This window comes from Cupressus sempervirens, chromosome 6, assembly GCF_028749045.1.
Source record: "Cupressus sempervirens isolate cs-2001-9-10 chromosome 6, ASM2874904v1, whole genome shotgun sequence".
Taxonomy (NCBI): domain Eukaryota; kingdom Viridiplantae; phylum Streptophyta; class Pinopsida; order Cupressales; family Cupressaceae; genus Cupressus; species Cupressus sempervirens.
This window is the reverse complement of record NC_143123.1, coordinates 214,498,452-214,559,399: the sequence shown is the minus strand read 5'-3', so window position 1 is coordinate 214,559,399 and position 60,948 is coordinate 214,498,452. Positions and strand designations below refer to the sequence as shown.

The window sequence follows — 60,948 nt, the reverse complement described above, 5'->3', positions numbered from 1 at the left end:
TTGAGCCTTGAAGTGCTCATAGATTTGCAATAACAGCCCCTCATGCAGAGCTGGGTTAGTAGAAGGTTTCTTTTTGAAGCTTGACACAGCCTTTATCTATATTTGTTATGTTTAATATATGTATTTGTAATTATACTAATAAAATATTTAATTTTAAAATAATTAGCAAAAAAAATGAAAATTAATATTTTTCTAAAAACATAAAATTAAAGACATTAATGAATATATAAAATCATATCACAGGTAGAGGCCTAAATGCCAGTCATTCAAAAAAATTACAGTTAACACTTTCTTTAAGAGAGTATGAATCCAACAACCTTCACACTAAAATTTATCATATATTCATTGGGCTTTGTTGTAAAGAAGGTAAATTCAAGTGGTCATAGCTCATTTTACTTTACAACCTATTTCATTTTACTTTACACTCATTTTAGATTTAAAAATGGAAAACTCATGTACTTTTCTTAACAACTGGATATAAGACATACCAAGTAGCTCACTCTAGGCTACTCACTCTTCCCATTGACTGGTAATGCATTTCTGATAACAAGTTTCATTCATGCTGATGCTAGTTATGGAATAATCTTAGATAACTTCATTTTTTTAATCCATGATAATAGTGAAGTTTCTGTGTTACGAAACCCAAAGAAACCATACTCCTTACTTTTGTTCATGCTAATGACACCCTCAAATGGAATATTTAGTACAAGGTTTGCAAACCACCAAGTTCCAACTTCCTCAATTTTGGTGGGGCATAACTTATGCTCTTTCATAATTGCCTCCCAAATAGATCCTTTGTCTTTCATTGCTTTAGCCAGACTAAATCCTTCCCCTTTATATGGTAACAATTGTAGCTCAAATTTCTCTGCAATGTGTTTCCACAGTTTTTTTCCATTTGAACACATCTCCATTAGAACAATTAAAGGCTCCACAGCAATCCATATTTCTTATTCTGCAATCAATTCAGCATCAGATGCATCCATAAATTGTTCCCAAGTGATTTTATTGCCTGGGTATTTGAAAGGAAGCCCCTCATATTTTCAAATGGATGCATAGACATAGAGAGTACCAATGATGTTCATTAAGCTCCATGGAGAGAAGCCAAAAAATTTTGTAGGGCGATGAATGGACCAAGTTAGTCCCCTTTTCTTCTTGGCAGCATCAAACAGTATATCTTCAAGTGTGTAGTAGAAATTAGGCCCCGGTTGTAATACCCCAAAATTGGCTCATTGCCATGATACCAATTCTAGTCTATCTAAATCAATTCTAAAGTCCTATTTCACTAGGAAAATTCTTATTCTGAGTTAGATTACTTGACTTAATTATCAAATGCTTAAAACCCTAATCTGCATTAATCAAACTCTTTATTTAATTCCTATAGTATTAACTCATATTAGTCACATTAAACCTATTGATTAAGATTTAATTTAATTATTAAGTATTTACACTTTAATTAAATTAAATCGTCACCTAAGGCTAATGTACTATGGAATTAAATTTATTTAATTTAATAAATATGCCTAATTTAATTAATTAAATGAAATTATTTAATTAAATAGAAAAGCTATTTCTAATTAATTAAGCAAATTTATTTAATTAAATAAGAAGCCATTCCTAATTAATTAAATGAAGTTATTTAATTAAATAAAAAAAGTGTCTCTAATTAATTGAATAAAAATTATTTAATTAAATAGAAAAGGTATTTATGAGAGCATATCTCATTTTATTAAATTGAATATTCTTTCTAATTCTTCTCTTTAGTTCAAAAATGGAAATTCCCAGTTCACTGCTGATCAAATTAGAAGTGACCCAAATCACTTGCTTTTACACTAAAGTCTATCTGAGATGACTAACTCTTACACTTAGATCTGAGTTAGTTAACTCCCTTTAATTTGGGAATCTTCCACCTTAACTGAACCTCATCTTCAATCCTAATCCTTGATTGAAATCAATCTCAACCATTGATGGATTCCAGGAAAATCTATTTAAGAGACCCTCATTTCTTCATTTTGGGTAGGATGAATTGAATTACTATCGAAGTGCTGTTGAAATTTATACTCACATGTGCTCACATTTGCTCATATTTTGCATATATTTGCATGCTTAGTTTAATTTCATTTAGTATAATATGCATATGATTAATCTAGTTTCCTTCACTTGTTCTTAGATTACATTACATATCTCATTTAGAATACTTTGCACATTCATCTAGACTACCTGCATTTCTTTAAATCCTTCATTCTTAGAGGGTTTGGTTGCTTGCACCTTGATTATGAGGATATTAATAGGAAAAATCCCTTTAGATAGAAAGCAATAGGTCACTTTGCAGGGAAAATCTTGGGTGAACAATCTCATATTCATTCTAGGATGAATCTGCATACAATGACCATGTTGAAGTGTGTTTGTTAACAGAAGCCATATATTCACGCATACATTTCTAGCACCCACCATGAGGCCAAGGAAATCAATTTCTCCGGCCTTACTCTAAATTTTTTTATCATTTTTTTGTTCTCTGTCCATATGATTCCATACAGGTTTTGAATTTTCGCATGCGAGACTATTCCTTTTCATGCAAGGATTCTAAATCTTCATGCAATGATTCTTTACGTATCACGCAAGAAAGTTCCTAAGTGCACGAAACTTCACGCATAACCTATTTTCTTTTTGCAGGCCATAAAAGAATTTCACACAAGACTGAAAATCATTTCCCACGACTCTGTCAGAGATCTTGTGCGAGATCTTGTAACAACAACTTTAATTTTTGAGCATTTTTCGATCTTCAAATTATCTAATTTTAGTAACGTTCTTGTCTTAATTTGTTCTCTGGTTTTTGTTGTAGCCTAACTATTGTTTGTAGGATGTTTTCTAAAGATTCCTTCTAAAACCCACTTAAACATGGATTAACAGTTTGCTTGTAGGACAATTGCTGAAGATACACTTGTCAAAGATCAAATTTAAAACCCACAAAAAAATGTTTGTCTTCTTTTATTTCTTTCAAAATTAGATTAAATAGGGCTTGTGAACTTCTTAGGGTGCAAGATGGAAGAATAGGAGATTATGCTCTTTACCACTTGGAGGTCATGATCAAGGGTGAATCAGAAACCTAGACGCTTTCGAAAGATGGCATTCTGACAGAGGCAAGCAACTTAGTGGTTCTCCCAAACAAAGCCTTTAATGAAGGGATGATGATTTCCTTTTAAGGAATCAAAGTCTTGGAATAGGCCAAGGTGGGATTTGTTAAGCTAAGTTGGTAATTAACTTGTTTTGCGTTCTTGGGGAAGAAAGTAAGGTAGAGGAGTATGCTCTTTCCCCTTGAGGGAAATCAAAAAATTTGACCATTGTGATCAAACCACCAGTCTGAGTCAATCCTTTAGAGGGCCTACCAGAGTGATCCAACCTTTGGGAATGACCCAAGTGAGCACACTCCTTTCACCAGATATTCCAACTCACTATAATCAAGATGCTTTGTAGAGCGAAAGAATCCAAAGCCGAATTAATTTCTTCCCCTTAATTCTTGATATCACATATCAAGGGGAAGCTCTGTCTGTGCACTGGTTGGCACTGGCCCCTAGCTTGTTAAGAAAGTAGTGTGCACTTTTAGATGTTGGTGTGGGCTGCTAGCCTCAACTTCGCTTACGAAGCCACTAGGGATTAATTCAATTGGAAGCCAAGTAAAAACTTTTTAGTTAGAAGCCACCCAGTTCACCTCTGAAAGGAGGCATAATCTTTGTGTAAGGAGGGGGAAGAATCTCTCCTATAGAACTCACCATAGGCATGCTACTAGACATTTGAAGGTGGTATACACACTTGTCCCCTACCACAAGGGTACTTGTTCAGTGTATACTATTGAGTCCTTTGAATATACCAAAAACACGGGTACCCTCTAGAGGGTGACATGGCTGTGTGAGGTACATGCATGCGCATAAGATGTGGGACAAATATTTTTCCTTCTCTACCAATTTTTTTTTCAAGGGATAAAGTGTGTTTGTTATCGAGTCCTAAACCTGTCCAAACTTGCTCAAACAAACTAAAAATCAAGACTCCCTTGTCCCTCTAAGTTGCTTTGCCCTCAGTTGGATTGTATTTGACTACTACTTGCTTCCCTTTATCTTGTTGAAAACACTTGCCTTGTTCAAAACCAAATGTTGTTTAAACACTTGGAAATCAACCTTGCTATCTGTCTGAAATTTTCCAAATGAATCAACAATCTGTTCGAACAGTCTAAAAATCTCTTTGAAATCCAACGCTATTGTTAATCTAGTCCTAATTTTAGCATAGACTTGTACTTTTTTGCATGAGCTCGTTCAGTCTTCGCGCAAGATCTTGCGTATACCCACACGAAATTAAACCACTATCATAAGTCTTCATGCAACCTGTAAAACTTTCTCACATGAAACTAAACCACTATCATGAGTCTTCGTGACCCTGTGAACTTCTTCGAGCAGCTTGCAAAAAATCTCCATGCAAAATTCTGCTCTAAAAACTATCAAATCAGTCATTTTGATTAATCTGAGATCTTAGTCCAGTCAATTTCCTGCACTAAGTTGTCCTTTTTTGTCTGAAAATAGTCCTAAAACAACAACACTTTGCTTAACTAAATACTTGTGTCTCATACTTTGACTGGTCTCATCTCTTGAGTTAACTTTTTTCTTCATGTCTTAAATGCTTGTCATATTTCGTGTTATGATAGTCATAACCTTTGGCTTTTTTTTAGCCTTCAAATCAGACTACTCATGCCTTAGTATATGACATTCTTGTCCTACCCTATTGAGACTCAGTCTTAGTGTAGTACTTGTCTAGGTTTTTTGCTCTTTGCCCTCATCTATGACTATAGTGACAAGGAGTGGAAACATGTTTTATCCCCATAACCTTAGACGTGGTCATGCTAGGGGTCGTAATCGTGGTAGAGGTCACTTACCTTTCATTACACAATCTGTATCTAGTTTGGCTAGTGAGGCATCTTCACGATCTCCCTAACCTACCAGGTCACCTCGAAGTCAGCAAAAATTTTTCATAAACTTGCAAAAAATTAGGAATCCTTTATATCAAGAGGACATTGAGACAGGTAGAGGTCCTACATCACCAAACATGATGTCTGATTCCTTTTTTAGAGGACCTTTTTAAACACAACACACTGAAACTCAACATGTTCCTACAAATCATGAATCTGAACATGGTAGTTGTAGTAGACATCAAGAACCACCTAGAAATGACAAAGAGAAAGAGAAAGACTATGACACCGATGAAGAATAGGAAGAGGTGAAAATACTCCCTGAACACATAGCAAAATGTCAAAGAGACAAAAACTTTCAAAAAGTCATGGGAATCCTACTCAACGAAGAAAAAGAAAAATACTTTCTCAAACTTGCCCAAGAGGGAGCTAAGCTACCCTCTCATTTTGATGTGGAAACCATTATCATGCTTGAAGAAGAAACTGAGACTTCTAAACTCCAAAAACAATTGAAAATTATGCGAGATCAACTGGCTCAGATGATGCATGAAAAGGAGAAACCTAGGAAGACATACACATTGGACAATCTTTGTTTATTTTCATTTGACAAAAGCATAAACATGTCACCTTTCCCACGAGGTGTAGAGCTACCCAAGTATGACAAGTACTTTTGTACTACAGATCCCCAAAATCACTTGCGAGAATTTGGTGCTTTGTCTATGGAGTTTATACACAACAAAACATACCTCATGCATTTATTCCCTAGAAGCTTAGGTGGTCAGGCTTTAGAGTGGTTCTCACATGTACCTCCTGGTATCAAGACATTTGATGAAATTGCCAATCTATTTGTTCAGTAGTATTCTCATAACATACAACACCCCGTCAATATTTGAGATTTATGCAACCTTAAATAGAAAGTTGGAGAACCTTTTCTCACATTCCTCCAATTGTGGAGACAACTGTACACTAAATATTCCCGCAAAATTCTAGAAATGGAGAAGCTTGACATTTTCACTGATAACCTCCTACCTGATTTCGGATATAAAGTCCAACTTCAAGGTCCACATACCTTTGATGACATGATCATGCAGGCTATCTGTATCAAAGAATTTATGGTCAAGAAAGGTGAACTTACTCTTCAAAGGGACATAAAACAAGGTTCCACTTCCAACAGGGATAACACCAAACATGTCAACAAGAACTGAGAAATTGTACCTAATGGAGTCATTGACAATGTCACACCCAAACCTGCTAAAGAAGCATTTAATCTCACAAATGGCCTCAAAGAAACCAAAAATGCTGAGAAACCTCCTCCTGAAAACAAAACATCTGGGAACAAACTGAGAAATTCCTTGGCCACACACCTTAACCAAGAGTATACACCCTTGGGAGAACCTTTGGATGTGGTTTACAAAACATTGCTACAACATAAGCTTACTTCACCAATGGATAATCCTCATCCCTATGATCCGCAACCATGTCCACCATGGTGGAATGAAAACTCATTCTGTGAGTATCACCAAAATAAGGGACACAAAACTAGCAACTATATAAACTTGTACCATAAAGTCCAGGACATTATTGATGTTGGTGATCTCGTGGTAGATGGACATAAAAAAAACTCGGATCACAAGGCGTTCAAAGAACCTTTCTTAGCTTATGAAAAAGGAGAGACTTTGAAACCACAACCCTACAAAAAGGTCAACTATACATATTCCAATGATGACAATGTCATTCACATGGTTGAACCTATGGATTCTAAATACTATGACATTATTACCATTAAGGGCAAACAAGATGATGACAAACCCAAGACACCATTTGTCATAAGGGGCCCTACTTTCAATGCAATGTATAATACACCATTGCAACACTACACTAATGTTTTCATGCATTCTTGTGCCAAGTTGGTGCTCAAAGGCCCTGCACCTCCTACTTCAGATCTTGAACAACACAAAGACAAAGCCCTTATTGGTCCATCTGGTAAAGGTGCAAAACCCACAAAAAACTTGACAGCAACTAGTTATAGTATTCTCAATCAATTGAAACGAACTAATGCTCAAATTTCCATCTTTGAGCTACTTAAAATCTCGCCTACTCATAGGCACATTCTAGACAAAGCCCTTGCGGAGGCAAATGTTCCTCAAGATCTTGATCTTGAGTGATTTCAATCCATGGTAGATCACCTGACCTCACCTTATCTCATGAATTTCTCCAAGGAGGATGATAACTTTCTGAGTCACCCACACAATCAACCCTTACATATTGAGGTTATGATCCATCAGACACATGTTCATCAGGTACTCATCGATAACGGCGTTGGCCTAAATATTGTCTATGTTGCTCTCCTTAGACAATTGAATTATTCTGAGAACTCTATTGATCCTCAACGTAAGATCACTATCAAAGCATATGACAAAGTGGAATGAAAGTCTTTAGGTCTTGTGGTTTTGCCCATTCATGTCGGTCCTATAGAAAGGGATGTCACCTGTCAGGTGCTTGACATTCCCTTGGCTTACAACATTCTATTAGGATGGCCATGGATACATGAGATGTACATTGTGCCATCCACATACCACCAATGCATCAAGTTCCCTTTTCATGGCTCTAAAGTTACTATGCCTGCCACTACTAGCTATACCTGCAATATGCTCAAGGCTGCTAAAACTTTCATCCCTACTAATCATGAGTCCACTGATTATCATGATAATAAGTTGAAACAAATTGAGTAGTCATTCAAATTGAAAGAAACTAGCATGGGAGAGTATCACATTGAGCTAGTGCTCTCATTAACATCTCTCCCAGAGTCTCCTCAACATTATGGGAGACCCTCAGAGGCAAAGAAGCCATTCGTGCTGATGCCCTAGACCAAGTACAATAACAATTTTTTTAAGGCTACAATTCCCTTAGAAGATGAAAGTGAAAACATATCCATTTGTACATGGCTTTATAGAGAAGAGGCTCCAGTGGATCTAATAGAACAAGCTCAAGAAATCACTCCTGAGAAATATGGGCCTGGTCTTAGGCTTATGAAACATTTTGGTTACAAGGGAACTGGCCCTATTGGGTGCAATAACAATGGCCTAATTGATCCTATCAAAGCAAGAGCTCGAAGCAACCATGATACAACTGGCCTAGGGTTTAAGAAGGTTCCTTTTCATTTGGGACCAAATAAATTCATACCAACACCTGAGAGTTCATCTGAAAATGAGTCACAAGCTGAGTCAGATACTCAAGAGGAAGAATCTGATGATAACGATTCCTATCCTCATCCTATCCCTTATGATCTCACTAAATTCTTTGCTGAGCCAGATGACTTTGTGTCATGTGTTAGCACTGTGGATGATACTAGTGACTCTTCTGAGGATAATATTGAGCAACTCAAATATCATTCAAAAAAGGGAGAATCTAGTCAGTCATGCCATGTTGAGTATTTGTGTAATAACCTAGAGGATGAAGGTGACTATGTCCCTATCACTATTGGGGAGTTTTATAAGCTCTCGCCATGTAGCATTGACTCTAGGGAATATGAGTTTGACTCTCTTTTAGAAGTGACTACTGATAAAGACATTGACCAAGTGCATGTCTATGAAAACCAAATCAAAGTGGGTGAAACATCTATGGTTAGGTCACATGGGTCGGATCCAACTAGTGTCCTAGAGTCATTAATTACTGACATTCGTACTCTGAGGCATTTGAACACACCTATGGACGAGGTTGTCATAGGTCTCAAATTGCTGGCCCAAGCACTTAATGACTATACTATGAATGCAATTAATCCAACCACTACTCTCTCACTCATACATCTTGAGTTTATAGACTGCAACCCCAATGCATCTAGTGAAGTCCCACGTTCTAGAATGACTATGCTCTCACCTGTTACATAAATGCTATCAAACCTATAACATCTTCCACCAATGAGCAGAGTATCAACATGACTGAAGCTGACATCAAATATCTCAATCATATAATTAAAAAGAAAAAATGCAAAAGATCCGTTGGTGAAAACCACATTATGGCAGTGTTGGAACACAAAAAAGTAAAAACAAAAGACATATCCAAGGCTAAAAACCTCTCTGAGGTGCCCATGGATGAGATATTTGATGCACTTCCAAGTCACTTTCAGGAGAGATCATCAGTGTTGATAGAGCTGACATAGCCAATTAACCTAGGCATAGAAGAACATCCTCATATGATACATCTGGCACAATCACTGTCACTTGAAGAAAAGGATGAATTCATTGCCTTTTTCAAAAAAAAGAAAATAAATTTTTCTTGGACATACTCTGACATGCTAGAATTGGATCTTGATCTTATCATGCATCATTTGTCCATAGCACCAGGCATCAAACCAATTAAATAGAAGCTTCAAAAAATGCATCCTCACATTGCATTTCTCATCAAAGCAGAATTGGAGAAACTTCTAAAAGCTGGTTTCATCCGTGCAATTGATTATGCTGAATGGATATCCAATATTCTTCCAATGTCCAAGCACGATAAATCTATCAGGGTTTGTACAGACTTCTGTGATCTTAACTTGGCATGTCCTAAAGATGACTTTCCGCTCCCTAATATTGATATTATTGTGGACATGACAACTGGCTATGAGATGTACTCACTTATGGATGGTTTTTTGGATACAATCAGATAAAAATTACGTTAGAAGACCAAGAGAAAATGGCTTTCACATGTGCATGGGAACCTTTTGTTGGAATTTGATGCCATTTGGGTTGAAGAATGCTGGTGCTACATATTAGTGAGCTGTTACTAAAATTTTCCATGATATGATGCATAGAACCATGGAGGACTATGTTGATGCTACCTTGGTCAAAAGTGCTAAACACAATACTCATCTATAAGATTTGGGGCCCATCCTCGATTGTATGGAAAAATTTAGTCTTTGACTCATTCCTAAGAAATGCACATTTGGTGTCACATCAGGAAAGTTTTTGGGATACATTTTTTCTAGAAAAGGAATTGAGGTAGATCTAGAGAAAGTATTAGCAATAATGGACATGCCACCACCTTGGAACATCAGTCAGATGAGAGGACTATAGGGAAGGCTTCAATCTATTCACAAGTTTATTTCATAATTGGCGGATAGATCACAACCCTTCACAAAGACCTTACATAAGGGTGTGAAATTCAATTGGAGCTAGGATTGTGAGCAAAGCTTAACACAAATCAAACAATATCTTGTCAATCTGCCAATCCTGATGCCTCCTATTCATGGGAAGCCTTTGCTTTTATACATTTCAGCCACTAAAACATCTTTGGGAATCTTGTTGGCTCAAGAAGATAATGACAAAAAATAAAGGGCTATTTACTACTTGAGCCGAACACTAGCCTCTTATGAGAAGAACTATAGCATTATTGAGAAAGCTTGCTTGACAGTTGTCTTTGCTTCCCAGAAGTTGAGACACCACATGCTTGCCCACACTATGTGGCTCATGGCTAAGATAGACCCACTAAAGTACTTTCTTAGTAAGGCCACTCTCACAGGAAGATTGGCTAAATGGGTTATGATACTTAGCGAGTTTGACATCCAATATGTTGAATGCAAGGCTATCAAGGGACAAGTAATTGTAGATCAACTGGCTGATGCACCCATGCAAAGTCTTCTGCCAATGAACATTGATTTCCCAGATGAGTCGATTCTAACATTCACACACCACACATGGGTTATGTTCTTTGATGGGTCCTTCACACAACAAGGATCAGGTGTTGGATTACTCTTCATTACACCATAGAGATACTCACTGCCCAAAGTGTACAAGATTATGTTTCCTTGTACAAACAACATTGCTGAATACAAGGCTTTGATCAATGACATGAAAATTGCAGCTAAATGGAGAGTGGATCAGTTAGATATCTTTGGTGACTCTTAGCTTGTCATCAACTAGGTTAATGATGTGTACCAAACAAAGGATGAGAAACTAATTCCTTACAAGTGCATGGTTGATGACTTAAAGAATTATTTTGCACACATCACCTTCCAACAAGTTTAACGAGCAGATAATAAAGTGGTTGATGCCATGGCCACTCTGGCCTCCCTACTACAAATGCCTAAAAATGATCTCTAACATGAGTTCTTGGTGGAAGTGTTACACTACCCAGCCTATGACACTCCTGATTCTAAGATGATCTGTTCTGTTATAAGACAAGAATCATCTCGCTACCATCACATTTATTCCTACCTTCGCAATCAAATCATTTCAAAAGGTCTGACCTGGAATGAGAAATGTTACCTAATCTATAATGCTTTCCATTATGTCATTATTATTGACAATCTGTATAGAAGAGGTCTCGACGGAATGCTCCTTAGGTGTTTAGAACTCAAAGAGTCCAAATGCGCACTAATTGACATTCACAAGGGCATTTGTAGAGCTCACTCCAATGGCCTAACACTAGCTTGCAAACTCCTTCGTGCTAGTTACTACTAGCCCAAAATGGAGCAAGAAGCTATCAAGTATGCTAGGTTCTGCAAATAGTGTCAACTACATGGGAATCTCATCCACGCTCCAGCCAGAGAGCTGATTCCCTCTACTATGACATGGCCATTCCAACAATGGGCCTTTGACTTGGTGGGATAGATCCACCCAATCTCCTCTAATGGACATAAGTTCATTATCATGGCTACAAATTATTTAACAAAATGGGTAGAGGCAGTACCTCTCACAATTGCTGATGGAAAAACTGTAGCACTTTTCATCACAAACTAGATCATCTGTAGATATGGTGTGCCATCCTCAATCATTATTGATAATGGAGGATAATTCAAGAACAAATACCTCAAGGAATTATGCAAGAAATTCAAAATCACACAACACTCATCTTCCATTTATTACCCCCAACGTAATGGCCAGGCTGAGGCATCCAATAAGGTGATCCTCAAAATTCTTCATCACAGAGTTAGCAAATCAGGGAGAGACTAGCATCTCCAGATCAATCCAGCCCTATGGGCATATAGGACAAGCATCAAAACTCCAACAGACATGACTCCCTTTGCTTTGGTGTATGGCACGGATGTTGTGCTTCCAATAGAGGTCAAGATTCCTACCTTGAGAATCTCTATGAAGGGCCTTATCACTAATGATGACTACAGGATAGCTCGGCTTCAAGAGCTTGTGTTACTGGATGAACGACGACAAGTGGCATGTGATCATCTATGAGCATATCAACAATGAATGGAAAGAAGCTACAATCAAAGGGTCAAGCCACGTGACTTCTAGCTGGGTGATCTCGTCCTAAGGGAGTACCCTAAGAATCAACAACAATGAGTCCAAAAAGGAAAGTTTGAACCGAACTGGCTTGGTCCTTACATCATTACTATTGTATATGGATCTGGCACCTATCAGCTTTCCACAACCAAAGGAGAAGTGCTTAAAGAACCTGTCAACACTCTCCACCTGAAGTGGTTTTATAGTTGATCTGATATCAGTAAGCTCTTTGTACATATATATATATATATATATATATATGTCTTGAAAAAATCCTAAAAATTAGAAAATGTCCTTAAATAAAATTGTTACCTTGGTGAAAACCAAGCAATAGGCGCCTTGGTAACACCAAAAAAAGTGAAAAATCTCAAAAATACAAAAAAATCAAAAATAAGAAAAATACAAAAAAATTGAAAAACAAAAAAAGTACCATTGGTGAAAACCTAGAAATAGGCATCATGGTAGCAAAAAAAGGAAAATCTTGCCAAGAAGGTGAAAACTTGGAAAACAGGTGCCTCTTGTTCACAATGCTCCATCTTGTAGTGCATCTTCTAGCTCTTTGTACAATCGCTTTCATGTTTTCACTTTCTTGCTTTTCCTCTTTCAGCTCATGTATCCATGGATTGAGTCTTGTTATAGCTCAAGGGCATTCTCCTTTAAGTGTCACTCCTTTCAAGATTCTCCTCATAGAATATCCTTTGACATAGTCACCAGTGGTCCTCACTACGTCTGCCTAATGTCGTTAGTGTCACTATTTTTTGAGATTCTCCTCATAGAATCTCTTTCACGACAGTCACCGATGGTCCTCACTGCATCTGCCTACTATTGCTAGTGTCACTCTTTTCAAGATTCTCCTCATAGAATGTCTTTCACAATAGTCACCAGTTGTTTTAGCTATGTCTGCCTACTATTGTTGATGTCACATCTCTAGATTCCTTTATGGAAGATCACTCTTGCATCAGTCACCAGTTGTCCTAGCTGTGTCTGTTTACTATTGCTTAGTGCTTCTTAGGTTCTTCATTGTGAATATTTCCCTTTGACCTTAGTCACCAGTCATTCTGACTGCATCTGCCCACTGTCGTCACCCTACTGAAGAGATTTATTTCAAATATATTCTGGACATTGACACTTGACATCAATCTCAAAAACATTGAGCTCAAAAAATGATATACTTGTTTGGATATGCTGAGTATTTTCTTTGTTTTCTTTGTTTTTCTTTATCATATCTCCTCGAGCAACTTGATGATGTCATCTTTGACTAGAGAAGTAATGACTAGGGGCATGATCTTTTCTTTGCTTTCTGTCTATGGTTTAGTTCCAATAGGTTGATCTATTCCTATAAAAGGGGTGTCCACTATAAGAGCCTCCATATCGTATTGGATCGTCATGTGTACCTCAACTCCTTTTACATGAATATGTCAATAACGTTGGTTCTTCTCCTTGTTTTTTGGAGTGAACTCTTCATGCTATAGTAAATTATGATACTTGTCCTGCTAAGTGAACGTACGGGTCACTACGAGTATACCTAGCACACTTTTGTCTCAAGTTATGAACACAATGGTTGTTGCGGACAAAATACTTACTTAATACTAAGCATAAGATGGATCTCCCATGTGTTTGGTGTGCCTTTCATGCAAGCAACATTCAGGTCATCCTAGCATTTATGCTTTGATGCTTATGTTAACTTGCTATATTAAAAGGGATAAATGTTCTGTTCATTCTGTCTTCTTGTGCCTCGAATGCTTACATTTAATCCTGAAAAACCTATAACATATGTTCTATTCACATTCTCATGATTGCAATGTCAGTGGGAATTGTATATCGTACAAGCTTTGTTCTATATCCAGTGATGATAAATTGTCGAGGCTTGGTAACCAGACTTAGGGTTGCATTTAATATAGTCTTGCATTACATACTTCACTTGCATACACATGTAATTCGATTGTGATTCTATTTCTCCCCTGTGTCATGAAGGATTGGGGGCATCTTCAAACTTATCAGGTTTCTCCACAACTACACAAGCATTTGATTCGTCAATTCACGCTCCTCAATGGAATACATGTCACTGTCAAGCAAAAATACGCAACACTACATGAGATGTCAGTCCATTTCCATATGCATTGCATCCATATACTCATAATATCTACTCTACATGCTCATAATCACATCACATCACATCACATCATAATACATATGCATTCATATCAAATTGATTTGAATCTTCATCATTTGGGACATCTTGTTCCTATCTTATGTCCTCATCACTTGGGGCATCTCATCACTCAGGTCATCTTGCTCCCTCCTATATGGCATCTTTTCTATCTATCTTATCTCATCAACGGATCAATCTTATAAAAACTCATCTTAGAGTTTGATGGATAGGTATTGGGACAGTCTAAACCCTAACTCCTGAGGATCAAGCCTAGTTCTGGGGATGATTCTACGACTCGTGATTCGATCTTGCTATCTTTTATCAATCTTAGGTATCTAGGTGTTCTATCTGGATCCTTAAAGGTTAAGCTCCATTTTGGAGATGATCTTTTAAATGCTATCACTCTCAGTTATCTAGGTGTTCTATCTGGATCCTTAAAGGTTAAGCTCCGTTCTGGAGCTGATCTTTTAAATGCTATCACTCTCAGGTATCTAGGTGTTCTATCTAGATCCTTAAAGGTTAAGCTCTGTTCTAGAGATGATCTAATAAATGCTATCAATATCGGGTATCTAGGTGTTCTATCTAGATCCTTAAAGGTCAAACTTCATTCTAAAGAAACCTTTTAAATGCTTATCAATTTTAGGTATCTAGGTATTCTACTTGGATTCCTTGGGATTAAGCTCTGTTCTAAAGATAGTCCTTAAAAGCTTATCAATTGGTCTCTGTATCATCAACTTCAGAACCAATCTCATCTTCGTATCAGGCTTTCTAATTTTCTTTGAATCAAATGTGCTGCTGACACATTCATTCAAAGAGGGGCAAAATGTAATACCCCAAAATTGGCTCATTGCCATGATACCAATTCTGGTCTATCTAAATCAATTCTAAAGTCCTATTTCACTAGGCAAATTCTTATTCGAAGTTTAGCTACTTGACTTAATTATCAAATGCTTAAAACCCTAATCTGCATTAATCAGACTCTTTATTTAATTCCTATACTATTGACTCATATTAGCCACATTAAACCTATTGATTAAGATTTAATTTAATTATTAAGTATTTACACTTTAATTAAATTAAATCATCACCTAAGGCTAATGTACTATGGAATTAAATTTATTTAATTTAATAAATATGCCTAATTTAATTAATTAAATGAAATTATTTAATTAAATAGAAAAGCTATTTCTAATTAATTAAGAAAAGTTATTTAATTAAATAGGAAGCCATTCCTAATTAATTAAATGAAGTTATTTAATTAAATAAAAAAAGTGTCTCTAATTAATTGAATAAAAATTATTTAATTAAATATAAAAGGTATTTATGAGAGCATATCTCATTTTATTAAATTGAATATTCTTTCTAATTCTTCTCTTCAGTTCAAAAATAGAAATTCCCAGTTTACTAGTTGATCAAATTAGAAGTGACCCAAATCACTTACTTTTACACTACAGTCTATCTGAGCTGATTGATTTTTACACTCAAATCTGAGTTAGTTAACTCCCTTTAATTTGGGAATCTTCCACCTTAACTAAACCTCATCTTCAATCCTGACCATTGATTGAAATCGATCTCAACTGTTGATGGATTCCAAGAAAATCTATTTAAGAGACCCTCATTTCTTCATTTTGGGGAGGATGAATTGAATTGCTATCGAAGTGTTGTTGAAATTCATACTCGCATGTGCTCACATTTGCTCATATTTTGCATATATTTTCATCCTTAGTTTAATTTCATTTAGTATAATATGCATATGATTAATCTAGTTTCCTTCACTTGTTCTTAGATTACATTGCATATCTCATTTAGAATACTTTGCACATTCATCTAGACTAGCTGTATTTCTTTAAATCCTTCATTCTTAGAGGGTCTAGTTGCTTGCACCTTGATTTTGAGGATATTAACAAGCAAAATCCCTTTAGATAGAAGGCAACAGGTCACTTTGCAAGGCAAATCTTGGGTGAACAATCTCATGTTCATTCTAGGATGAATCTGCATACAATGACCGTGTTGAAGTGTGTGTGTTAACAGAGGCCACATATTCATGCATACACTGGTAACCTAGGAAGCCCTTCATGAAAGGGTGGCTCATGCGACTGAATGTTTCCACTGGTCAAACTATCAAATGAACCCACATAGTGTTTTGCACCAGTCTGTAGATAGATATTTTCAAGATTTTCGGCATTAGGCAGTAGTGCATCTAAGACATTATTGAACATTCTTCCATTGGCTTCACAGTTCTGGTCCTCTGTCTCTCTACTAACCCAACAAACCCAAAAAAAGATGAGTCACATCCTTCAAACTAGAAATCCTTTATTAAAAGAATTTCACTACACTAAATTTTTAATATATATAAGTTACCATATAAAATATGGCACAATGGATTTGGCTTTCTGTTAATTCTATAGTAAGCATTAAATTATACATTTCTACTTTTAAACAGATCTATCAGGCTTCTCTTCTCTACATTATGTATGAATGGTTCTAACTTCAAAAGTTTCTATTGTTTGCTTCAAACTATGGATGGAATGAACAAAGAGTCACAAAAATTGAACAACAATTTTGGTGTTAAATTTTTCATGGAGTCAGATATGAGTCATTTTTCAAGAGCTAGAATAAATCCTTTTGTCTCCACAACCAATTATACGAAACTAAAAGATTACAAACTTATCAAAATCACACAGATCTATTTCCCCTCCCAAAAATGGTATAAACTAATTGATTTATAGAAATAGGTGTTTACAAACCAACCCTACACTTTATGTTGTTTTAATTTATTATCTTCAAGAATGATTTTTCATGTTAAATATTTGAAGTACCTAGAGCCTATTACAACAAGAGTTTTATCTTTCCTATAAATGAAAACCCTAATTAACATTTATTATAGCTCGAGTATCATCTTTTTTGGGAATTTAAAACCCTAATCAACATTATTTGTCTCTTCGGAGACATTCGATAAAATTAAAACCCTAATCAACATTATTTGTCTCTTCAGAGACATTTGATAAAATTAACATTTGTTTCCTACAAAGGACTTCGATTAAGGAGTTGGGTTCCATTGCAGAGAAATATAGCTAGTAGGGTTGATAACTACTTTGTTGTCTTATATTATCTCATAATTTAAACCTTAAATCTCTCTAACTTAATGCAAGATTATAAATGAAACATACAGACAATTAAAATACTTACTACTCTAGAACCAAGAGCCCCTGTCCACCATGAGTACCAACTCATTGTGAGAGATCCAAAAAAATAACCCGAATGCTAACCTGCCATAATAGATAAACCTAAACATGAGATGGAGATGAATGATGGTCAAAATATCTATATTTGCATTGCTATTTCATCCACTAAATAGATAATTGCAAGCAGTAGGAATGGACCAACAAATTTGCAAACAATGAATAAAGATCATCGAAAAATACAAATCAATTCAAACTAATTCTGCAAGAATTTGGTGAGCTCTTAGCTCGAATGAAAATAAAGCTTGAACAATCAAGAATGTCAAGCTCATTAAAATTGGGGTGATTTATGTGAAGTTGGCTTAATGTCAACTTCCTTGAGTAGAATTCAAACATTTCAAACATTTATTTATGAAAGATTTAATATATTAACTTCTACTTCAATGTGACACAAGTTAGTTAATGTTGAAAAAATTCTAGAAGGTTAGAAATTGAGGAAGAAAATGTCAGTTAGAACTTTACAAAAGAAAGGTATGTGAAGCAAACTTTTAGGAGGGTAGGAAGTGCAGGATCAGAAATTACTATATTGTAAAGTTATGTGCAATAAACAATTTAAAGGATAGGGATTGTAGGATGAGAAATTATCATGTTGATGTTGATGGATTTGTGATCTTTTAAAGAGGTTGAATATTTTTTTGTTTCATTCATTCTTAGAAGATTCATTCTTAGAAGAAATGGATTCTTGTGAACTTCTACTTGTAAAATATAAGTCAATAAATTTGATTAAAAAACTACACAAATAAATTTACATTATAAAAAATCAAAACAATATTTGATAATTTGTAAAAGAGGGAACTCTAATTGTTCCAAAGGGATTATGACATTGTAGAGGTTGTAAATTTAATAGAAATTTTCTTGTAGCTTTTTAAACTAAGGGGTATAAAATCATATAGATATGTCTTATAGACATTTGTAGATTATCCATCAAAATTCTAAAAAGTTAAGGATGATCTATGAAAAAGAAAATCCCTTCATCTAAAATTTGCAGTTTTCCATAGTGGCTTACTTTTGTAATTAAAGAAGAGGATCTAATAAGAAGCTACAAATAAAAGAAAATCCAGTTTGAGTGCACTTTCCTGATATGTGTATACTGAAATGTTCATAATTATACTAAAGCAAAATAAATTATTCAGCAAATATTTTATGACAATGCTACTCTTTCAATTCGGGGCTTGTCAGTTTTATGGCAATGCTAATCGTTCAATTTGGGGCTTGTCAGTTTGCTCATGACTAGATAGAATATGCTAGCTCTAGTTTTCTTTGCATTCTTTAGATATTCTTCTACAAACATTTATCTTTCAGCTATTTATGCTCATAAAACATAAAATTAAAAGATATATAAATTGCAGCTCAAACATTATAAAACTTATTTAGAGCTTAAAGAAAAGAAATGATTGCACTTGTATTATCAAATGATGAAACACAAGAATTAGCTTCATTCAACAGATACTTTAACACAATCACTCTTTGACATTTTCTATCTCTAGAAACATTTCAAAATAATGATCAGATTGCACAATGTACAGAGCAAAAAAAATTTCTTAAGATACAAAGTATAGTTCTAAGTTTCTTTTTTGTGCTTGTCACTCCATACCAGTGTCCCAATTGTTTAAGCTGGCTAGTTTCTTCTTGTATTCAGGCATATACAATCCACATCCGCATACAGAGCATGTTTGAGAACCATAAGATTATTCAATGTTTTCATACAGGTGCAATGGTGATATACTTGAAAATTAGAAATCAAGAAGAATATTTTTCATTCTTGTATTCACATAAAACTGTATAGGTACATATATAATTGTGTGCCATATGCATACAACTACAGGAAAGGAAAGAATCAATTTAGGAAAGAATAAGGAAAAGAATGAATCAATTTAGGAAAGAATCAATCCAATATTAGAATCAATCCAATATTAAAAACAATCCAATATTGAAACACTCCCCCTCAAGTTGGTGCATAGATATCCCACATGCCCAACTTGCCCAAAAAATTTGAGATGACTCTACTTGAAATTATTTTGGTAAGAATATCGGCCAAATGATCCTCTGATCAAATCTTAGGCAACTTCACAATCTTCTCATCCAACTTCTCCTTAATAAAGAATATTTCTACCTCTACATGCTTTGTACGATCATGTTGAACAGGATTATGAGCAATATCACATGTTTCTTTATTGTCACAATATAGTTGAATTGGCCGCCTAGACGGACATCCCAAATCTCTCAAGAGAAGTCTTAGCCACAATGTTTCACATACTCCAAGTGTCAAACCTCTAAATTCTACCTCCGCACTTGATTGTACAACAACATTCTATTTTTTGCTTCTCCATGTAATGAGATTACCTCCTACAAAGGTGAAATAACCTAAAGTAGAATGCATCTCATCTACTACTCTACCCCAATCAACATCAATATATGCATCCATACTTTGATAATCCTCATTTTTAGTGAATAAAATTCCTTTTCCAGGAGCAGACTTCAAATACCTCAAAATGCAAATAACTACATTCATATGTTGCTCTCTAGGATTATGCATAAACTAGCTAACAATACTTAATGCATAGGCAAGGTCTGGCCTTGTGTATGCTAAGTACATCAATCTTGCTACGAGTCTCTGGTATCTTCCTTTATCAACTAGTACCTAATTAGACTCAATACATAGCTTCAATCCTTCTTCCACTGGTGTATCAGTGGGTTGACATGTTGACATACCAATTTCCCATAACAAGTCTAAGGCATACTTTCTTTGAGATAGAAAGATCCCTTTATTAGATTGAGACACTTCGATCCCAAGGAAATATTTCAAGGGACCAAGGTCTTTCATTTCAAATTTTCTAAACAAGTAATCCTATAGAGCCCTCCTTTCTTCAGGATCATTTTCTGTAACTATCATGCCATCCACATACACAACAAGTGTAGTGATCTTACCCTACTAATTCTTTATAAATAAAGTGTGGTCTGAATTGCTCTAACAGTAACCAAAGGCTTTCATTGACTTTGTGAATCTTCTGAACCAAGACCTTGAAGATTGTTTCAACCCATATAGTGACTTCTTTAATTTGCACACCTTTAGACTATGTATTTCTAGTATTATGTAGCCAGGTGGGAGTTCCATGTAGACTTCTTCGGACAACTCTCCATGTAGAAAGGCATTCTTCACATCATCGTAGCTAGAGACAAAAAGACTCGTACTTTATTGATTTTACCTCCAGGTCTAAATGTCTCTATATAATCAATCCCATAGCTACCAGTCTCACCTTAAACCGTTCAATTGTACCATCTACTTTGTACTTGACAGTATAAACCCATCGACATCTAGCTTGGTTCTTTCCTAGTGGACAGTCAACAAGATCCCAAGTATTATTTTCCTATAATGATTTCGTCTCCTCATTCATAGCAGCTTTCCATGTTGGATCAGCTAAGGCTTCCTACACATTGTTAGGAATAAATATAGTAGATAGTTGATTTACAAATGACTAATTTGATACTGACAAACAATGGTTAGACACATAATGACTCATAGGATATTTAACTTTACTAAAAAGTTCAGGTTCACATGTGGATTTAGGGATACCTCTGGTGAGATGCTAAGGTAGCTATTTTTTAGATGGTTCAGGAACATCCTTGGTAAGCAATTGGTGTGGTGTGAGGGACTCAGACATAGGTGGACCCACAGCTTTAGTTTCTAGGTGTTCATCACTACTTTGATCAAAAGTTTCACCTACTTCTTGATTAACAAGTTCAAAGAGTTCCCCTTCTTCAGAGATGTCTAAGGTGCCCACATCTTCAGAGATGTGAACATCCACATCTTCAGAGGTGTTATCCACATCTTTTGAAATGTCCAAGCTACCTACATCTTCAGAGATGTGATCATCATAGTCTAGAGTCTGAATTTCCTTTTGGTACTCCCCCTGAAGTTCAGGCTCAGAGGAAAAATAGATAGAGTCTTCATGAAAATCTACATCCAATGTAATAAAAATTTGTTTAGTTGGAGGATGATAGCATCGGTACCCCTTTTGATAAGTAGCATATCCTAGAAAGACACATCGCAACGCTCGAGGATATAATTTGTTGTGCTGATGCTTATGGAGGTGTACGAAAGCTACACAACCAAAGACATGAGGAGGTAAATTTGGGATAGCTAGAGCAACAACTACCTTAGCGAGAGCCAGGGATAGTGTCTAGAAGTCAATAGTACAAGAGGGTACCCAGTTGATCAAATATGCTACAAAGGTAAGTGCTTCGCCCCAATAGGATAATGGTATATGGGCTTCTATTAGAGAAGTGCGGACAACCTCCAACAAGTGACAATTTTTTTCTCTTGGCTACCCCATTCTGCTAAGGTGTATTGGAACAAGTAGTTTGATGAATAGTTTCATGTGCTTCCAGATACTACTGAAGTTCAGAATTAAAATATTCGCCTCCATTGTTACTACAAAGAACTTGAACTTGTGCGTTGTATTGAGTACGAATCATGTTATAAAAATTTTGAAATAACAAGTTCACATCACTTTTAGACTTCATTAAGCATACCCAAGTCATCCTAGTACAATCATCAATAAAAGTAACAAACCCAAGTGATCCACCCAAGGTAGTGACTTTGGACGGACCCCAAACATCAGAATGTATGATCATAAATGGAACTGGACTTTTATTCAAAGTTAATGGAAAAGAAGCATGATGGCTTTTTGCAAGTTCACAAACTTCATAAGGAAGCTAGAAACATCAAATTTTGCAAATAAAGTAGGAAATAATTTTTTTAGGTAACCAAAGGAAGCATGTCCCAGACGTTGATTCCATAACTAGATTTCAGATTTTTCCTTAACTTGTCCAAACTCTTTGACACCAAGTCCAAGTAATATAGGTTCCCTTTCCTAACACTACAACAAATTGTTTGCTTCATTTGGATGTCCTTAAACACATAGAAATTAGGCCAAAAAATTACAACACAAAGTAAAGCAGTGGTGATTTGGGAAACTAACAACAAATTGTAATCCAAAGATGAAACTACTAAACTAGAATCTAGATTCAAAGTATCAATGAGAGGTAAGGATCCTTCTCCAATAGCTAGGGCCAGAGACCCATTGGCAGTGAAAACAAATTTTTCTGAGGATGGTTTAAGGGATGAGACCTGTCTAGAATCAAATGTCATATGATTCGTAGCATTAGAATCAATTATCCATGCACTATTAGAAACAAGTGTAGACATATTTAAAGACTTACCACCATTACCTACTAATGCTGAGATCTATCCAACAATATTGTCCTCTGTCTTTGTTTCAACAAACGCTACACTAGAGGTCTTCTTGGAATTCTTCTTTCATGAATCACGGCTACGATCCCACCATTCTAGATACCCAACAAGTTCAAAGCAGTGACTTTTGGTATGACTAGTTTGATTGTAATGGGTGCATTTGTAGGTGGATTTATTAACACCATTAGTGATCCTAGGTGGGTTTTGAGGAGGCCCATTCTAATTAGACCAGTTTCGAGTCACCATGGCCGAACCTTCAGTCTTTTCTGGTTCTCCAATCATTGTTGTGCATCGAACAAATTCATGGTGGACCAATGCATAACATGCTTCTAATTTGGGGATAGGATCCTTTCTCAAAGTTTCACCATGAACTTATTCGAAGTCACCATCTAATCTAGCAACAAAAATAGGCACCCTTTGTCACTGAACTGATTTTTGGTAAGATTCAGCATCATTCTCACTTTCCATGATCACTTTATCACGATGATCCAACTCACCAAAAATCTTAGTTAATTCTCCATAATACAAAAAGAGTGTTCTGCCATTCTGCTTGGCAGAGCAAGCCCTACGATTCAAGACAAACACCTACAATTTATCTGCTCTATCATAAAAAGCCTTAGAAAGAGCTTTCCAAATATCTTGAGTGGTGGGTAAGCGAATGTATCACTTCATAATTTTTGGGGACATAGATATCAACAGTCATCTTTTGGCCTTTTGATTGTCTCCATACCACTTCTCATATCCATCATCCTTCTTGATAGGTGGCCATGAGTTACCATGAATGAAAGAGAGTTTCTCCTTCCCAACAATATGCATCTCCATGATTTGAGACCACAAATCATAATTTGTTTCATCGAGTGTAATCCTACCTTAAACGATGAACCTTCATATTGAATAATAATGGGAGCAGATTTTCTCTCAAATACTCCTAAATCTAAATCGACCATGGTTCCATGAAGGGATACAAATGATTCAAGCTTCAAAGCTCTGATACCAACTTGAAAATCAGAAATCAAGAAGAATATTTTTCATTCTTGTATTCACATAAAACTGTATAGGTACATATATAGTTGTGCGCCATATGCATATAGCTGTAGAAAATGAAAGAGTCAATTTAGGAAAGAATAAGGAAAGGAAAAAATCAATTTAGGAAAGAATAGTTTAGGAAAGAATCAATCCAATATTGCAACAGATATGCCCCTCCTTCTCAGAAGGCCTGACAACTAAACAAGTGTGTAGATTGATGGATTGTTCATGTTTTGCTTTTGGAAAACTAAAATTACTATTATATTACCAATGTCTATTGACCAAAAATATTATTAATTTTTAAAATATTTTAATAATTGAAAAAAATAATACTCTTTTTTATTATTCTAGGGCACAATCCCAGCCTCATTCCTTTTTAACTTTTTGAAAGTAGTTATATTTTTTTAACTTTATTGTTAATATCTAAAGAAATTTGTCAATAATAAACAAATAGTCATATATAACCGGCTCTGATGCAGTTAAGGTAAATACACAGGTTTAGCTGATGAACTTTTATTTACTCATTTAAGATTAAACCACTTCACTTAAACTTCATAACAAGTAGTATTTTCGAAGTCTAAAAGCATACAATATAATATAACATTACAACTAGACTCAATACCAGCTAATTAGCTTATTCGAGACCTGCTACTCTTCCTACTGTCTGGCAATAGTTTCCAAGCACACAGATCAGATCTATGGAAAAATCTTAGATGACTTCATCTTATCAATCCATGATAGGAAAGATGATTCTGTATTACGAAACCCAAAGAAACCATGCTCCTTACTCTTGTTCATGCTAAGGGCGCACTCAAATGGAGCATTTAGTACAAAATCTGCAAACCACCAATTTCCAACTTCCTCAATTTTGGTAGGGTATAATTTGTTTTCTTTCACAATTGCATCCCAGATAGGTCCCTTGTCTTTCATTGCTTCAGCCAGACTAAATCCTTCACCTTCACATGGTAACATTTCCAGCTCAAATTTCTCTGCTAGGAGCTTCCACAGTCTTTTCCATTTGAACACATCTCCATTAGAACAATTGAAGGTCTGGTTCTTAGCATTAGGCTCCACAGCAGCCCATATTTCTTGCTCTGCAATCAATTCAGCATCAGATGCATCCATAAATTGTTCCCAGGTGATTTTATTGCCCGGGTATTTGAAAGGAAGCCCCTCATATTTGCAAACGGAAGCATAGACACAGAGAGTACCAATGATGTTCATTAAGCTACATGGAGAGAAGCCAAATATGAGTGTAGGGCGGTGAATGGACCAAGTTAGTCCCCTTTTCTTCTTTGCAGCATCAAACAGTATGTCTTCAAGCGTGTAGTAGAAATTAGGCCCGGATAACCTAGGATGCCCTTCATGAAAGGGTGGCTCATGTGACCGAATGTTTCCACTGGTCAAACTATCAAATGAACCGAAATAGTGTTTTAAACCAGTCTGCAGACAGATATGTTCAAGATTTTGGGCATTAGGCAGTAGTGCATCTAAGACATTATTGAACATTCTTCCATTGGCTTCACAGTTCTGGTCCTCTGTCTCTCTACCAACCCAACAAACCCAAAACAGATGAGTCACATCCTTCAAAGTAGAAATCCTTTCTAGGGTTTCTCCCCTGTTCAGCACATCACATTGAATGTATTCAACTGGATTATCTGGAGACCAATCAGGCTTAGGCCTCCTTGCAACACCGTAAACTTTCCAGGGTCCACCAGGGGTGTCAGACAAAGGCAAGATTTCAGCCAAGCTGTTGCCTACAATTCCTGTGACTCCAATGATCAGAGCGACCCTTTGCTTGTCAGATCTTATTTGTGAACCTTCAATATTTTGCTGGATTCTCCCCTGCGTGTAGATAAAAGTCACATACAAAATTTTGCTAGATGATATGACAACACTCGTTATTTCCTATTTCTGTGATATGGAATATTCAGTTCTATTGATAAGAAATGGACAATTGACTTTTAGTAGAGCAAGGATATATCTTATTTCCTTATAACCAACATTTTCCCAAAGTTTACTTCAAGCTGGACATGCAAAATAGGTTAATGTCCAAATTTTCATACAATACCTTTATGTAATATAATCTGTTGGTGGCAAATTATGGATGCAGCAAAGCATGACCTGTAGTATAGCGGTTGTTGCTTCTCTTTGTAAACAAGATCTTACATTTTATGCTTTTACGTCCAAAATGAGAGCTTAAATAAACTTTATATAAAAAAATAAAAATACACACAACTGTGAGGAAGCAAAAATTAGCATAATAAGCTTCTATTGCTCATCTGGGATAAGTCTTCTTCGGCAGGGATCATTCAAACAGAATTTAGGGATTTAAGAGCATCACAGTCATAGCATGTGAAGCGATAATAAGAAATTCAGAATGGATTCTAAATAAGGATTTTATTGTGTTGGAACTTGGATAATGTCTTATAGATTTCATCTCAATAGTTAGGAGGTCGTCAATTGGTAGAGATTGGACAACAATTTTAAACTAGCAGTTGCATATTTTTGTACATACAACGATAAGCCGATAGAAAATATATATTTGACAGAAGAAAATTAATCAAAAGCATGCTTCAAATTTTTTTTTAATGAATTTTAGGTTCGACTTATATAGTTGTAAGCTTGACTATCACCTGACAATTTGCATTGAGTTGATTAAGTACATATTTTATAGAATGTGATTGTATGTGTTAATATTTGTGACATTTAGTTTACTTTTATCATAAGAAAATTCAAATTTATAATATATAAATAACTAAAATTTTAAATCATAACAAAAATAATTTAGTTTCATAATTTAACATTTCATTTTATAATATATTAATATAAAAATTAATATTTTTAATTTACATTAATTTATTTTTACTAGTATTTGCACCATAAAAAGACACAATAATTATTTTTCAATAAGAAACATATACTTTCACATATTTTTATTATATCAACTAACACTAAATAATTGAGATTATAGTTTTCCATATTTTATTTTCATAGTGTAACATGTATATTAACAAATAGTCAAAGGATGCGATTGAAAATTGTAATCTAGTTTTACATTTTGGAGTGATTCTAGACATCTTGTAGACATAGGTTATTAATGTAAACTTCTTGTTTTTTATTTTTTATTTTCAAAGTCTTCTCTTAAATGATTTTTTTAATGGTAATTTTATATAGTAAGGTGATGGTTTAGTTAATCATTAGTTGATTTTATTAAAATTGGATATTTTTGGAGTCATACATGTTTCCATTTAATTCTATAATAGATTTTATTCATATTATTTTTAAATTTAATTTTTAATATTGTGAATTATTATTACTTTTTAATTATCTATATTAAATATTAATTTTACTCTCTATAACGTAAAAATATTTTTTTTTAATTTTTATTTTCTTTCCTTTATTATCTACTTGTTATTTTTAATGCATTTATATTTACTGACCAATTGCAAATATAATAATAATCATTTAAAATCAATAAATAAAAATAATAAAATATATAATTATTAATTATAAATAGAATAATAATATTATTAAAAATTTATTAATTAAAACATTTTTATATAATAATAAATATAAAAAACTATAGGATTGTAGGTTGAATTCAACTCTAAGAAAACAAATAAATTTATCAACTTAGTTAGAACAATCTTAAATTTCTCAAAATACATAGTGAGCCAAGACATATTCAAATATGAAAAGACATACTTTAAAAATAATTCCACATACATAAAAGTGGAAAAGGAAAAACTATAGTTAGTAGTTGCTACTATATAAGTAAGTACAATTTGGAATTAATACATATGTCACATGGTACACATATAACTAATACAGTAGAGTACTCCTTAATATATAAAAAAGGATTGTAAAAATTGTAGAAACAAAAATTTGACTTTATCTTTTATACAAATAAATTATGGCAAAATCCAAGATGACCTTTTGTCTAACATAAGTTGAAAATACTTTTATGAAAAACAAGTGCGACAGAGTGACTATACTTGTCGTTAATGAATAGTTTAAAAGATTACATTGCAGTGAAAAAGTTTAATTGTTCTTAACTGACCAAATTGTAATTCAATTCTTAATAAATTAAATTGCATCGTAGATATCTGAGAAGAAAATGATAAATATAAGCATCTAGATAACATATTAAAATATCAATGAATTATCTAAGTAAAATTACATAAGCACTAGTACACTTACTCAATTTAATTTAAGAAATAAATAATATGAATTGAAGCTAACAGTGGAAAAGTAATGTCATTTAAATCTAAAATAAATGAAGATATTAGAAACTTAATGTAAAAAAATTTCAATTAATTATATAGCTACATTTAATACAATTTCATTTTACTAATATCATTATGAAAGAGCAAAAATTATCTCGACTCTGAAAAATATTATCTTAAATATACAATAATATATTCTAAATTTATAATATAATACAGTATTGTGATTAATAGAATCTTATGAAAGTATAAAAATTTGTGAGTTTGAAATAAATTCTAAAATGGGCTTTCATACACATAATAAGGCTTAGGGCATGTTGAGTTGTTCATTGATTAAGATCAAACAATTCATTAAATTCAAATAAGATAACATTGTGAATAAATCATTAAATACCAATACTAATGGTGAGTGACAGTTTAATATATGACAATAAATCATACAAGAATAAAAGTATTGTAGAGTACTCAATTTTTATCTATATCTAAAGTTTATTTCCTGGTTTCTTTCATTCTCCTTTGCATGTTGCATCCATTTAATCTTTGAAACTGTTTCTATTAAAAGCTAGATTAATAACAATAATGTATAATGGTCTTTTCATAGAATGGTTCATATATTACCTAACATCATTTGACAAATAAATATTTCTAGTTTTAAGCCTCTCACATTCAATGCACATCACTCACACCAATAAAATACTTGTACTAGATTTTAGTCTAGATTTGTGCAAACATAGGCCATCAAAATTCATGGTGATGAGGCGTGCATAAAAAATATTTTCAAATCGAAAAAGGAGAAGCGTTGAATCATACTTTGCAAAATACTTTAAAATTGAACATAACTAAAACTCTAAATTCAAAACAATTTGGTTGAAATCATTTTGAACCTATCGTTGATGAAGCAAACATTAGATACTCCTGAAGCCTTAAAAATCATGTCAATATTCAAAGCCTTTTCAACCATTATTATATTACAATAATGATATAATTTAAATACCATAATAGAAAAAAGAGTTGAATTCCAAGGCAAATAGCTATATTCAAAGCTTCAACCTATAATCTTTAATAATTTAAATATTAGAGCTGCTCTATGTTACATAAGGATTAATAGAAAATTAACTATTTTAGCATATCAACAATAAGCAAAACTATTATCACATAATAGAATGAAATATATTAGAGTTGACATAGAGAAATTTCTATTCTAACATAAAACAAAATAGAAGTTTCTTTTAATTTGATTTTTTTTAATAGAATTACTCAGTAAAACCTTAAAAAATAGAAATTTCTAATCCATAAAAAAAAGTCTTATACGACATATTCATTTCAACCAATGAAATTAGAGATAAATCTGATTTGAGAACTATAAAATTAAAAAATATTACAGATTAACTTATGATTCATATAATTTATTTGATTATAATAATAACGAACCATTCTCATTAGTAGACATTGGCACACAATATAAGTTTAGCACTCACTCTTATTAAATAAATTCTAAACATAATCTTTAAATGTGGATATAGAAAATAGAAACTATAGTTTGAATTAGAACTAGAGGATATAAAAGTTTGAATTAAAAATATAAAAAATATTTAGAAATATAGAAAATAGAAACTAAAGTTTGAATTAGAAATAGAGGATAGAAAAGTTTGAATTAGAAATATTTAGAAAGTAGATAATGAAAGAGAAAAAAAAATTACCCAAAAAAACATAATTGGTTATTATTTTTTTTAGTTTCAAATCCATGTTTATCTTTGTATCTTTCAAACATATGTAAAATTTTCTTTTGATGTGACTACTATTATTAACATGTAGAAACAGTTAAATAGGATTCATTTTTGTACTTGTTTAAAGAATTTCACTGTACCAAATTTTTGATATATATAATTTACCATATAAAATATGACACAATGGATTTGGCTTTCTGATTGTTCCACAGTAAGCATTAAATTACATATTCCTATTTTTAAACAGATTTATTAGGCTTCTCTTCTCTACATTATGGATGAATGGTTCTAACTTCTAAGTTTCTATTATTTGCTTCAGACTATGTATAGAATGAGCAAAGAGTGACAAAAATTAAACATCAATTTTGGTGTTAAATTTTTCATGGATTGCTTACAAGTCAAGAGTCAAATCCAGAACTTAATCACTAAATCAAAGACAAAAGGGTCAGAACACCTTAACAGCACTTAGGGCCACTTAATCACTTTCCCTCTTTATCAAACCAGTCTATCTTTAATTCAGATATGTGTCATTTTTCAAGAGCTAGAATAAATCCTTTTGTTTTCACAACCAATTATATGAAACTAAAAGATTACAAACTTATCAAAATCACACAGATCTATTTCCCCTCCCAAAAATGGTTCAAACTGATTGATTTATAGAAATAGTTGTTTACAAACCGACCCTAGACTTTATGCTATTTTAATTGATTATCTTTACGAATATTTTTCATGTTAAATATTTGAAGCACCTGAAGCCTATTACAACAAGAGTTTTATCTTTCGTAGAAATCAAAACCCTAATTAACATTTATTACAGCTAGAGTTTCATATTTCCTAGAAATTAAAACCTTGATTAACATTTATTATAGCTAGAGCTTCATCTTTCCTAGAAATTAAAACCCTAATCAACATTATTTGTCTCTTTGAGACATTCAATGAAATTAACATTTGTTTCCTACAAAGGACTTTGATTGAGTTGGGTTCCATTGCAAAGCAATACAGCTAGTAGGGTTGATAAGTACTTTGTTGTCTTTGATTATCTCATAGTCCAAACTTTGAATCTCTCAAACATTAAGCAAGATTATAAATGAAACATATGAACAATTATAACACTTACAGCTCTAGAACCAAGAGTGCTTGTCCACCATGAGTACCAACTCATTGTGAGGGATCCAAAAAAAACCCTGAATGCTAACCTGCCATAGCACGTAAACCTAAACATGAGATGGAGATGCATAATGGGTAGAATATCTATATTTTCATTGCTATTTCATCCACTAAATAGAGAATTGCAAGTAGCAAGACTAGTCCAAAAAATTTGCAAACAATGAATAAAGATCATCAAAAAATACAAATCAATTTGGTCTAATTTTGCAAGAATTTGGTGAGCTCTTACTCAGAAATGAAAATAAAGCTTGAACAATCAAGAATGTAAAGCTTGAACAATCAAGAATGTTGAGCTTGTTAACAATGAGGTGACTTATGTGAAGTTGGCTTTATGTCTAGTTCCTTGAGTGGAATTAAACATTGATTTATGAAAGAAAAAAGATTCAATATGATATCTTCTACTTCAATGGGAGACAAGTTAGTCAATGTGGGAGACAAGTTAGTCAATGTTGAAAAAGTTCTAGAAGGTTAGAAATTGAGGAATGAGGATAGACATTATCCTCTTTGTAATTTAAAACCCAAAAATAATACTTTATCACATGAAACAAGAAAGGGAATAAATAAAAGTCACACTCTCCAAAAAGGTAATAAAAAATACTTTATCACATGAAACAAGAAAGGGAATAAATAAAAGTCACACTCTCAAAAAGGTAATAAAAAATACTTTATCACATGAAACAAGAAAGGGAATAAAAAAAAGTCCCACTCTCCAAAAAGGGAATAAAAAATCCTTTATCACATGAAACAAGAAAGGGAATAAAAAAAGTCCCACTCTCCAAAAAGGAGGAGGGCACATGTAGGTCATGACAAAGCCTTCTGCAGAGGAGTGACACCATGTTGTTTTGTCAACACAAAGTTGGGATCAACTATTAGCTACTATCTGTAGATTACTTTACAAAGGCAAGCCACCTTAGTGCTTACCATGAGCAATAAGGTAAACCCATAAGGGACAGGTGGAAAATCTAAATTGACACTTACATGCTTGTTGGATTATTATAGAAATATAGAGGACACTGTGCTTCTTGCAAGGGAACTCCTAAGAAACAATCGTATCCATCTGCAAATGATTGCCTAATATCATTAAATTAAAGTGGAATTGAGATAGGCAAGAGTTCATTGTTTTTTGAATACTTGTTGATCTTCATTCATGTTTTTTCATTCTTAAACCCATTGCTCTAACCACAACTCCACTCAACAGACATGATATTCCAAAGCTCATTTAGGTTCCAAAGTTTACAGAATGAAACGAAAATCTACATAGCAAAAATAAGGATTCAAAAATCTCATGATACTCTGGAACATGAAACCCCTATTCTTCAGTTTTGAGTATTTCATGGTACAAATATCACTGTCCAATAAGATAGATGAATTGTTTAACACTAGCACTTGCACCAAGCCAGTGCAAGTGTATAGTTGATAGGCAACATATGTAGCATATCAATTTATAACTTCTTATTATTTATTGTTTTATCCCTTAATGACTATCCCAAAGTTTGATATTTTATGTCGATTCATCTCTCTACACTCTCCCCTCAATTTTCCCTTTGTCATACTAACACTTATCCCTTCGCTTCCGTCCTGTTATTTTGCAATGCTACAAAATTACTATTTAAAAAAAATCATTTAACAATTGATTATATATCATTTTATTACATCAACTACGGCCTACCCACCATTCAAACTATTGGAAAATTGTTGTCTTTCGTATATATAAATTTATATGATTTAATTGTTTCAATTTTTTAACTTCACTTGAATATTGATATATTTATATTTAAATACTATTTAAAACATCTTCTAGTTATGTGTTTCATTTTATTTAAATAACTAAATTGTGTTCCATTTTATTTACTTATGTCAAGACTAAAAATTATAATAACCCAACACCCCTCTCTAATAAGAGAGAGGCTTGTGTAGGCTCTTGTCTATTTATAATAATCATGTTTGATATATCTATATATACTAAAATATTTTTTAAAGAATTAAATTATACTATTCTCCAAATTATAGTAAAATGAATAACATATTAAAAATTGGTTGGTAGGCAATAAACTAATTCGAAAATATTTATATTTTGAAAAATACTCATGTTTCCTTTATATCATTCAATAACTACCTAAAACTAACCAAGGATACTAAAGAATGAATAAATAAATCACAAACAAATTAAAGGATACAATCTTTGAAATAGAAACAATCAATAATTTAATATGGATTAATACAATCTTTGGAATAGAAACTATAAATAAGAGTTTTTCAATGTTTATGAATCCATAATTGTAGCTTTGTCATGAATAATAAGCTTCAAATCAACTTACCAATAAAGAGTAAATTAATTAATTAATTATTTATTTATTTTGAACTTCATAAAGAAGGGTAATTTAAATAAAAGTCCAACAATAGAATACTTACAAAATCTATGTTCAAGCCAAGACTTTGTGAATTTCGAGCTTTCAAGATGCCCATTCCATTATTACACAAGTATCATGCACTGTGAAATAATTATGAAACATAGCATTGAACCTTCCCATTACATTACATTTGCCTGAAGATTTCTAAGTCTTCGCTACCAATTTGGTCAGCGTATACCTGCAATCATGACATAGAAGCTCCTAATTACACTGGTCCTATTTGGGCGAGAGTTTTTCGTTTGAATTGGTTCACAAAAACCTGTTCCACTTCTTCGTCGAGGGTAATCCTGAGCTTGGCAATGGGAAAATATTCAAAGATCCTGCCAGCCAAAGACATTTTAGAAGCTTATGATAATGGACTAGGCAATGAATTGATGACTATACTGGATGTTAGTAGGGGGTACGGTACCACAATTTGTTTGATCTTACAGGAGTAATCTCTGAGACACACTCACAATAGAAGAAAAAGAAAATGACCTAGAAGGTATGGTCACTCATAACTATATAATAATTTTGTCTCTTATTTTAATCAAATAAAGAACCATGTAGTGGTGGATAATTCTTTTGCATTTGTGTAGTTCTTGATGAAATGTGGAACCAAGCATATGAATTTTTGGATTGATTTTGGTGGCAATGTTCTAATTTTTTCGCTCCAATCACAAACTAATTTTATTACTTGTTTCTCTAATGCTTTTATTTATTTTTAAATGCAAACATGTAAACAATGTGTACAAGCTTAACTAATCTCTATTTTTTTGAGGCAATGTTACAAGAATTTTATACAATCTTGACAGATTTTGGGATGATCGGCGATGGCCCAGTGGCTCAACATCAATTCTATAATAGTGATTTTCCATAACAATTTTAATGTGGAAGATTTGTTTAATTTTTTTCCAACTTCACTTTTGAAGTGATAAATTCATAAAGTAATTACATTAGTGTTATGTTATCATTCATTTTTGTAATCAATATCTCATGCTAATAGGCAGGAACGATCATAAATGGAATAAACAATGTCACCATTCTACTGATATGCTTTAAACTTTCAACTATGAATAAAGAATGGTAAGTACCTCACTGGTTGAAGCTCCAGAGTATGGGTCATCAACCATGTGATACTCAAATTGGGCTTCGCCCAGTTTTGGCTTTTCTTTTCATTTGAAATCATACCCGTATTTTTTCCATCTCAACTAGGGGAGGACCCAATACTTGAACACCCTAACTTTGCGCTTATCAAAACCCTACTTAAAAATTTCAAATTGCTCCCAATTTTTTACAGCAGGTTACTTGGCGAGTCATCTACTTATAACTAAGGTTTCAAGTCCATGTCACCCGTTATGATGCCACATCATCATGTTTTTTTCCAAGTTGTCTAAAACAACCCAAAAAAAAATGAGACCAATGGTTGTGCATAAAGGGTACCCATAGTTGAATAGTTGATGTGGCATCACATCATTGGTTAATTTTTATAACTCAGGGTACATTTTATTCAATTTTGGGTAGTTAGCATCACAAGTATTGGTACAATGTTGTCAAAAAAATTGGACATTAAGTCAATAAGTATAGGTATTAAGTGAACAACTTTTATCACAACTATTGGAACGCATTCAAGTACTGGGTCCTCTCCTCTACTCCACAATCTGCCATGTTAATAGATTTTATGGCTTGTTCTAAACATTTTCTGAGATGGACACTATCCTTTAGAGCCATATAGGCTACGACAGGATTCATCAAATTGAGTGTAAAATCAACAAAGAGAATCTGGTATGCCCAAAACATTGAGTACCTTCCAAGAATTAGGCCACATATTCAAGTACAGTGACTATGTGACAATGAAGATTCTAAATTGTTGAAGTAAATGAGAAATTTGATGAGCTTTTTTATGGAATATCTACTTATGGAGTGCTAGTGCATCGGCTAACCCTGAAACTCTCCCTCCTACAATTCAAATATCTTTTTCTTAATTATAAGATCAACAAGTGAATTGGAAATAACAACAAAGAAAACACTCATAATAAAACAACTCAAAGTAAGATAAGAAGCACCCCTATATTCATAGTTTCTTTGATATGAGATCTTCTCTCTAAATAACTTTGCTACTATAAATAGTATGCCTTGTGCATCCTTTATATATGTTAGCTAAGGTGGTAATTCATAGTGAGCACATCCGTGTCTGATGCGAGTTTGAAGCAAGGTGTTCAATGGCATGCTTATCCAACAGTCTAGACGGATGAGGAGAAGCCCACTTTAGAAGCTTGGTGGCACCATTCCAGCAATGAGTAACACATTGGAAAAGCCACCACAATAGCTCCAATGCACATCGAGTTTTTGGACATTGTGAGTCAGATTATCTACTAGCACGACATGAATGATCAGCAAGAAACATTTCAATGACAAAGTTCTCATTTGGAAGTTGCAGTGTGAGGAAATTCTAGTGGCTCTTGCCCACAAGTGAAAGCCTATAAGCAATAATACCTCAGAGAATCCCCATGAAGATTTTCTTCCATGTATGTGAGGATGTATTTTCATTGGGGATAGGCTAATCTCCATTCAAAATGTACTAAAGACAAAATAAAGTCAAACCTTTTTTTTTCAAGATTCATGAAAATGTAGTGATTTTTTTCCAATTTTTTTGTTATTTTTGACTACAAACTATGCAGATCATCAAGATCAAATGTTAAAATTTTCAAAAAAATCATAATGTTTTTAAATTTTTTGAAAATTAGTCAACTATATAGTTTGGATCGAGGATAGCCACCTCCCATGCATTGACTCCCAAACTATGGTTGTTGAGAAGAGAATCATAAATCCCTATGCGTTAAGCTGATTTAATAATTCTATTTAGGATTATGTTTCTACTCATTGATATGATGGGAGTGCATTCACTTTTATGATTCCTCATCACCGTATTGGATGGGTAGCAAAAAAATAACAAAAAACATAGAACAACACAATGTGTTGCCACATAATAAAATATTTTATATTTCATTCATTGTGACCTCAAATGAGTACATAGTGCCTTTTTATAGGCAAGCATACAATATTCTAAAGAAATATAGCATTAGCCTAGAAGACCAAATATCTACAAACTTATGGAAAATATTACAGCTGACTCAAACTTCTAGAAAACATTTTAACTGACACACCCTAAACCTAAACCTAATAATCTAGCTGAAGCATCAGATGATTAGTAGAAATTAATATTTCTAACACTCCCCCCTAATTTCTACTATCAAAATTTGTAGCATACAAATTCCAATGTGCCATGTAATCTTCATATCGATTACTGCATGAGTAGTGTCTTCTAAGGCTACAACCTTTAATTTCTACAAACATTTTGTCAACAATTGGCTACCAATGATTTCCTCTTTTCACTAGATCCACTAATAATCTTGCCTCATTTGTCACAAATGCCAATAAAATTTTGCCTCTTTGATGCCTTGCTCTAATCAGTTTCCCAATGTTGTTGCATTCCTTCTTACATTTGAACATTTGTACCCAAATAAACCTTTGATCATTCCTACAATTCTTTGCCAACTCGATCCATAACTCCATCCATAGTCCATTTTTATACAACCTACCATAGAATCATTTTTCCAATCTTTATTCCAACATGTCTATAACAATGATTTTTCAAGCCACAAATATTACAAGGATGTATATCCCAATATCTATCCTTTGTATGCCCTTCCCTGTTACAATATGAACATTGCACAATCTTTATGCTTTCAATTGATTATGTTGAACTTTTATTCATCTTTCCACTACCTGCATCATATCCAAGACCAGCATATTTTTGCCTGACTGTAGTCTCAATTGGATTTCTTAATCCTTGTTCATCCTTTCATAGACCTTTACCTTTAAAACCCATTCTTTCCATAATCTTTAAACCAATACTATTATTATCATAACAAACAAAATCTGCAAACTTCTTGTTATTTACTTTCTTACACTTTTCATCACAAACACTTTTAGCTTTAGCAAAATCACATTTCTCAATTGCATAATCAAACAAATCATTTGTGTCAGACGATACAACACTTACAAATGGTTTCACATTCAAACATTTTTTCTTTTGTTTCAAAGTAGACAATTCCTTCTTTAACATATTATTTTCCTCTTCCAATTTCTTCACATTTTCTTTTAAAATTTTTTTCATATTCTAAACATCATCAAAAAAATCTAACTTTTCTTCTAATTCTTTATTTCTCTCTCTCAACTTACATGTTTTCTTCACCTACCAATTATGTACTTCTTCCACAAATTTTAGCCTATCCTCTAGCTCTTCAATTGCCTCTATATGGACACTAATTTCATTTAGCAATTTAGACTTTTCTTCTCCCATTTCATTTCTTACTTTTTCCAATTCCTTTTGCAAAATATCCTTTTCACACAATAATCTTGCATTTTCTTTCTTCACCATCACTAAGTCTTCTTCTAATTTATTTGTCTTCTCTTTTTAAACTCTACCAACTTTTTCCATTGAAATAAAAGAGATTAAACACACTTTATCCTTTTTCAACAACTCACTATTGTATCCTTTCAAGACTTCTTTATGAACTTCTTCAAAGCTTTTGTCACAAATAAATATTTACCCCTTTCAGCAATTAACACATGAAACTTCATTCATTCATTTTCTACAAACTAGTATAATAACACATCTGAAACAAATCAAGTCACACATTTTCCTCTTCATAGAATTATAAATTTAAACAACCATTCATTTTCAGCCTTTTCTACATTTCCATTTGCTATCTTAACTTCTCAACACAAAATATTAACTTAGCTTCATACTAGCTCAAATCTTTCCAGCATTTTTCAGCCATTGACTTTGTAGTCTTCAACTTTCTAGGATTTTGATCCTTGTGCTCGAAAATCTTTATCTTTCCATGATCTTTAACCTTGGGCTCTGATACCAATATGTTGAATGGGTAGCATGAAAAATAACAAAAAAACACAAAATAATACAATGTGTTGCCGCATAATAAAATATATTATATTTCATTCACCATGATCTCAAATGAGTACATAGTGCCTTTTTATACGCAATCATACAATATTCTAGAGAAATATAGCATTAGCCAAGAAGACAAAATATCTACAAACTTCTAGAAAATATTATAGCCGACTCAAACTTCTAGAGAATACTTTAATCAACACACCCTAAACCTAAACCTAATAATCTAGAAGCATCGGATGATTAGTATGAATTAATATTTCTAACACACCCTAGGTTCCTTGGACTATAGTTTGGAACCTTATAAAGTATATAGGATACTTATGGCTTTCTTCTTATGTATCTTTTAGAGACATTTGTAGTGACTTTGATTCTAATATTTGTAGTCATAGATAGTGGTTTGGTCATATCTATAGTAAATATTTCCAGAATGTTCTAAATATAGCTATGTTGCTTGTAATGATTCAAGCTTCCTTGCACTTGAAAATGCAAGCAATTATGTATCTTTTTGTGACTTAGTCATTTTAAATCTTGGTGATTTCTTTCGTCTGTATAGGGTCATTTGTAGCTTGCATACCAATGGTCTATATATTATATATCTTCTGAGTTCTCTACTGATGGATGTAACTCTAGGTCTTTAGTTGTACTAAGTTACTAACCAGAAAATTTGAAATTATGTGAGTTTGACCACCTAGAAATGTTTATAGTGATAAATCAAAATTTAATTATTGTTACTATTATTATTCTTTATTTAGATATTTTAGACTCATTACTCTCCATTTTCCTTATTTAGATATTTAGGACTATTACTCTCCATTTTCCTATCTTGTGACCTTGCTTATCCTTTCTTTAGTGCTTATTTTCATTTTGTTATTAGTTCCAGCCATTAGGTAGGAGACTTAAGCTTTCACCAAGCATTTTGGTATTAATCTATTTTTGAAATGATGTGCAATCTTCATAAAACAAAGGTTTTGAGCAATATTTTGACAATTCTATTTTATCATTGGTTACTTCAATTTTTTTGGGTAGTCTTTTCAATTTTAGCTATAGAAAATTGTCAATTATATGCATCATGTTCAAGGTATCCACATGTTTGCTACATGTGTTGGTTAGTTTGTTGCATGTGTTGGTCACCAAGAAACTTGGCAAGAGGGCAAATGTTGCAACTATTTCATGATTAGGTGTGTTGTTATTAATGATTTTGTGGTCAGCCTCAATTTCTTCTTGTAGATTTCATAGCAGTCTCCCTTGATTTTTTTCATATCATGGTCTCCACATTACTAATTTCCAAATCCTAAATTGTAAGTATTAATCTTCTCTGATTTTCCTTTTAAGCTTGATGATTCATATTATAGACTATCATTTATTTTACTCATAGGCTCTCCACTACATTTATTTTGTAGACCTATAAGATGGCAAGAGCAATTATTCTAGTTGAATTGTTTGAGGAAGCCATGAGAGTTAAAGAGCTAAAATAGAGTTTGTATGTTTAGAGTTGTTTTATGCTATTTTCTTGCACTTGTGTCCATTACTTTACTTTAGATCAATTCATCCCACTACTACACACTAGCAGTATTAAGGATAGTAGTTAAAGACAAAATTGATATTTTGTCTTCAACATATTTTTATATTTAAAATATTTTATAATTTTATAATTTTTTTAAATAAAGACAATTGTGGAAATCATGACTTTTCATAATATAAGACTGAATGTGATATTTACCATGATATTTCCCAAACTTACAGCACACAACACAATTTATGGACTACTATTCCAATTCTGAATAAGGCATAATCACAAGTTATCAATAGAGGCAGGAAGGATGACTGGAAGTATTGAGCATAATCACAAGTTATCAATAGAGGTGAGAAGGATGACAGGAAGTATTGATCAAAAGTTATCAACAGGTGCAGGACGGATGACTGAAAGTATTGAGTTAAAGATTTTCTATTTTAATCTAGTTGTATGCAGGAAGCTCTTGTTTTTTTATTTTGATCTGTATTCATGCCCTAGCTATCACCGTTTTGAAGGGGAACAATTCAGATCTGTGCAATAAATAGGTAAAAACCCTATAGTAATAGGCTATTTCAAGTCAAATTTTTTTGTATTTGCATTAGAGGTATGTGGTTTGCAATTAATTTGGTCTTGGGGATTTTTGGTTTTCAATCCACTAAAAAAAGACTACTTGCATTGGAAATTGTCAACCGCTCATAGCCTTGGACCATCTAAAACTTTGTTTGTTAGAGTTACGATTCTCAGGAAGAAGCTAGGTGTTCCTATTATTTTGATACCTAGATCTGCACTTGATATAGGTAATAAATTTGCTTATGGATCTATACTAGATCTCATGTGTTTTTCTATTTGTAATGTTGGTATTGTATAGATATTAAATTATTTATTTGGGTGAAACCCTTTATATTCATTTTATGGTAGGTTAGTCACAATAGTGGAGTTGTTCACCACTAGAAACACATGATATCATGGAAAGGAAATATTTCAAGAGTTTTGGGAAGTCTACCCTATGGGAACCAACTACCATCTATCTACACATCCCATGTTGGTGATCACCAGTTTGGGAATCTATAGGTTTGCCTCGATACTAGCATTTGGAAATTGTTGGGAAAGTTAGTTTCACTAGAAGATGCATAATAGTTACCTTGGATTGGCGACGAGTGATTAAACATCAACATCAAGCACAAGTTAGAAGCATAATCATTAAACTCTCTCTGATGATTGATATATTTTATTTTCTTTTGAAGATGTTTGGTAGATGTTAGACATAGACTTTCCTTTGATCAAATCATGTATAGGATGTTGAAATGTTTTCTTCCTTTTGTATTTGAAAAAATTTGATTTGTTAAGGTTTGTACTTCTTTGAATATGTTCTATATCCTCATTAAACTCTCTCCCATAGAGTTGAGTGAACAAGTTTCCACACATGATAATTGCTATCCAAACACAATATTTTACAATGGCTACCTAAAAATCAGTTTTAAAAATGATTATCATCTATTTTATATATGTGCATATTCACATGAACAAAGCCTTCATTGTTAATATCTTCATAATAATTACAAAGAAATTTATGGGTACCTTTTAAAAAGATTGTATTCTAGCTTATGTTTTTGGGAATTCACACAAGCAATGCCTTCATTGAGAATCTGCTCATAATTATAACCTGAATGTTTACTAAACATTTTGTTCTAGGAGATAAAGTAATTAGAAATTGTTAACTCTTAACATTCAAGATATGTTCCTTATTCATTGTTCAAACACACCTCCAACATATACAAAACATACACTACTTTAAGTATCTCATAAATAAAAATTGATCAAGCTCAGATCATATACAGAACAAATTTGTCACATATGCAATGCTCACTATACAGATATAAGATATTCTCTAGCCACATAAATACATGGAAGGGGAGGACATGAGATAAATAAAGACTCCATTAGAGGGAATATCTATATGGATATTCACACAAATAAGGATTTGACAATAGAATATGTTCTTTTTGTTAAGCCAAAGATTTCTAGTTATCAGCCTTTAATTTTTTTAAATTAGATCATAAAAAGGCCATTGTTTGAGTAAATGGTGAGTGTGATAAATGGTGCCATACTTCATAATTGGAGAAATGAGCATCGTGGCCTAAAATTCTATGGGCATCCCACTCAGGAAAATAAATATGATGGCTAATATATTTCATTGGTATTTCTTCTTCATTGGGTTTCTAAATGTCCACGAATTTCTCAAGGAAGAGAGAAAGAGGGATCAAGTAAGGTTGCAAATAGAAAACAAAAATTTATCTACCTGTTGGTTTTGTTGGCTGTGGCTTGTACCTTTGATAACTTTTCTGCTACAAGCAAGGTTTACTGTGATAATTGTGTTGCTATATTTTTTACTAGAAGCTTTCCTACTATTTATGGTCAACATTTTTGATATACATACTTTTCTTTTACAGTATTTTACTCATTCCAATGTTTTTCTTTCTACTTTTTGAGCTTTTAAAGGATCAGATCTGGTATGGAATGTTGTCATATCTTTTAATGTGGTTTATAGAGACACTTATATCTATGTTCTATTTTTGTGTGGATGGGTACATTATGACCAATGTTGTTCTTTTATTAGGGAGCTATATTTCATCAAACAATTCATATTCAAGGCACTAATCCCTTGGGTTTAGATGTCTATGAATTTTTCGTGTATTTTCCTCCTTTGTGCTTATTTTAATCTCTCCTTGCAAAAAAATAGTTCTCTATGAGCTTCTAGCTTTTTAGTGTTTTGGGTTCTATTCAAGACAAGGTTTCTGAAGGTGAGTAATTGGTATCATTTTGGCACTATTTTTTTGCCCATGTTGTATGTACTTTCTTGTGGTTGTGACAGATGCGGTTTACAAGCCAACCAGCATTTTAAACTTGGTTTTCTACCCATAGACAATGATTCCAAGGTTAAAATTTTGTTTGTAATAGAAGTGCATTAAAATTTTCAACTTTTCTCTTTTGGGTGTGTTTCCTTTGGTACAAGTTAGGTGATTTTTTCCTTGTGTGCCTTCCAACTGTTGTACATTTTTTCCTTCAAAGGCCTTGATGTTTTAGAAAGCCTTTAAATATTTATTTTGTTATATTAGATTCTGTCTTGAAGACATCACAATTTTTTTTGTTTGATTATCTTATGAATTCAACTTTATGATTTTTCCTTTGTCCTTCTTAGATAGGGGAAACCATTTTAGAAAATCCAATCATTCGTACATGCATGCATATTCTAGAAATGAGTTGAGGTGGTAGCAGGAGTCTGTGTAGTGTGGCAGAGATTTGTTTCATTAATATAACAACACCAAAATTTTGTGTTAGTAGGAGTCTGTGTAGTGTGGCAAAGATTATACCTTTACTAAATTGCTTGACAAATTATGCTGAACCCTAGTGAAGCCATTTCATTTGATATCGAGATTATAACAACAGAACACAATCATTCAAGTAGAGGCAATTGAATGTATGGTTTATGATGTATGCTATATCTCCCCTTTTCCTCTTTGTGCTTGTATTTATAACAAGTGTATGATTTTTCCATTCCCCCCCTTAATACCCATGGCTTTGCATTTTATAAATAGATACAAAAATACACAAAAAGAAGAAACACAGAGGAGTTAGATTTCATTAAGTGGATTTAGCTAGGATTTTATTTTTCTAGACTCTGAGGGTAGTTCTTTGAAGTTGAAAGCTAAGTTTTTTGTAGACTGATGATATATTTTGTAGAGTGGGAATTAGATAGGATAACAGGCTCAAACAAGAACATAGAAATATCCAAACAAGACCTATAATGACAGTCTATAAGTGTAACATTGACCTGGGGATAATATCCATAGCTGATGGACTTCCTATGCTTACTTTTGCAATAGAAAACTAAACAATATCTAAGAACCCCTTGCTAAAAGGTCTAGTAATGTTGTACTACTTCTAGTCTTCTACATCATTTTCTAAGGTTATTGTGCTATAATACACCTATACACCATGAGAAAAGTTATATATGTTGCCCCTACTTGCACATTTTATACAACCGCCCAATTCCAAGACAAGATCAAGTTTCTCTTGGTTTTCTAACTCATAGAAGCCATTCAACTCCTTTATTCTAATTTCCAAATTGAGGAAATATGGATTGTCCTCATATAGTAAATTCTAAATTTGTCTCAAACATTGATATGCTTGCACCATTCCAATGGTGCATTGTTATCTGTGGCCACCTACTAATCCTTTTCTTAATCATGTGTGACGTAATGTGGTCTCCTTTACTTTTTATCTTTGCACCATTTTAACCTCACCATTTGATATCTTTAAGAGTGTCAACCTCTTTGTTTACTCCTCTACTATATTCTAATGATGGATCTCTAAATTTTTATGTAATAAAATATATTGCACATGTAGTATAAGGAATCTAGTTGTAGTTATATGTTTGTAATGAAATTCTCATTGGTCAATGATTTTGTACTCATATACTATAGATATAGGTAGTTTTTGTAATTTCAAATTTCTAGAGCTGACAACATTGGGAACTACTTAGCAAGAACCCATGTTAGGTTCTTCAAGTAATCTAGATCAATGGCCTTAATTTACAACAGTGTATGTATGATGAAATATCTAATTTAGGTAATAGTTATTAATCAAGCTCAATGTAGTCACTCACCTCAAGCACCCATTTTAGGTTCTTAAAGTAATTTTGATCAATGGACTCAATATCCTGGTATGCAATTTTAACTCCAAGTATGTGTTTGTAGAAAGATCGGGTGAAGTGAACATCCAACAATTGACCATCAAATAATTTTTTAGCAACCTACCAAAAACATTGATAGAAAAAACTACAACTATTAATAGTCAACTCACAAAAAAATAATATTTACCAACAAAGATAAAAGGTGAAATCAATACCACTCTTCCAAAAAATTTGAAGTACATAGGTGTTCAGTTTGATATACAAAATTTGGATTGGGTTGAAAAGTAGATTCATTTCCAATTGCAGTAAGCAGCGGTGCTCCTTTGTCAAATATCACTTTTGACAGTTATTGTTACCATTCTCTTGTTTAGCTACCAACATTAATACCCTCCTCTCCTTGAAATTGCACTATCAAGTTCCCTTTACAAATCAAATACATAATTGACTATAAGAATCTTCTAGCACATATGTTCTACGAACACAAATTCAAAGAGGGTTATAGTTGTGCTGCTCATTTTGTTGTCTAATCCACGAGTGGAAAAATGATCACTTATTGTCAAAATCAATTAGACTAGGTATTTTTAACATGAGAGAGGGATCTCCAAAAACACAAGATGGTGTCATACAAAAGTATTGAGAAGTTTGTGATGCTTTTTAGAAAAATTAACAAAAGTTATGCCTACCTCTTCTTTTCTAATTTGTGTAGCATCATCTGAATCATGTTGAGTGACACTAGTTACTTACTGATATTTCTCACATAAAACAAAAAATGCCTCTATAAATGACAAAACCCTTGTGTACCAGGAGGTAGAGAGGGTGCGACAAATGTTGTGCCAACATTTCTACCTGCTGAAGCTTAAACACCTGAAGTATTTCCCAAACTCTACTCTATATTATCTCCTCTAGTTTTGTTAGCCCTTGCATGTACTGTGACCACACATACTATAAGACAAATTTTATCACTTATTCAATAGATCTTATACAGTTTTCTATATACAAGTACTAGTATAGCAAACTTTCCATGCCTTTCTATTATGCTCACAAGCTGCACCTACATTGACAAGTGGTGCATTATAAGGTTAACCAAATACCAGTTAGTAGGGAGTTTGCCTTTATATTATGCTCACATGATGCACCTACATTAACAAGTGGTGCATTATAAGGTTAACCAAATATCGGTCAGTAGGGAGTTGTTATTACCTTTAACTTGCTACCACATCTAGAATGAATGTGACAATCTCACCTACCTCTGGAACTGTTTGATGTCACTACTACATAATAGGCCTTGTTATGACATTAATTACCGACAAAATTTCTCTTTTGTATTTATAAAAATTATAATTAAAATTATATATTTATTAATTTTTAATTGTCTTCACTAAAGACAATAATAAAAGAATTTTAATATTATTATAAGGTTTTCATAATTATATCTCAATTCTGTTTACTACCACAACTTGTGGTTTTTCCCAACTCTGGTCACCACAATAAGGTTTTTCCTTGCAAACTCATGATCTGCTCTCTCTTCTCCATTTGCAATTAGTGGCAAGGACTGGGCAGGGATCATCGGGTGCATGACATTTTTATGTTTAATATTCTTTAATTCTTTTGATCTAATAGAGTTATCATTGTTATATCCTCACCTCCCAATCAATGACCGCCTCAACTCATGGTTTTACCTTGCAAAATCCTAAGTTATTGTTAGTTCTCCATTTGTAATTAGTGACAAGAACTAAGCTATGATCATTGGCTGCACGAAAATGGCAGGATGGATCATCACAGGCCATACATATTGGAGCTTTACAATTCTCATCTTATATGCCCTAGCTATTTTTTGCCATGGTTCTCTTATGTATTCAAGACTAGGCTTTCCACCAATAGTCTCAGATCTAGGCTCAGATGTAGTAGGGAGAGACACGACTAACCAACAGATGCTATTAGAGGATCAAGTTGTAAGCTACAATTCCACGGGGGTTTCACAACAATCAAGAATTGAAATTATCCTGGCGTTGTAGAGAGAACAGGAGCACACTGAGTACAAGACTATTCAAATTCTTTTTTTTCCATACATGACCTTACCTCTCTGAAAAAATGAAGATGTTCTCATCAGTTGAGTATAATTAATATTGAAGCTGAGAATTTGGGTTTTTTTCATTTGATGTGTTTATTTTCTTTTTGGGTTGCTATGAAAAGGTTTTTTAATTGGTTGGGTCCCTCTTTGAATTTGACTGCTAAGGCCTCTACAACATTCATCCTCCCCCGCCCACCCTGATGATGGGTTTTTGATTGGTATAATGTGGTTTGTTTAACAACTGACGGGTGGTATCTATGGTCAAAATTGGCATATTGCATCATATATTTTTAGTGTAGGGCCAAAATTAATTGAGAATGGTTGCAAGGGACAAGTTTGTAGGGAGGAAAGATGAGGAGTTTTCACACCATATGCTCTTTGGTGTGAATCCCCTTATCATTCAGCGACTTCAGGTAAGACTACCTTTTACAAAAATCCCAAATATTTATTCACCTCATTATATATTGATTAAAACTCTCAATATCATTGTAAATGAAATTTAGAGATTCCCCTTCCCCTCCCCCAAAAATGAAAGTTTTAGATATTGAACATAGCCTCGATGGTCTCAAAGTGAAGCGAGTGAATTTAGTTTGTAACCTACATTTTTTACATCCTTGCAGTGGAGGAAACAAGATCTTTGTGTATACCAGTGTGCTCTTGAACTCTTGAACTTGATCTCACTTTGGATTCAAGGTATCCTTATTCATTTAATCTTTATATATTCCCTTTTCCTGCATTCTGTTGTACATGAATCTTTGGTGGTATAGTTTTTTGCATTTGCTATGGCGTTCAAAAATTAGGGTTTAAAAACTAGATGGATGTTTGTGGGGGTTTGGACTTGGACAGAAAAAGGGCTTCTTAAAATTGGTAATCTTTGATTATTACTAAAAGAAATTGACATCATTGATTAGAAATTATTAGATTAGACATGCCCCTAATAGATCATGGTTTCGTTCCCAGTCCTAATGGTTATGAGATTCCTTGAGGTAATTTGATAGTCATTACATCATAGATTTTTGAGATTTGGTTATTTTTTATGTGCTTTATAAATTGAGTTTTTATGGATTCAATTTTTTTTGGTTGTTTATTTCTTTCAATGTTTCCAGTAAAAATCTCTTGTAAATTCTACAATCAAGCAGTTGTTGTGCCACTTGAACTGTGAGATATTTAATTTTTAATATGTTGATTTCTTGATTTTTTAAAACTAATAGTGTGGTTGCCTTTAAATGAAGAATTCAAAGAAAATATGTGTCATATTTATAATTTTCCATATATTATATATGTATTTGTGAAGAATATTTAGTAGAATTTGTCATCTAGACATTTTTTTGGCTTAGATTCTACCCCTATCTAAAGAATTCTTTGTAAATCTTGTAGTATTTTTAATTGTTTTTGGTTTAAGGTGATATCTTTCTTTTTTAACTTTTGTTTGATGCATAAGAATGCAAATTTTTAACATTTTCAATTCTATGGGTCACATCAATAATTATCCTTCCATGCTTTATTAAATTTTGAGCCTAGCGAAAATTCAAGCCCTCTTTGGATTCTATTGGATATTTAGGTTAATACACAATTTTACGAATGAGAAAGACTGGCATCTACAACTTGATTTATTATAAGTATTAAGATCTATTTTTTAAAAAAAGAAGGTTGGTAGTTTTTTCTTATACAAGGAGTTTATACATATTATAGGATTATTGGAAGGAAATAGAGGATTTACAATCTTGCAATTCTAATAATTCAAAATTCTGATGACTATTGTTTTTGTAAACTAGTTTAGATATGCACCTACTAAAATAGCTTCTTACTTAACATACAAAAGCTCTATTTTCTTCCATTTAGGATGAATTTTAATTTTCTTGAGATACATGCTTTCCTATATTTTAACAACTTCATATGTAATGATCGTAACTAACATCTACAATTTTCTTTTGTACCTTGCTATTCTGATATCTTCTTGTTGTCCACACAAAATGGAAAACTAGGTATTTATGTTGTTTTTTGTACTCTTCATATTATTTTATTTAAATGAAACACTAAATAAAATTTAATATTTAGCACATAGAGTAACATTTCATATCATAATTAATATGATTAAAATATTTTTATGAAATGTCTTTGTGACTATGATAAAACCTTGAAATTAGAAAACACCTTAATAAATCTTACCATACAACAATAATATGTGTAATAAGTGAGACAAGTACACTAATCTCACCTTTGGGATATTGAACCAAGAAAATCATAAGGTTTCTGAGAGAGATTTTTGAAGAAGACAATGTTACTTAGATGGTACTTAGGTGTAGTTGTATGATGAGATGGTGCTTAGGCATGATTGTATGATGAGATGGTTCTTAATTATGTTCACATCATTTTTTGCTATAGAATTGTGTTAAACAATGATAAAAATCATTCTAAGATATTATCTCGAGTTAGCTAAAGACATACAAATATAAACATTGGGTATCTCAAATTTTGAATTTCTCAAGTTGCAATCATGAGCTCTTGAAGAATATATACTATGCAAGTTAAAAAATTAGCACACTTATTGTTGAGAGTACATGGTGGATTTAGGAAAATAGGACATCATCATCATCTGAATATTCAGATGAACAAGCACCAAGACTTGCTCCAGGTACAAATGCATACTTCAATGAAATGATATATTGCACCTGCAAAAGGTGTGAAAATAGGAAACTGAAGAAGCGACAACTTTTTTGTATCCATAGAATGAAATACAGAGTTTATATAGAAGAGGTACATTGTAATTAACATATCTTATAATAATAATTCATATGCATATTGTTTAATACTTTATTGCTGATCGTTTGAATTAATTTTTTTAATGAATGAAAAGCCACCTCCAATCTCGAACATTGTTGAAGAACTAGTGAATGATACCGGTGATAGCCAATCCCAAGATACATTTATGGATGAAACCACTTCACAAATAAATGAGGTTGGAGTTAATGAATTTATCCAAGACTTCTACACATCTTGTGAGGAAGTTATTGATTCACCCATAGCTCAGTTGGCTAGGATGCCTCTATTTCTAAATGTAGACACTTCTATACTAGCAACACTTATGTTGTTGTTGAACTTGAAGGTTACACACGGATTGACAAATACATGCTTTACAGACATATTAAGGTAGGATATACATTTCTATAAATCAATTCTCTTTGGTGTCTTCATTTTTTAAAGTATTTTGTATACTTAAGAAAATTATTATTATCATGTAGGCTTTTGGCAAACAAAATACTTCCAAAGGACAATAAGTTGTCTCATTCTCACAAAGAAGTTTCTTCAATGATGAAAGAAATTGGAATGGAGTACAATATATATGATGCATGTCCAAATGACGATATATTGTACTATGGAAAGAATGCAAATTTGAAGCAATGTCTAGTGTGTCACACAAGTAAGTATTGCCAAGATCAAGTGTCCAAGAAGGTTCCACATAATGTATTATGACATATTCCACTGAATCCAAGGTTTGAGAGAATGTTCAAATGCAAGGAGTTGGCAAAATATATGAATTATCATGCACATGGGAGAAGTCAAGATGGTGTCATGCATATGGTTGTAGATAGCAAATATTGGAAAGAGACTAAGGAAAAATGGCCACATTTAAGAAATGAGCCAAGGAATGCACGGATCTCTCTAGCAATGGATGGTGTCAATCCTATTGGAGATCTTAGAACAACATATTCTGTTTGGTCAGTTTTAATTATTAACAATAATTTCCCCCCATGGATGGCAATGAAAAAGGAGAATGCAATGTTAACTCTTATCATATCAGGTATTAGAACATATAAAGTCAATGCTTTCTTGAAGATTTTATACAAATACTTCAATTTTGTTAAAACCTAATAATTTTGTTGTTTTCATTAGGGAAGTATTAGGTAAAGGATATGGATGTATACATGAAGCTCCTCATTGATGAGCTTCATGAACTATGGAATGGTGTAAATATGTATGATGTATCAAGATCAATCAATGATAGAAACTTCCTCTTTCATGCAATATTGATCTGGACAATCATGATGTCCATGGGCTCTCCATTTGTTGTGGTATTATACGAAAAATTACATTTTGTAATTATTATTTCCATTGTGTCATTTACTAACTCTAGCTTCCATTCTTATTTTAGGGCTATAAACAAAGGGGAAACATGGTTGTCCAACATGTGGGCCAAAAACCTTACATAGGTAGTCAAAAGATCTCAATAAAATCGTGTATGATGAGTATAGACATTTCTTACCATAAAATCATTGTTATCGAGTGTGTGAGAAAAATAAGTTCAATGGACAAAAAGTGGAAATGAGAAAGCCTAGAAGAATGAACCCTTCTAGGTGGAAAGCAATGTATGACAAAAAAGAAGGGGAGAGATTTACACTAGGAATGAAAAGACTCTCAATTTTCTATAAATTAGAATATTATGAGAACTTACTAGTAACCCACCTATTTGATACTATGCACATTGGAAAAAATGTGGCAGAATGCTTATGGAAACATCTAAGTGGAACCAATCATGAAAGCACAAATTAAGTTGCGAAAGTACTTGCAAGTTACCAATATCATGCCAAACATGTGGTTGCACAAAGAGAACTCATATCCTGATGCTCCATGGACTCTTATGTTAAGAGAAAAAGAAAACATCATTGAAACAATGAAAGTGATTAGGTTTCCTTCTAGATTTGGTGTGTCATTAAAAAAATTATTCACAAGAGATGGATCAGATTTATCAAGGCTAAAAACACATGATTGGCATAATTGGATAAAGGTAACTTTGTAATATGTTACAATTATTTGAAACCTAGTCAAAAATTTGCATATCCAAGTGATAATATCAGCTCATGCATATTGTAAAATGGTTATTCATCAATGGTTGTGCAGTATGTGTTGCCTAAAACAATACCAAGCAGTTTTGGTCATGATGTCACATTAACAATATACAAATTGTCCAAATATTTGAGGTATTTTGAATCAATAATGGGTAAGTGCACAAAGTTGTGGTGCCAAAAGGGGGGTATAAGTGGACACCTTTTTCCTAAAATCTACAAATTTTGAACTTCAACAAGAATTTGAAGATAGTTACGCTCAAAATTTTAAGCTATGAAAAAAATAAAAGTCGTAGTCCTTTGAATCTAGTTTCTAAACTACTAATTTTTTTTCAAAATGGTTTAGTTTTAGGTCCTCAAAAAAGGGGGCCACAAAAAGTGGTACTGTTTATTCCAAAAAAACATAACACAGTACAAAGTGTGGCCCCCCTAAAATTTTAACTTTTTTTTTGAAATTCTTTAATCGCTCTGGTCAAAAGTTACTTAACACTATCTAGTTTATCCCAGATTTTTCAGGTAATTTTATAATGTGTATTTTTTTTTAATGATTTTTTTAACTAGACACATCCCAAAAACGTGAAATATCTATGTGCTCCCCCTAGAAATAATTGAAAACTAATCTAAAATCAAAACTTTTTTTTTTTTTTCAGTGTGTAGAATGGAGTCTAGTTTCTAGAAAACTAAGTTGTTACAAAATTCAAGGAATGAACTAAAATCTATAGCCCAATTAGTACATGGTGGTTTTTGACAAAAATGAACACACATTCAAAAGAAATTATAGATGAAAGGTTTGAAATAGTTCAAATTAAAAATAAATTATATGGTTAGATAGTCAACACAGATACCTATAATGCTATGTAACTTGATCTTATTGATATCCAACCATGAGGAATCTTGAAGGGAAGCACACAAGAAAAAACAATCATTTTTGGTATGTTTTCTAGAAAACACATCTTAGACATGTTCATAAACTCCAAACCTTTGGGTTGGATCTCCAAGGAAAAACCAATCCTTAGGCTTGGGTTTAAATAAGCTTTCTATAGTGTGTGCACCTTATAGCACGTACGTACTATAGTGCACACGCGCTATCTAAAACATGATTTCTTAGTAGTGCATGCGTGCTATATTGCGCACACACTATTAAGACCTAAATTGCATAAGAGAACTAGGTGGGGGGGGGGGGATAAGGGAATGGCTACGTGTGTGTGTGAGAGAGATAGAGAGAAAGTAGGGGATGGGAGAGGGGAGAGAGAAAGTGAAAAAGAGTAGGGGTGGCAGAAAGAGTACATGATGCGAGAGAGAGGAAGTGTGAGAGAGAATAGGGGTGGAAAAGAGAGAGTGTGGGATGGGGGAAAGAGATTGAAAGTAAGGGATGGGAGAGAGAGGAAGTGTGAGAGAGAGTACAGGTTGGGAGAGAGAGATTAAGAGTAGGGGATGGGGGAGAGAGAGAGTAGGCGATGGGAGACAGAGTGGGAGAGGAAGAGTGAGAGAGAGGAGGATGGGAGTGCATGTGTGTGAAAGAGAGAGAGTATGGAATGGGAGAGGGGGAAGACAAAGTAGCTCGAGAGAGAGTAGTGGATAGAGGAGAGAGTAGGAAATGGGAGAGGGAGTGGGAGAGGGAGAGAAAGGGGGGATAGAAATGTGTGTAAGAGAGAAAGAGAGAGAAAGAGAGAGAGAGTAGGGGATAGGAGAGAGTGTGAAAATGTAAGAGAGTAGAGAGAGAGAGAGAGAGAGAGAGAGAGAGAGAGTAGGCAGTGGGAGAGGGAGAGCAAGTGAGAGAAAAAGCAAGGGATGGAAGAGGAGAGAGGGGGGATGGGTGTGTGTGTGTGTGAAAGAGAGAGAGAGTAGGGAATGAGAGAAGGGAGAGAGAGATAGAGAGAGTAGGAAATGACAGAGGGATGGGAGAGAGAGAGAGAGAGAGAGAGAGAGAGAGAGAGAGAGAGAGAGAGAGAGAGTAGGCAGTGGGAGAGGGAGTGGGAGGGAGAGAGAGGTGGAATGTAAGCATGTAAGAGAGATAGAGTAGGGGACAAGAGAAAGTAGGTAGTGGAACAGGGACTGCAAGAGAGAGAGAGGGGGGGAATGGAAATGTGTATTTATTTATAAGAGAGATAGAGTAAGGAATGGTAGAGAGTGTGAGAGTTTGACAAAAATTAGGAGGTGGCAGAGAGAGCTCATACAAGATGGGGGCGAGAGAGAGAGAGAGAGAGAGAGAGAGAGAGAGAGAGAGAGAGAGAGAGAGAGAGCGAAAGAGAGAGAGAGAGAGGGGGGGGATGGGAGAGAGTGTGAGAGAGAGTAGGGGATGGAAGAGAGAGAGAGAGAGAGTGAGAGTAGGGGATGGGAGAGAGAAAGTAGAGAGGGAGAGAGAGTACTTGATAGAGAGATAGTAGGTTGTGCAAGAGGGAGTGGGAGAGGGAGAGAGAGGGGGGATGGGAGTGTGTGACAAATGTAGAGAGTAGGGAATGGGAGAGGAGAGAGAGAGGGAGGATGGGAGTGTGTGTGTAAGAGAGATAGAGTAGGGGATGGGAGAGAGTGTGAGAGTGTGAGAGAGAGTAGGTGGTGGCAAAGAGAGCTCATACAGGATGGGAGAGAGAGAGAGAGAGTGAGATTACAGGATGGGAGAGCATGAGAGAGAGTAGGGGATGGGAGAGAGAGAGCAATAGTAAGGGATGGGAGAGAGAGAGAGAGAGTAGAGAGGAAGAAAGAGAACTTGAGAGAGAGAGATAGTAGGCGGTAGGAGAGGGAGTGGGAGAGGGAGAGGGAGAGAGATAGGGGGGATGGAAGTGTGTGTGACAAATGTAGAGAGTAGGGGATGGGAGAGAAGAAGAGTGGAGGGATAAGAGTGTGTGTATCTTTGAAAGAGAGAGAGTAGGGGATGGGAGAGAGTGTGAGAGTGTGAGAGTAGGGGGTGGAAAAGAGAGAATATGACGATGGAGGAGAGAAAGTAGGCTGTAGGAGAGGGAAAGAAAGAGGGGAGATGGGAGTGTGTGTGTATAAGAGAGACAGAGTAGGGGATGGGAGAGAGTGTGAGAGAGTAGAGGATGGGATAGGAGAGAGAGAGTAGGGAAAGTAGGTGGTGGGAGAGGGAGTGGGAGAGGGAGAGGGAGAGAGAGAGGGGGCGAATGGGAGTGTGTGTGACAGATGTAGAAAGTAGGGGATGGGAGTGAAGAAGAATGGGAGGATAAGAGTGTGTGTATCTATGAAAGAGAGAGAGTAGGGGATGGGAGAGATTGTGAGAGTAGGGGGTGGCAGAGAGAGAGAGTATGGTGATGGGGGAGAGAAAGTAGGCAGTGGGAGAGGGAAAGAGAGAGGGGGGATGGGAGTGTGTGTGTAAGAGAGATAGAGTAGGGGATGGGAGAGAGAGTGAGAGTAAGGGATGGGAGAGAGAGAGAGAGAGAGTATAGAGAGGAAGAAAGAGAACTTGAGAGAGAGATAGTAGGCGGTAGGAGAGGGAGTGAGAGAGGGAGAGGGAGAGAGTGGGGGGATAAGAGTATGTGTATCTATGAAAGAGAGAGAGTAGGGGATGGGAGAGAGTGTGAGAGTGTGAGAGTAGGGGGTAGCAGAGAGAGAGTACGACAATGGAGGAGAGAAAGTAGGTGATGGGAGAGGGAAAGAGAGAGGGGGGATGGGAGTGTGTGTGAGAGAGATAGAGTAGGGGATGGGAGAGAGTGTGAGTGTGAGAGAGTAGGGGATGGGAGAGAAGAGAGAGAGCAGGGGATGAGGAAGAGAAAGTATGCGGTGGGAGAGGGAGAGAGAGAGGGGAGATGGGAGTCTGTGTGTGAAAGAGATAGAGTAGGGGATGGAAGAGAGTGTGAGTGTGAGAGAGTAGGGGATGGGAGAGGAGAGAGAGTAGGGGATGGGGGAGAGAAAGTAGGTGGTGGGAGAGGGAGTGGGAGAGGGAGAGAGAGGGGGAATGGGAGTGTGTGTAAGAGAGACAGAGTAGGGAATGGGAGAGAGTGTGAGAGTGAGTAGGTGGTGGTAGAGAGAGCTCGTACAAGATGGAAGAGAGATAGAGTAGAGAGGGAGAGAGAGAACTTGAGAGAGAGAGATAGTAGGCAGTAGGAGAGGGAGAGGGAGAGGGAGAGAGATAGGGGAATGGGAATGTGTGTAAGAGGGACAAAGTAGGGGATGGGAGAGGAGAGAGAGAGAGTAGAGGATGGGGGAGAGAAAGTAGGCAGTAGGAGAGGGAGAGGGAGAGAGATAGGGGGGATAAGAGTGTGTGTGAGAGATCTAAAGAGTCAGGGATGGGAGAGGTGAGAGGGTGAGAGAGGTAGAGAGAGAGGGTGAGAGAGATAGAGAGAGTAGGTGGTGGGAGAGGGAGAGTGAGAGAGAGAGTAAAGGATGGGAGAGGGGAGAGAGAGTAAGAAGAGAGAGAGGGAGGGGATGGGAGAGAGAGTAGGAAGGATAGAGAGTAGGGAGGATGGGGAGTAGGGAGGATGGGGAGTGATGTGATTTCACGTAGTGCATATGCACTATCTCAAATCACCTAAAAATGGTAAAAAACCAACATTGGGGCCCATTTCATCCATTTTTTTCTTTTGGTCTATTATGCACTCTATTATTCCGATAGAAATTATGGGTTTCAACATAGCAAACACTATTTCAACACTTTTGGAAGTTAGCAAACACCAAATTCAATCATTGGATACGTGATTTGAAGACTTTTTGAGTATTCCTTATATAGAAAAGGTTAGTGCAATCCATTTTAAATATTTTTTGTCAATATATAGATACAAATTTAATTATAATTTGACATGTTATTTAATATATAGTGAATTCATTGAAAATTGTATGTTTGAATGAATTGTTTTTTCAGAATGGTTAGAAATTTGACAAGTCATTTGATATATATTGTGTATTCATTCAAATAATTATAATTTTTATATGTAATTGAATAATTTGTAATTTACACATTTTAAGTAATTCAGATGTTTGAATAATTTGACATGTAGAAATCTTCATCATGCCAAGGAAGAAACCAAAGATTCAAACAAATGAAGATAGGGAGAGAGATTTGGAAATTAAAAGAGATAAAATGAAATTACTATGTGAACAAAGAAAATTACAAAGCAATAATGAAGAATTGACTTTCAAAGAGGATCAAGAACCACCAGTACAAAGAAACAAAGAGGAAGAATTAGAAAGACAAAGAGAATGAATGAGATTATTGCACTCAAGAAGACAATTGAATTGTGAAGCTACACCATCCTCCAATGTTGGAGTCATATCATCTACCACACCATCTTCCAATGTTGAAGGCATATCATCCTCTCATGTAGAAGAGACACTGATTTGTAGATTTGACAATATATACACTCCATCATGTCATATTGAAAGCACAACATCAACACATCAAGTAGGTGATATTCCATCTTTTGCATCTTATTGCCAAGGCACATCATCTTGGGTTCAAGGTATGCAATACACTCAACCTTATATTGATGTTCAAAATGTTGAGAGAATTGAAGAGATTAGAACACCTTCCAGAATTCATTTTAGAGGATCAAAATATTTGATTGATATTGATACTAACATTTTGAAATCAATGCCTGACAAGATTAGCAAGCATACTTGTCAAAGAAAAGTTAATAGTATGTGGAGATTATTTTTTGAAGAATTAAATATTACAGGTCAATGCCAATTATTTGTTGAAATGATAAAAAATTGAAATTTAGGCCTATCATGAAGATTCTTAGGCTAAGAATGATGGACAATTCAAATGAAAGAAATATTGTAAAGAATCTAATGAGTGGTTATGACAAAGTGGGTTCTAAATCACACACCAAAGATAGTAATATCACAAGATGAGTACTCACATCAACAATAGTAAGTAGCCAAATGAAGAAAGCTAGACTCATGAGAAAGACAAGAAAAATATTAAAAATTGGTAGAGGTACCCTAAGGAGAGCCATGCTAAGGCATGAGAGATTAGAAGATCCAACAAAAAATGAGTTATGGATATTTAGCGGTCGACTACTGTGAAAGGATACAAAAATTAGTGAAGCCTTGAAATTATTGATCAAAGATTTTTGAAAAAATAATATACATGTTTCTCCCAATCAAAGAGATGTTGTAAGAAGGAGGATTGGTAGCCGAAATCGTGAGCCACATGCGAAACATTTTTTGGACTCAACTCAGACACAATTTTTTGCAAAATTTATTGGTATGTATCCTCAAATTTGAATAAGTCAAAGATCTTTTGAGATACGTAAACCTTTTTATGTGAAGATAAATCACACATGCACAACTTCTTGTTGTAGGATACATATTGAATTTTCTAACTATTTTGATTTTTTTAGGCATATATGCATAGTTTTGCATTCTTAGTTTGTTTTGCAGGATTGTGACATAAAAGAGCCACCAAGATCTTCAAGGGAATTCATATCCAACATTTTATGTGAAATAGGGGATGGCCAATAATTTTACAAGACATCATGCTTGGATGGTACATGCTTATTTTGTGGTTCTTTCCAACTTTTATCAACTTGTCAACATATGGATATTATGCATGCAATTGGAAATGAAATAGTAGATTACGAAAAATTCAAGACAATGACATATGCTCTAAAAGATGGGAAACATGATAAAAGATGTGATCTAGTCATTGAAAAGATTCCAGTGTATGCGTTCATGAAGATTTTTCATGAAAAGATTATTTATGAGTATGCAAGGCATACCCATAGAGCTTGATGGTTGGATTTGCAATTCAAGTTGTGCAAGGATATGTTTGCATTGGATACCATTGTTTTGGTTGTAGATTTTGTAGAGAACTACGCACTACAACCACAAAATGAAGTGCAAGCAAAGTATTATACATCTCAACAGGTTTCCATATTTGTTCACATAACATTCATGCATTCACCTACAAGTACACAGGATGACAGGAAGATTTTCAGGGAGTGGCATTTTTACATTAGTGATGATCAATCACATTCTACGAAGTTCATACATGGTTGTTTTCAACTATTTTATGGAGATTTGGCTAACAGGGGCATATCATATCATTAGCACATTATTTTCTAAGACAATTGTGCATCTCAATTCAAGAATGCACAAATGTTCTATTGGTTGAGCAGGATGCACAGGTTGTGTAGAATTCAATATATGTGGAATTTCACAGAGGCTGGTCATGGTAAGGAAGAGCACGATGGTGTGGGCACATGCATTAAAAGAGCCTTGGCTTATGAAGAACTAAAGTAGAAAGATGGAGCAATATTGATAGATGCAAAATCTATCATCCAATGGTGTAACACTACAATGGGTCTAGGTAAGGAAGGTGAGTCTACAGTTCATAGATTTTTTTGGTTGATAGATAATACTAACATTGCACCATATCAGGATTGTTTCACACTAACAAGATCTAGTGAGTTACACTCTTTTAGAAGCTTTGATGTAGGTTCATGGATTATCCACACATGAAAAATGGCATGCTATTGTCCATCATGTGCAAAAGAAAATTGGGATGACTATGAGTCAATTGAATGGGTGGACAAATGGGATATATGGGTTTTGGACCCAATTGAAACCTATCATCCCCCACAAGCACTGAAAATGGTAGAGATGGATTCGTCTATTGACTTTGACTGCTTGTCAAATCTAGTGCAACCTGGTAATATATATATATATATATATATATATATCTTTACAATTTCAATATGTAACTTTATAACTTTTACCCAAGTATTTTCTAAATTAATGAGCACATTTTGTACATTTTTCACTGCAAGCCATGTTTTTGCTATTATTGCACCTGAAGACAATGAAGAAGGGACATATTATTATTTGTGTTGTTGTGTTGAAGCCAAACAAAAATTGGATCACTCGATTATAGATGGTGAAGGTTTAGAGTACCATGTCAGTGTGGTAGTTGTAACAGACACATGGCTTAGACGATATCCTATAAAGAATCCTAACTTGTGGTTATTCGAGGATTGGAAAACAGAGAGGAAGATTCTTCATTATTCAAACCTTGTTGTCGCATCAAATGTCCACTTGATAAAATATGGTGGAAAACCACATAATAAGATTCTTTGGAAAGTTCGCAAGTCAGACCATGAGGTAATACTTGAGATATTAAAATGTCGAGAAGATCTAGTTGGCTCATTAGATTGAATAGGGAGAGAGGAAGAGAGAGAAAAAGTGATCAATTAGATCCAAATACAATGTTACAACCTCTTCCCCAAGACTATCACATGACTAAGGTGGACCGTATTATTATGATGTGTAAGTGATGAGATTTAATTTTTATTTGTTTAGAATCTAGATACATTATTTGAATTTATATTATATTCTTTAATAGGACCCATTTTTTTAATCTTATCTTATATTTTTTACTGTGCTAATTCTTCATTTCTAGGTCACCAAAGAAGAGGGCTAATAAAGTTGACACACAAGTGATAAAGGGTGAGATGCCAAAATCATCTGTACAATGGTATTGTCAATTCACATCCTCAATATTTATTAGTGTTCTTTGTTCAAGTACCATTGTATGCTAATAATCTTATGCCTAGAATTGCAGAGGATCAGAATCATCAAAAAGTAAGAAGGAAAATATGTCTCGATCTGATGATAATGGGGTAGTGATAGATATAGTTCTCTCTAAGGATTCCAATTTGTTGGACTTTGACTCATTATTATCATAAAGTTGGAATGTTGCAAAGGGTTAATAGTTGATTATGAATATTCATCCCATGTGTGTTAATCTTAGTCATCTATCTTTTAAGAAAATCATCACTACTTACATGTGATGCTCTATACAGCCTATTGTGTGGTGACCATTCCAAATATAAATTGTTCACCATTTCATATGAAACTAAACTATCATTGGAACCTAGATGAATTCTTGTCATTCAAAACTTATCTTGACTCTTATATTGTGCTCTAAAAATTAATAGATTTGGTTTCACCATTTTTGTTTTCCCCTTATAAAAATCAACATTTATCCTTTAGTCTCTAAAATTAGTTAAACATAAGGATCTGAATCTCTATGTGCTCTAACTTCTCTACCCTCTTCTTAATCTTCCTTTCATCTTGATCATTTAATTGACACTTAATTGATGTGTTCCCTACCCTTCCTATAAACATCCATGTTCCTCTACCTAAACAAAATATTCCTCCAACTCTATAGCCTCCTCTTTGATAAAAAAAAAAAGGTTCATTACCCTTGTCATTTCTTCCTTGTCCTATTCCTATATTATTGGTTTTTCTTCCCCTTCCTCTGTTTGCATTTCCTCAACCACCTTCTTGTCTCTCTTTCTTCCTATTGACCATATCTTATGCACTTATAGCCAATTGGAAACTATCTATAAGCATCTTAGGAAAAATCAAGGTAATCCCATTTTGCAAGTTTTATATGAGCCCATTAAGATACCTTGTAACATTTTCATCTTTATGCTCTAATCCACCTCTTATGCTCAACATGTGAAATTACTCTATGTAGGTCATCAAACCCATCTCATTTTCTTTCAAGTTATTCCTTATCCTCTATTTTT

At 34.0% G+C, this 60,948-nt stretch overlaps 1 protein-coding gene and 1 pseudogene across 1 annotated transcript; both read right to left on the bottom strand.

Moving 5' to 3' along the window:
* Positions 1–572: 572 nt before the first annotated feature.
* Positions 573–23,766, bottom strand: LOC149552031 (3-oxo-Delta(4,5)-steroid 5-beta-reductase-like; annotated as a pseudogene).
* Positions 23,767–24,342: 576 nt separating this feature from the next.
* On the bottom strand, positions 24,343–31,332 carry LOC149552030 ((S)-8-oxocitronellyl enol synthase CYC2-like). Its single transcript, XM_089787511.1, has 3 exons — positions 31,198–31,332; positions 30,919–30,997; positions 24,343–25,690 (listed from the first exon to the last, which is right to left on the bottom strand). The coding sequence occupies exons 2-3, from the start codon at positions 30,961–30,963 to the stop codon at positions 24,542–24,544; spliced, it is 1,194 nt and encodes a 397-aa protein (XP_089643637.1). The 5' UTR covers positions 30,964–30,997; positions 31,198–31,332; the 3' UTR covers positions 24,343–24,541.
* Between the last annotated feature and the right edge of the window lie 29,616 nt (positions 31,333–60,948).

Bases quoted from the DNA above. Each gene is read 5' to 3' on its own strand.
- LOC149552030 (XM_089787511.1), bottom strand. From the start codon at position 30,963: ATGAGTTGGTACTCATGGTGGACAAGCACTCTTGGTTCTAGAGCT. The intron at 25,691-30,918 runs GTAAGTGTTATA...ATCTACACGCAG, and splicing joins GCACTCTTGGTTCTAGAGCT to GGGAGAATCCAGCAAAATAT.